The sequence below is a fragment of the Marmota monax genome, unplaced genomic scaffold (genome assembly GCF_021218885.2).
Source record: "Marmota monax isolate L192 unplaced genomic scaffold, Marmota_monax_Labrador192_F-V1.1 WCK01_AAM20220418_F8-fsc00080, whole genome shotgun sequence".
NCBI classification, from domain to species: domain Eukaryota; kingdom Metazoa; phylum Chordata; class Mammalia; order Rodentia; family Sciuridae; genus Marmota; species Marmota monax.
This window is the reverse complement of record NW_026694750.1, coordinates 973,742-1,043,095: the sequence shown is the minus strand read 5'-3', so window position 1 is coordinate 1,043,095 and position 69,354 is coordinate 973,742. Positions and strand designations below refer to the sequence as shown.

The window sequence follows — 69,354 nt, the reverse complement described above, 5'->3', positions numbered from 1 at the left end:
CCGGGAGTCTCTGATCCCCGCTCTGTGGGCTTTGGCCTGTGCAAAGAGGGGACCAGATGGCTGGCGGCAGCCTCAGACTTTCCGGGCTTGGTTAGCAGCTGCAGGGTGCAGTTCTGCAGGACGAGGGCCAACGAGCGCTGGGCAGGGCAGAGCCTCCGCCTGGCTGGATGAGCCGCCCTGCCCCTGGGCAGCGGCCCTCCTTTGGTTCCTCTAATGAGGAGGAGGGAGGGAGGAATGGCCTGACCATCTGCTGCAGCCGCTGCCTTCCCTCCGAGGGCCCTCCAGCTCCCGCCAGGAAGGAGTCTCTGATTTCCAAAGTAACAACTTTTATTTTTAGCCTCTTGGCAGCCCTCAGGGTGGGCTGAGGCCATTCCCAGCTCACACAGCATCTTTGAGCAAAGGGAGACGGGAGTCTTTCTCGGACCCAAAGCTGTGAGGTGCGAGTTTCCCTGGGGGCACAGATGGGGCGATTGGAGCCCCAAGGGGCCCAGCTCTGTAGCGATGGTGTTGCACAGAGACGGGGCTCTGCACCCCCAGGCCAGCGTGGCTTCGACCCCATCCAAGCAAGCCCCTGTCAATCACTGATGGGCGGGGAGAAGCCGAGGCTGGGGCAGAGCCTCCGCACCCCCTGGAGGCGCAGAGTGGGCTGGGGAAGTGGGGACGGGGGAGGGCGAGGAATGGGGTGGAAGAAAAGTGTCCACTTAGGTGTCGAGGAACCTGTCCACTTAGGGGCCTGGGTGCCAACCCTCAGCTCCGCCTCAGTCATGCTCCTCTCGGAGCCTCGGTCTCCTCCTCTATGCACTGGCAGCAACTCATGCCTCCACCTAGGGGGCCATGAAAATCAACAGAGATGGCCACCCAAAGTCCCTGGCACCTGGCCCCGCTCCCGGGGGTGCCCGGGGGAAAGCTAGTATCAGTGCTCTGCTGTTGCTGGGGATAATGGGCTGTTTCCGCTTGAACACTTTTTTGGAAGACGATTTTTTGGAGGTGCATTTGGAGAAAAAGGAAGCACGTAGGGAAGAGCTGGTCCAGGTTGGGGTGGGCGAGGGGACCGTAGGGCAGGGGCTGACGGAGAGGATGGTAAAGAACTTGGCTCCGTGGGCAGGAGCCGGCCCACTGCAGGTGTCACCCTGGTCCCAACCACAACGCAGGCCCTGCCATTGTATCCCTGCTTTCCGCAAGCCCCGACTTGCCCTCCTTCCCCTCCTTCCCCATCCCTCTTTTCGCAGGTCATCTGCTTAGAATTCCCCGGGGAGGGGGGAGGATTTAAACTGGAGCAAGAATGAACGGTGTAGGCTGCGATTGGACCTCGATGCGGAGCTGGCAGCTGGGCTGCAGCTAAGCCCAGAGATTGAGCTTGGGATTCACCAAGCACCTGGCTGCCTGTCACCTGCCTGTCAGTATCTCCTTCGAAAATCGAGGTCTAATGGCAGATCTGCAGCTGGCCCAGGCCCCGGCAGCCAAGCAAGGGCTTCGCAGGCTGAAGGAGGCAGAGCGAGCCCCGGGCAGGCACCACGCAGGAGCCGGAGCGCCTTCCTGCCGTGTCCCGAGGCTTGGAGATTTAGGTGGTCGGCGTCGTGTGTTTGGGGGCTGCTGACCAAAACCTCTTGATGAAGGGAAGGGCTGCCATGCTAGATCCACAGACATCTAAACTCTGAGTGAATAAATTTATGAATTGAATTGAATCTCAGGAAACAGCTGAGGGGTGGCAATGTCGTCCGCGCTGCCACCGACCTGGTGTTTGCAGGACACTCACCGTGGCCTGGCCCTGTGTGCACTTGATGTGGGTGCTCTTCCCCAGGCTCGAGGGCATCCGGGGCAAACCAGAGTCCAACTCTCCGCTCTGGCCCATGCAAGGCCCTGAACGGCCACTACGCGTGAAGTCGGGGTCCCCATGGCCGCTGTTTTACAGAGGGGGACGCTGAGGCGCTGAGACGCTGATGGTTCATCCAGACGCCCATGGTCAGTGGGAAACAGGGACTCAGGCCCTGCCTCACCTGACCCCAGAGCCTGCCCAGGTCACTGCACCGCCCAGCCAGTGGACTGGAGGGAGTGGGTAACATTTTCAGCCCAGCAAGGAAGGAAGGCCCTGGGCATGGCCCTGAGTCCCCTGGCTCAGATTCTCCTCCTGAGTGCAGAGTCGATGTCATTGTCACATCTCCAGCCCTCCTGGCCCTGCTGCCCAATCCCAGCCCCTCACAGCGTCTGTGCTTCCTCTGATGGGGAACAAGCTTTGCCAGGGGACACGGTCAGGTGCCTGGGGATCCGGGTTGCAACCCCAACCTTGGGCAAGCCACTCTTCCTGTTTAGCCTCAACTTCTTCATCTACAAAATGGGACCATGCCCCCTGCCTCCCCTGAGATGATAACCTTGAGCTTTTGGGGAGGAAAATGACCAGAAGATGATTTGACCCTGCACTGTGGAGGGCTGAGAGGCTCCAAGCCAAGGCTGTGGGAGCAGGGCCGGAGGAGGGGCCCCCTGAAGTTGTGGCCTCAGGGAGGGGATCTTGCACACCGATGGCCCCTGGACGTGGGCAGAGCCTCAGATGTCTTCCCCCGTGGCTTGTAACACCCGAGTTACCCATCCCACCCAAATCCTGTAGGCTCAGCCCCTTCCTTGCCTGAGCTGGTCTTGGGAGAAACTGGAGCAGGCTGGAGAGGCCAACGTGTGCCCAACTTTGATGCCAGGGAGCAAGCTTAGAGGGCCCAGAGGCAGGAATGTGGGGCTTAGCTCCAGTTTGGCCAGTCCCCTTGGGCAGGCCCCTTTCCCTCTGTGCTGCCTGGGCCTCCACTGGGAGTGCCCCCTGCTCCATCAAGCCTGGACCCAACCTCGCCTGAGACCGGGCACAGCAGGCACTGGGTCACGCTGCTGCCTCCCTGCACCTGGCACTCCCTAGGGGACGAAGCTACCCTTGCTCTCATTTTCTCCCGCTCCTTCCCCACGGCCCCATCCCACCCAGGCTCCCCCTGGCCCAGGGTCTCTCTGCACATGCTGTGGTCCCCACAGAGGGGAAGCCCAGGCTTCACAGGACGCCCCCCTCCGCGGGCTGCTCAGGACCACGGGAGGTGCCATTCCTGGGTAGGATGAGCCAAGCCGCGCAGCCGGACGGCGACAGCGGGAAGACCAGACGACCTTACCCAGAGCATCGCAGGCTACAGAGCTTTAATTTATTTAATCAATTCCGGCCCCCGGGGCTGGGGAAGGAAAACGGCAGGATATTAAATCTGTCGCTCTCGCCAATCTGTCATAGGGATGTCAGCACACATTGATTCTGCTCCTCCCGCCTTTATTAACTGTCTCCTCCGGGGCCGCGGGCTCTGCCGGTCCCAGCCTGGACCCTGCCCGGGAGCGCGGAGCAGATTGAAGGTGGAAGGAGGGGTGTGGAGGGGGCCGGAGGCGGGACATAGAACTTGGCAGGGGACAATTATGACTAAAAACTTTTAGTGCTGGGAGGCAAGGACCCTGATGAGCCTCTGTTGTCCTCGTTCCCGGTGTGTAGAGGAGGACACTGTGTTCAGGGATCAGAAACCTGGCTCCACAGTGCAGCCCACTGGGGCAGGGCTGGAACTGGAATCCAGGACCCCCGCGACCCCCACCGCCTAGACAGGGTTCTGTTTATTTATTTAGTCAGCAAACTTCCCCTTTTATTTATTTTTTTCTTTTCTTTGGTACCAGGGATTGAACCAGGGGCTCTTAACCGCTGAGCCACATCCTCAGCCCTTTTTATTTTTTATTTTGAGACTGGGTCTCACTAAGTTGCTGAGACTGGCTTCGAACCTGTGATCCTCCTGCTCCAGCCTCCTGAGCTGCTGGGATGACAGGTGTGTGCCACGGCGCCGGGCTCTTACTCTTAATTTTCTTGAGTGACCGTTAAATCGTGATGGTGTTTATAGCTCACTGGGTGCCACATTAGGTCTCTGACTGTGGCAGCTAATTGCTGTAGGCTTAGCGGCTTAAAAGAACACGAATGTATTTATTACCTGACAGCTCTGGAGGTCGGAGCCAGAACGGGGCCTCGCTGGGCTCACAATTCGCGGGCAGGACTGTGCAGATGGAGTCTCCAGGGCAGAGCCTCTCTGTTCTTTTCCCAGAGGCCACCTGATGTCTTGTAGCCCCTTTCATGCTCCAAGCCAGCAAGGGGGGCCTTCTGTCTCCCATGGGATGTGGACCCTTTTTCCTTTCTGATCACGTTGGCCACTGGATCATCTCCTCGCAAGGTCAACCCACCAGCAACTTTCATCCATCTGCCACCTTGACCCATCACCCTGTAAAGTACCACATTTCCAGGTTCCAGCCATTAGGACGTGGACATCTTTGGGGACCATCATTTGGCCAACAGACGCTTCTGCAGACACCCCCGTGGATGGCACAGCAGCAGCAAGCCCCTCCCTCTGTGGTCATGTCCCCCCACACACCACCTGGGAAGTAGTGCTGGCCCATCCCATCTCACAGGCGAGGACACTGAGCTCAAGGAGGCGGAGACTTGCCAGCCACGGGCTGCCTGGGGTGCTGCATGCTGACTAGGTCCCCTTGAGCCCACAGGCTGGGCTCCTCTGTTCCACTGCATCCAGCTGAGGAGACCCCTCCAGGGATCGGCCCCCAGGCTCAGGCCATTGGCACCGGGGAAGGAGCTGAACTTCTAGAAGAGGGACCTCGGACTGCCTGCCAGACTTTGGGAGGCACTTTCTGCTCTAAATAACTGAGTGCCGGCCCGCCTGCCTCTCCCCAGCCCACTCTCCTTCAGACAATTCATTTGCTAATAAAAATGGAAGGCCTTCCTCTTTGGCACCAATTTCTATTCAGCTTAGACAAATATTTAGCGGCCAGGCCTGACCTTAATTTTCTTAAATATCAGGGGGTGAGAGATGGAGGGCCTGCCCAGCAGGTGAGGACATGGGCACGTGGGGTGGGGACAAGAGCTGGGATGGGGCTACCCCTTCCCTTGTGAGGGTCACCTCTCCCTGTGACCATCCAGGCCCCGCCTCCAGTGACAACTGGCAGGTCTCCCCTCCCCTGGGGCTAGAGGATGAGGTGGGTGGCAGTGCTCCGGGGACTCCGGCGCTCCCTCCGGCACGTCCATTCAGGAGAAACGCCAGGTCCGGAGCCAGGTCTGGGAATCAGACATAACTCTCTGGTTCTGCCCTGTAGCAGCCCAGGCTCTGCCAGGAAAGGAGGGGAGAAGGAAACCGTCACAACTGTCCTCATTAAAGAGGGGTGACCCAGATGCCTCCTGCAGAGGGAGTTAAACAGCCTCCCTGCAGGGGATCAGATGGCTCAAGGTGGCCCTGGGGTGTGCAGGAAGCCGGCAGGCCACCCTGGCCCAGCCTGGGGTGTGGCTGGAAAGACAAAGGTTGGTGTCAAGGAGAGGCCAGCTCCAGGGTCTGTCTCTCCTCCCTTCTATACTCCCCGTCTGTGGAAGCAGGGCCACCAGGGTCCTCCCAGCCACCCAAGTGACAATCTTAGTGGCTGCCGGGCTTGCAGCTTTATGAGCACCACCTCATTTAATTCTCACAGTAGGCCTATGAAGCAGGCTGTGTGCTCCACCTATTTATAGGTCTAGGGAGGTGAGGTCACGTCTCCATGCACACGGCGTGTCCTAACATTGAGAATTCGCGGAGAGCACAGGAAGCAGGAAGGCATTCCAGGCCGGGCACGGCCTGTGCAAAGGCCCAGAGGTGGGAGGGAGCTCTGCCCAGAGAACGGCAGGCGGTTGGTGCAGCTGGGGCATGCTGGGAAGAGTGGGGCGGCAGAGGCATGGCTCTGATTTGATGTCATCTGTTAGAGAAGAAGTGGTCACATTTCTGAGAGTCTTAGGTTTCAGGTCAGAGAGGTAAAGAAATCAAGGGAGGATGCACAGCCAGGAAGTGGCAGAGTTGAGCCCCATCCTGGTTATAGTGTCTGCCCAGGGCCTTGGGGGACCCACTACCACCAGGGCCCTCTCTGAGGAACTGGAATCAGACCAGGAGCCCTTTGGTGGGGAAGGGGAGGCAGAGGGCCTGCTTTCTCATTTTGCTAGTCCCACCCCAGGGTGTGCAGCACCCACCCCTCAGCACTGTGTCCTGGGCCTGCCCTTCCTGCTCTGGACTCTGCCTCTGTCTAAGAACAACAGCCCCTGTCACCTTGGGGTCTCTGTTCCTGCATCACCTGCCCCAGGAAGTCCCCTGGCCTGGCCTTCTGAATCCCCTGCCCCTGCTGAGTGCTCCTGCTGCCCCAGATCCCCACGCCCTGTGCCCTGAGCTGCTGCTGTGACGTTGCACCGAGTGTGGCTCACTGTGGCGTCCTCCCGGGTCTGGCTTGGACGTCGGACCTGTTACGTTTTATCTACAAGTTGCTGAAGGCACAGTGGCTCCCCCTCCACGATGAAGATACCATAGGAGGTCACGAGGCTCCCAGCAGACCGCTGGGCACAGGGGCCAGAGGAGATGATGATGAACTGCTGACTGGGGGTTCAGTGTGTCCCCCGTCCTGGAAAGACCCGAGGGAGCCCCAGAGCCCCTGTGCCTGGGAACGGGACTGTGTGGAAACAGGGTCTCTGCAGGTGCAATCAGCTGAAGACACAGTCACTCTGGACAAGGGTGGGCCTTAGACCAACAGCCTGTCCTTCCAGGAGGGAACCGTGGACACGGGCACAGGAAAGCCAAGAGGTGGAGGGGACAGGAATGCGTCCACAGGCCGGGAACACCGGGAGCCGCCGGCACCGGGAGCAGGAGCGGGAGCGAGGCCTGGAGCAGACCGTCCTGGGCCTCCGGAAGGAACTGGCCCCGTCCACACCTTGAGCTACGGCAGGTAACAGAGCCCCTTCCCGCCGGTGGTCATTGTGGCGGCAGCCCCAGGACAGCAATGCCTCTTGCTACAGACCAGCCACACTCCAAGCACCCTGCTGGGGACACGGTGGCGCTCAAGAAGCTCTGCTCTCTTATCTCACGAGGCCCACCCTGGTCCTCCGCCAGCCCCCGCCTCTGGCACCCACACCAGCACCTGTCCCTGGCTCCTCGGGCCAGGCTGGTCCGGGCGGCGTGACGTGGCCAGGGCAGGTGGCCAGGGCAGCTCCTGGCCCTGGGCCCAGGCCCGCAGCACCTCATTACCAGGCAGGATGTAAGGCAACTCCCCCCTGGACAGCTCTGAAGCCAGGCCTTCGCTGGCAGAGTGGACCGGCCAGAAGCTCCCGCCCCCTCCTGGTGCGTCCCAGGAGCTGGCACGCAGTGCACCTCGCAGCTGAGGCGCGCAGATAACCTCGGTGGAGCGCGGGGCTGTCTGGTCCTGGAGCAAACATAACGAAATGAATGGTCTCCCGGTGGGCAGGCCTCAGCGGGCCCCTTGTCCCCACGGTGCCCCATCCCCACAGCCACCTCCCCCTTCCTGAGCTGGGTTCCCTTCATCCCTTCGTTTCCTGTTTGTGATAAACGTGATTCATGCCGGTGCAGCCTGGCCTGTCACCAGCCCAAGGCCCGCTGTATATCTCCGCAGAACCACAGCAACGCTGTGACAAGGGCCCCCGCAGCGGCCACTGCAGCCGGCCCGGCAGGAAGTAGCACAGCAGGGGAGACAGAGGCCACGGGGGTCCCAGGCAGGTAGCAGTGCCAGGTGTCTCTGCGGTGCCACTAGGCACTGGGCCGTGTGGGGACCTTGGAGAAGCAGCTGTGCCCAGGCCCTTCCTGACCTCAGAGCCAGGAGTCTGAGTACGTCAGCTTCCTGGGCCGGTTGACAGAGGCCACAAACCAGGTGGCTCAGACGGAGAAATTTATGCTCTCTAGTTCTAGAAGCCCAAGCGCAAACTCCCGGTGTCAGCAGCACCCAGCTCCGTCTGAAGGCTCCCGGGAAAGCGCGTGGCGGCCAGCATCGCCGTGTCCCGAGACGACATGGCCTCTGTCCTCGTGTGGCCAGCTCCCTGAGTGTCCGCGTCCTCCCCGACCCTCCCTCTCCTCTTCTCAGGACACCGGTCACACTGGGCTAAGGGCCACCCTGCTCAGTATGACCTCACCTGAACCACGTACATCTGCAACAATCCTGCTCCCAGGTGAGGTCACGTTCACGGGTGCCAGGAGCCAGGACGTTGACATCTCTTTCTGGGGGGACACGTCTCAGCCCGTGGAGGCCTGCAATCCCACGTCACCCCCCGTCACAGAGCTGAGGTCTGGCCATCCTGGCCACTTGCAGGTCCTCAGGTGGACCATGCTTTTCCTTCTCCCTGGGTCTCTACCTTCTGCGCCTTCCCCCTGCCCTCCGCCGCCCCCGGGGTCATTTGGTTAATGAATGAGCCCTGGTCCATCGCAGTGAAGCTCAGCCGCTCCCTCCCAGAGCCTTGGGTGGCCTCTGTCTCCAGACTCACGGACGCCCGGCCTGCGGTCTTAGCCGCTTCCCGCTCCTGCAGGTGCTGAGCTCTGAGCGCCGGGCCTGTCTCCTCTGTCTCCCCCTGACCAGGGCGATACCGAGCGGAGGGCTCTGAGCACTTTCCCTGTCGAGGCCCTAATGCCAGGCGCTGTCCTAAGCCCTTTCCTGGGTTAACCCGTTTCATCCCCCAAACCCTATGAGGTGGGTGCTATTGTGAACCCCTCTGCAGATAAACAAACTGGGCTCCGAGTGGTTCAGCAACTTGCAGCTGAGTGGCAGAGAAAGCCTCCGTAGCCCCTGGGAGCCTGGACTCCAGGGCCCAAGAAGTGGCCCTGAGCATCAGTGCCCTGGGAAGGCAGGCCCGAGAGGCGCCCCTGGACTGAGGAGGCGGTGGCTTGCACATCACCGTGCTGGGTCCGTCATCTGACTGCTGAGCTGTCATCTCCTGGGCGGTGAGGACTGGGACCCCTGTGGCTGCCCGCACATCTCTGGCAGAGCCACCTGCAGCAGGCAGGGCCCCCTACCCAGGTGTAGGCCCTAAGCCTGGTTCTGCTGCCCATCAGCAGTGTGATCTCAGGCACTCCTGTCTGGGCCTCGGGGCCTTCTCGACCACTCTGGAGCAGCCATCCAGTGGGGCTCCTGGGGAGGGAGCTGAATTTCTTCCCCAGACAGAGGAAAGCTTGACCCTGGGGTCAGACTCTCTGGTTTCAGCTCCACACTGCCACACATCAGCTGGGTGACCTTGGCCCAGTTACTTGAGGTCTCTGGTCTCTCTTTCCTGTCTGACGGGGAAGATCTTGCCAGGCCTGCCTAGGTAGCAGGGATTCTCGCAATCTGTTCAACTGTGTGGGAAACGGGAGGGAGAGCATCATGGGAAACGCTGCATGCAGATTGGGGGGTGGAGCCTGACTCCTGGGCCTGTCCTGTCTCCCCCAAAATGCCATGGGGTGGCCCGGTGAGGGAGCCTTTGGGAGAGGGTCAGTATGCCCGGGCAGGTGCTGGCCCGGAGCCATGTGGGGAGCAGGGCTCTCACTTTTGCTAAAATGGCCAGTGGTTGTCCTCGGGGACCGGCCATGCCCAGTGCCCTGGGATCAGCCTGGTGGTTCACCCAGTGGCCTTGGGGACCCCGGGCTCAGGTGAAACCCTAGTTCTGTGGCTTGCTGGTGGCATGGCTCCCTGCAAGCCCCTTAGCTTCTCAGGGCCTGAGTTTCCTCCTGCAATGTGGGTGGCAGCTGTACCTGCCCAGCAGCCGAGGTCGAGGAGACGCTCCCAGCGCTGTCCTGGCCATGGGCTGTGTGACGTGATGGTTTCCTGAGGCTCCTGTGAGGCCCAGGGTTTGGTACACTGATTGCACTCCGTCCACATTCTCCTCTCCTGGGGTCACTACACAACATGCTGGGGCTGCACATAGTAGGTGCTCAGGCCACATTCGATCTCAGGCTTAGTGAGTTTGCAATACATCCCCTCTCACAGAGACCTGCACATAGTAGGTGCTCTGTAGATGCTCTTGTCAATCACAGAACAGCACCTGATGCCTGATGTGTATGTCAGGATGGGAAGTGTAGTTGGGTGCACAGTAGGTGTACATGTGGACCCAGTGGACCTCACCCTCCTTCCCAGCTGGACTGAATCATGGCAAATGGAAGAGCTGAGAGAGGGCGACCTCTGCATGTCCTTGAACTTGACCTGACACTGAGCACAATACACCCCTGGTGCTGACGGCCTGGCCCTCTGGGGTCATTGGCTGCACCTCTCAGCTCCTTGCTGGTGGCCACAGTGCGTTCCTGCGTCCCCTGCTCCTCCCTGCTACTTCCCTGAGAAGGAGCCAATCTAGACCTACTGTGCAGGCTCCCTGGCAGCTCCCAGACCCGGCACCTCTCAGGCCACTCCAGAGCTGCAGGGTTGACAAGCGGGAAGCTGGCCAATGGGCTGCTCCCGAGGAGCAGAGGGTGCTGGAGCCCAGGAGGAGACCGTGGCAGTGACACTGGGCCTCCAGGCACTGAGTTCAGTCCCGTGGGCCTTGAACACCCGTCTGCTCTGCTCAGACGCAGTGCCCTTGGTGGCCCTTGGTGGCCCCTGGTGGCCCCAATCTCCAGATTCCATCGGTTGGGGGAGGCAGATGACAAGGAGATGCATAATGCAGGCAGGAAGTGCTCCTGACCCCAGGGCACCTCAGGAGGCCCTGTTTGGAGGCCCTGGGGCTGTTCATGGAGAGGCTGCACCTGGGCAGGAGGAGGCAGATGCACAGTCAGGCAGAGGGCACCGGCTCTGCAGAGGTGGAGGCGTGAGGGACTGTGAAGGGACAGACGGTCACCGGCCCCGTTCAGACGTGTCAATTTCTGATAAGCTCCAGGGCTGCCGCGGTGGGTCCAGGCCCCTCGCTTTGGGAACTGCTGCTCTACACTGACCGGGTGGGTGTAAAAGGCCTCTGTTTCCCTTTCTAAAAAATGGAGACAACCACACCCTCTGGGGCTCCTAGGATTGGGACGAGTCACATGACTTTTGTTCCCTGAAAGTGGAGGCTGTGGTCCTCAACCCCGGCTGTGCTTTGGACTTGCCTGATGGGCTTTAAAAAGTCCTGATGCCCAGGCTGCAGCCCAGACCAATTAAGTCAGAAGCTCTGGGGTGGGGCCAGGTGTCCGTGTTCTCCACGCCCCCCACCCAGCTGATTCTAAGGAGGCACTGGGGGAGCTTGTTAAAATGCAGATCCACAGTCAGCAGGTCTGGACGGGGCTGGGAGTCTGCATTTTTAACAAATGCCCTGCTGTTGGGAGGCTGCTGGTCCGCGGACCACACTTTGAGAAGCAAAGCCCAGAGTCGAGGAAGGAGCTGCTGTATCCCAGCTCGGAGCGTCTTCCAAGACACCTCAAGAGGGCGAGTAAGGTCTGTCCCTGTTTTGCAAGCCCCCCCTCTGCCAGCGTCCCTGGCACACGTGGGGCTGTTTCACAAGAGTGTAGACAGCGCTACTGGGGAGGGCTCCAGGGTTCAGATGGACACGCGCAGGCCAAGTTCATTGGCCATGTAAAGCCAGCCTCCAGACCTCTCAGCCCATTGCTGGAGAAAGTGGAACCAGGACTCAAGTCTGTTGTCCCCAGGAGCAAGTACCGTCTGCCTTCCGGGGACGAGTGGGCAAGGCCAGAAGCCAGCTGGATCCAAGAGCCTCAGGGCCATCAGGGCCGCGGGCCATGGGCGGGAGGGAGCAGATCCTTGGCAGGCGGAAGAGGCCCAGGAGCCAGGTCGGGCCTTGGCACCGTTGAGGATCGTCTGTGCAGGTGGGAAGCCAGGGTCAGGTGGGAGCTTCGACCCTCTCCACTCCGAGTGGTCAGCCAGCGAGGGCAGGTGATGATGCGGCTGGACACGGGGCAGAGTCCCAGGAGTACAGTCTGGGGCGGCCTTCTGTGCGGGTCCAGAGTAGCCCTTGGGGGGGCTGCCCACCTCCTCCAGCAGCCACTCCCAGGAACGCTGCCTGGACTGTCCCAGGCCAGCTGAGACCCCGACTGGGTGGACAAGAGGATGGGAGGGACCAACTAGAGACACAACCGTGACGAGCCACAAGCTGGCACCATAGCTGAGGCCAAGAAACTGGGGTTATGTGACCCACAAAGGAGCCGGCACCAGTCGGGGTACACACAGGGACTCTTGTCCCTCTCCTCACCCATGGATTCAGGACCCTCCCACATTCCCTGAAACACACTTAATTGTTAAGGATTTCAACTCTGATATACAACAAACTCATAGTCCTAAGCATCCTGGGTTCTAGGATTATAGGATCATGGAACATGTTAGGATCATAGGATTTCTCAGTTGCAGGTGACAGAAAGCCTGTTTGTCCTTGCCTCATAGCCATAGGAAAGCTCCAAACTAGAACTAGGACTTCAGGCACAGCTTGACCCAGGAGCTTATGTTTCTCTGTCCCTCAGTTCATGGTGACTTTATTCTTGAAACGAACGTTGTGGCTTGATTGTTCCTGGTAACACAAAGCCTGTATCCCCTCATGTTCAAGTCCTGCAGGAGAAATAGAGTCTCTTTCCCAGCAAGTTGACAAAAATCTTAGGACTGAATTCTCATTTGGCCCAGGTTTGGTATGAAGTCATCCCTGAACCAATCACTGTGACCAAGGGGGTGACGAGACCCTCGGGGGCTGAGGCCTGATGAGCATCCCCCTTCCAAACCCAGTGGCTGGAAAGGGCAGGGCAGCTCTTCACTGGGAACTGGGGGCTGCTGTCAAGAGCGTGGTGCTCAGACGCAGGAAGGTGAGAGCACGGCGTCCGACTCAGACTCCAGGATGCTCTGAGGAGTCCACTCGAGGCCTAGAGGGACCCCCACCGTGGCCCCCTTTTGCTCTGCCTCAGCTCTTGGAACCTGGGCTTCCCTGTGGTCACTTGGCAGTCGGCCGGCTGTTTCCGGTGTGGAGGTCGAGAGTGAGCTAAAGACTTGGTGCATAGGGACTGCCAGCAAGCAAACAGGCCGAGGGACTTGTCTGGTGGCCTTGGGGACACTCAGTGGCCCATCGGAACCTACAAGAGGAAAGACGGAGGCATAAACGCAGCACGGGAGACTGAGTTCTGGATCTCGGTTCCGCGCTCTCGGGGACAGTCTATACACTAACCCCTGCCGAGCGCCACACTGGGCGGAGCCCACGTCCTCACCCCCGGACTCTGGAGCTGGCCGACGGGTGGGAGCCAGAGAAGAGATTTGAGATGTTAGTGTGGTCACATTTGCCCTCTAGACACCTCCTACCATAGCCACAAGAGGGACATCCCAGGGTGGTCTTGGCCCCGCACAGAACACGCAGAGCCCAGTGACCAGCTCACAGTCGGCAGGGCTCAGGCCAGCCTCCAGACCTCTCAGCCTCCAGACTTCCCAGCCTCCAGACCTGCCAGCCAAGCTGAAACAGTCACTCAGTGTCACTGACATTGGGAAGTGGCCCTGCTGCCTGTCAGTCCAGCCGTGCTGGGACTTTGGCAACCCACAAACTGGGCTCTGGGGCCGAGGTTCTGTGGTGCCCCATGGGGCATGGACCTGGGAAAGTCATTCCTTCAAAGAGCCTCAATTGTCCCATCTCTAAAGTGAGGAAGCTCAGGTCTGGCCCCAGCCCCTGGCCTCGAGGAGCCCCGGGCTGCGGGATCCTGGCAGTGGCCCCTGGTGGCATCCAGCCTGACAGTGAGGCAGCAGGTGGCACAGAAGAGTTGGGCTGTGGCCAGTGCAGGAACAGACGCACTAAACTGTCCCCGAGTCAGGAGGAGGGTGGGTGGAGGGAGACGGTGGGGGAAGAAAGGTCCTGAGCCCCATGCCCAGCGAGGGGCCGTGTCCGTGGGCAGAGGGTGGGCCGACCTAAGAGCTGGGAGCCGCAGACCCTCCCCCAGGGATGGAGTGGGGGGGCTTCCCCAGGCCACGTGACTCTCCGGGGCCCCTGGCTCCCCCAGCCCCTCCTCCAGGCCCAGGGGAGCAAGGCCTGGATTCTGGGTCCATAGGCCCCCCTCCCCTGGAGCCCTGCACCGTGAGCGGGGTGGAGGAGGGAGGCCCAAGGGGCTGTGGAGTGGACGAGGACGTCTTTGAAATGAATGGTGCAGTGGGACAGGCGAGCTTCCAGATGAGACAAGTGACAAAGAAGCGGGGGTGTGAAAGTGGCCTCATCTGCCACCAGCTGAACCACAAACGGGACCCACGAACCCTGTCCCCCTCTTACCTTGTAGACATGTGACGGCAACCAGTCAGACCTGAGTTCAAATCCCGGGTTAAATGGCTCTAGCTGTGTGACCTTGGACTAGTGACTTACCTTCTCTGTTGCCATTTTTGTTTGTAAAATAAAAACGTATTTTAGGTGTCACAGTGTGAGATCGTTGTGGAGACCAGGTGGAGGGATAGCAGGCATTTGCTGAGCGCTGATGTTGGACACAGACTGTGCCCTTCCAAGCACCCCCGACTCCTTGGCTCAGCCTCGGGAGGTGGGTAATACTAATGGCAGAGTCGGGATTTGAACCCAGGTCGGGTTCATCTACCTGAGGTGCCAAGAGCAATTTGCACCCTGCACAGAGGCCACAGATGAAAGTGTCAGCTTCGCCTCATTCTGTAAATGACCACAAAACTATTTGAGAGGACGAGCAACTCCTGGGCAGCAAGTCCTAAGGAGACCTCCCCGGGCCACAGGAAGTGCGTTTCCCTGTGTTCTCTGAGCCCCAATGTCACGCAGCAGTGACATTAACCCAGGTCTGCTGTGTGCCAGACACACTAGGATGTGACCTTACTGGGCGCTCGCGGCCACTACTTTAGGCAGGTGCTGTCCCCATTTCACAGGAGGGGAACCCAGATGCGGAGAGTTGAGGTGACGAGGACAACACCACCCATCTGGGAGGGGACATGGGCGGAAACACCCCTGAGTCCGTCTGCCTCCCAGCCCCACTGGGAACCGCCTGTCCTGCATAGGGGAGGCCCTCTGCACGAGGTCCCACGCGCACGTCCAGGTCTGGTTCATCTACCTGAGGTGTCCTGACTCCGTGTGCATCTTCCTGCCCGAGCCTGTTGCGTGCCAGCCGACCTGGGCAGCTCTGCACACAGGACAGGGGGGCCCAGGAGCCACGGCAGCCGTCTGGGCGGGAGGTGAAGCGGGCGGAGAGTCTCTGCTGATTCACCCAGTGCTGCTGCAGGGTTGGACCCTGGGCAGCGCCCGGCCACTGAGCTGCACCCAGCCCTCAGCTTAGAGCCTGAGAGGACAAAGGCACCTGTCAAACCATCCCCAAGGCCAGAGACAGTGGACTGCACCTCCCTGCCCTCTTGTCCCATGTGTGGAGAGGTGCCACTGTCCCTTCGCAGAGCAAAGGACAGGAGGGTGGGACTGGAGCCAGCGGGGCCAGACGCGCCTGACTCTCTGAACTGCTCTTTCTCATCCGCATAGGGGAGATGGGGCTCCGGGCTGCCGTGGAGCCTTTGGTGCACACGGCTCGGCTCCACAGTCGGTGCTCAATCGATGCTCCCTGTGGTCATTCTCAAGGGAAGGAGACGTGTAGAGGCGGGAAGGCAGGGCGCCTGGGGGACAGACGGGGAGAGGAGCTGGAGCAAGAGGGGCAGGGACACGCCCCCAGCTCAGGTGCCCAGGCACAGCCCACCGAGCTGGCTGGGGCGCTGCCTGGTGGCCACTGGGTCTCTTATGCATTCCCTCTGCGTCCTGCTCACACATCTGCCAGGTGTGGCCTTGGTTGTCAGCAAGAACAGCTGTCCCCAACGTGCCCAGCTGCAAAATGAGGACCCAGAAATGCCGGGAAGAACATAAAGGCTTGGCAAGGTGGCCGAGAGGACAGTGCTGCCCAGAGGTGACCACACCACTGTGGCCACCTGCCCTGGGTCCCAGTCTCCCCGTTTGTGAGGAGAGAGGCTAGGAGATGACCAGGCAGTGGTGTTAGGTGGCACCAACCCCGTGGTGTGTCTGCAGCCATCAGCCTGGCCCCTGCGTCCTGTTCTCGAAGTGACCATGACCTTGTCCTCCTGGGTCCGGGAAGTAGCTGCCTTTTGCAGGGTGGGTCCTCTGGTTTCTGAGCAAGGACCTCCTCTGAGAGAGCCCACCCCCAGATGGAATTTGAGCTCCGCCTTGGACTGTTTCCCCTGGGAGTGACCTCGCTGATCACCAACAGGGGGACGAGTTGAGTCGTGCTTGACCTCAGGATGAGGCCCCAGTGCCATGCTCAGGAGCACTGACAGTGGTCCCCAACAGGGACCTCGACCACCAGGGAGAGGTAGAGGGACAGGTGTGGCATCTACAGCCTCGGGCAAACCTTGGTTCATATCCTCTCCATCCCTGTTTCTGGGACCCTTCACCAATCCCTTAACCTCTCGGACCCTCCATTTTCCCATCTGTAAAATGGGAAGATCAAGTGGTGCTTGCCTGGGCTCGGGTCCCCAGTGATCACCTACTGGGTGACATAAAGCAGGTTACTACTCTCGGAGCCTCAATGTCCTCGTCTTTAAATGAGGGTGACAAGAGGACCATCCTCGGGGGTGGTTGGTGAATGGAGTAAGGCACACTGAGAGCCTGGCAGGCAGTAAATGGCGGCCATTAGCTGTTCCTGTGGCTAATGTCCTAAGGAGCATCCCTCTGCCCAGAAGGCCCTGTAGCTGCCAGGACACAACGACCTGCCGTCCAGCTGACATTCCAGTCCAGAGGCCCCGGCCACTGCACTTTTGGCACCGAGCGTTCTTGGCCCTGCCCACGGAGACGGGCAGGACAGGAGCTGGCTCTGGGGCGGCCATCAGAGCCACAGATTCCTGCCTGGGAAAATGCCAGAAGAGCTATTTCTTGCTGTCACTGAGGAGGCCCAGTGGGGCCTGGTGGCCAGGGTTAAAGCTGACCTGGTTCCTGGCGCCGGAAGGCCAGCCCGGCTGACTGGGTGGGGGAGAGGATGACCAACTGTGCCCAGAAGCTGAGGCCAGAGAGACCAAGGCCCAGGGGAGGGTGGGGCTGGGATTCTCTGCTGAGTCATGAAGAACTGAGAGGCAGGCGCCCAGGAGCCCGCGGCATCCCCGGGGGAGGCTGGGCAGAGGGCTGTGTGAAGACCCCTACCCTCTACCTACGGGAAGCCATCTGGGCACTCAAGAGCCAGGTGTGGCTAGTTGTCCTTGACCCTGGCCCTGCTCACCCAGAGCCCCCAAGGTTTCCACTCAGGCCCTCACCGGGCTCCCCTCAATCAGGGCAGCCTCGGCTCCTGTCCACGGTCCTGAAAAGGCCCAAGGACAAGGCCCATGGTGGGACTTCCACCCCGCCCCTCCCAGTCGCTCTGGCCAGGAGAGGACTCCGTTTTGTCCTAGTCAGAGCCTGCGCCTCTTTCCCACTGGGTCACGGCTTTGGCCTGTGCACTTGTCCACGCGTCTCCACGGCCTTCTGCACCTTCCATCACGTGTGCTGCCGCTGCCACTGGACCCTCAGAAACCTGGGGCTTCCGTGTTCCCCACAGCCACCGCCTCCTCAGCTCATTCTGCCTTCCCACACTGTCCTGGGAGGTGGCAGCCAGGGGACCCTTGCCTCACGTCCTCACCTGGCAGTAGGAGCAACGGGCCAGAGATGGAAGGACACCAAGACCACAGAATAAGTCCCAGCAAAACCAGGCCGGCCTCCAGGTCCCCTCTGCCCCTCCCCCTCACTCCCCATCACCGAGCTTCCCGAGGATCCTGGACTTCCATTCCAGCCGCTCTGTCCCGCGCACCCCAGGCCTGCAGAGGCCCCGCCCTGCGTCTTCCCCTGGGGGAGGTGGGTCTGTGTCCCCAGTTTACAGGTAAGGAAAGAAGCCCAGAGACAGGAAGCAAAGTCCCCAAAGCCACAAAGCCAGTGTGTGACTGAGCTGGAACTTTCAAGGGTATTTCCAACCTCCCAATTTCAAGGGCCCTCGGGTCTACCAACACCCCGATGTGGTGCTTGCACTTTCACCCCTCCTAGGGGACAGTCCTGGGCTATGGGCATGATGTCCAGCTCTAGGGCAGGAGTCTGCTCCTCCCCACCAGGGCCCTGGTCCCCATGTGAAATACCCCTCCGATGTCACCTGCATTGACTTCCACTCTCTAAGGCCTCAGCAATAGCTGCTTTTCTGCAGAGGTTGGGGTCAGAGCAAAGGCCCCTGGAAACACGGGTGGGGGCGCGGGGGGCCATCTTGTCGGGAGAGGGTTGTGCGGCAGTGTGAATATTGATGAAGCTGTAATTGGCTCCCTCTTTCAGAGCCTGGGCGTCTGCAGGCCCAGGCGCTAGGGCTAATTGTTGCAGGCAATTAATAACTTGGATTGTATTCACTCTGGGACAGGCTGCCGGCTTCCTTGGAGGAGGCAGTGAGGCTGGGAAAGGAGAGCCGGGCCTGGCGGCTCGCAGGATTCTGGGGGAGCAGGTGGAGGGGGCTTCCCATCTGTCAAGCCCAGGCCCTGTCTGGAGCACCCCCTTCCCCACCCAACTCGATTGCCCTCCCCCAGACTCTTCCGGTTCTCTCAGATGGTGGGCGCTCTTCTCCATCAGCTCACAGGTAACTCCCGGACAGAGCTTCAGGGAAGAGGGGGCTTCCAGGGGAGCTCAGGCCCGGGACCCAGGACGCCTGACAGCCAACCTAAGCTCTTCCGATGACTTCCTATATGACCTCAAGTCAGAGATTCATTCACTGTGAACTTGGGCGAGTTTCCTGAGCTCTTTTACATCCATTATGTCATATGAAGTGCAATCAACCCTGAAAATCACCGACACAGAATTGATCATTCCATCATATATCTTTCTAACGATATATAATTACAACTCTATATAGAACTGATCATCAAACTGTTACCTATAAATGTGGCCCACTTCTGCTGAAAAGGTAATTGCAAGCATATTAGAGGCAGAGGTCCTTAGGACTCTCATTTTGAAGATGAGGAGATGGAATCGCCGAGAAACGAAACGACTCGTCCAAGGTCATACAGCTAATAAAAGACCCGTAGAAAAATGAAGCCCAGTTCCCTCAATCCGAGCTCTCTGCAGCACCCCCCCCAACACTGCTTCCTGGAGAAGGGGAGGCTGGAGTTGGGTCAGGACCTCCAGAGTCAGAGTGTTAGCAGCTTGGAAAGGGACCTACTTATAAATGTATTTATTCTGCTCCCGGGTGCTGGGACAATGTCTTAATCTACCATATTTTTGAAGATAAACACTCCCAACACTCCCCATATGCTCCATCCTCAGCTGCTCAACCATCTGGTTGGAGGACTCCATTTGCACACAACCCCCTCACCGGGGCAAAGAAGGGAGAGATGATTTGGTCAGCTCTCGCCAGCAGGTGGTGATAATGCAAAGACTATGGTAATATTTATTTAAAGCTTGGTATGTGCTCTGCCGTGTGCTAAATGCTACTTTTGCATAGATTTTTTTCACCCTTTATGAGCTCCTTGTAGTCACTACTATGGGACAGTTACTTCCACTCTCCCCCCACTTTATAGACAAGGCAGCTGGGGCCCAGCAAGGTGAGGTGACTTTGCCAAGGTCACACGGTTGGCAAGGGGTGGAACGGAAAGATGGCTTTCTTGGAAAGAGTGGAGCCAGAGGCCTGGCTCTGACATCGCTGGGGGGAAGACAGAGGGGAAATGAAGGGATCAGAGGTAAGAAGAAAGCAGCCTTTTATGGCTGTCCCCCTCACAAAAGAAGGGGTTTCAATTAGTCACAAGACTTGAGCGGAAGGGAAGGAGCTTGTCTGTACCTACCCTGGAAGACCCTGGAGGAACTTCCCCCAGGCAGCACAGGGATGGGGACCCAGAGGAGACCAGAACCTCATTCTCTGCAGCTTTTCAATGGGGCCACATCCGAGGCCACTGGAGTCTGCCCTGATGTGCGTCTGGAGGTAAGGAGGGGGGTTGGGGAAGTGCCCTGAGGTAGGGCAGAGGTCCCCAGTCCAGTATTCCCAGGCCTGTGACCACCTCCGCTCCCCACCCCACCGGAGGAGCAGGGAGCCTGCAGCCAGGCCCCAGGAGAGGATCTCACGACTTTCCACACCGGCACCCACCCCTGCTGCCACACGGTCCCTTTACAGCAGGCATATTTCAAAGGCCTGGTTCTATTTGCATTTTTAAAACCCGGCTGATGGCCTGGGAAGATTACCTCTCTCCAGCGCTCCCGGCCACCACAGTCCCCACTTGCTCCCACCTCCCTAGGTCCCTGCCTCTGCCCCCTCCCTTCAAAGAAGCTCCTTACCAGGAGCAGGCAAGCCCACTCCCACCAGGTCGTCTGGAGGTCCTGAGAGGCAAGGAGGGCTCTGAGGAATGTGTGACCAAGTGGACACAGGTCCAGCCAGCTAAGCAGAAGGAAGCTAGGACCCCTTTGAAGGTCATGAGAACTTCATCAGGACCCTTATCAAGTTCACTAAAAATACTCTCCGGGGAGTGGGGGCTGCATGGGCAGAGGGTGGCACAGCATCACAGGACCACGACAGGGTGCCCTGTGGGTTCAGCAGACTGCCAGGAACGGCACTGCGGCCTTGGAGGACTTTGAGGAACCTTCTGGAAGCAGCCTTAAAACAAACTGAAGAGAAGCCAGCCATTCACTCCAGCAGAGCAAACCCTGTGCTCTCAGCTGGGCCAGGGAGCACACTGGGTGCCGCCATTGCTCCTTAAAAACCAGCCTTTTCCTGGTCTCCTTCCCCCCACCCTCCCCCAGGGCTCCTCCCTCTCCGCCTTCCCTCTGGGATATGGTGATTGGGCTGGACGTTTGCAGGCAGCGCTGAGCTATCCTTCTGTATTCATCTTTCGAATTTGGCCTCTGTCCCTAAGGCAGCAACTCAAACCCTCTCCACTTGGAGAGATCTCTGTTTGCAGCTCAGAGTGGCCCCCTTCACACCAGGACCTACCCCCACCTTAATGTCTTCAAGGCTGGATGGAGCCACTGAGGGTCCTCTGTCAGACTCAGCCTGGCAGTGGGTCCCTTGACGATCAGCATAGATGAGCTCTCCAGCACCTGGGGTCATCAATACCAGTGTGTCCACCTGGCAGCCAGCCAGTGGGTGCACCTCTCAGGGACCGCACACCAGAGAGGCAGAGCAGAGAGGCAGGTGGTGACAGAGTGGGACCTCACTCAACATCCCAAATTAGAGGGGGCCCACCTTGATTTTCCCCTTTTAAAAATAAGGGCTAGGGGCTGGGCCTCAGCAGTAGCACATTTGCCTGGCATGTGTGAGGCACAGGGTTTGATTCTTGGCACCACATATAAATACATAAATAAAGGTCCATCAACAACTAAATATAATATATATATATATATATACACACACACACACACACACATATGTGTATATATATAAATATATATAATATAAATATATATATAAATCAGGGCTAGGTGCTCTGGTGGGGGACTAACGTGGGTTGAACCACGTGGGGCAGGTGTGGGGCAGATGTGGGGCAGGTGTGGGGCTTGGCATTTCACTTCATAACTCTCCCATAGGCTGGAAGCTTCCTGAAGGCAGGGATTCTGTCTTGCCCACCTCCAGCACACACACTGTCCATATGTTATGAACTCGTGGCTCAGGGTTACCCAGTGGTGGCAATGGCTTCCCTTCTCTGGCTTCTATCACTAACACCTCTTGATCCTGCAGATGGGGGCTGGCCGCTGGTCCTCTTTTGAGGCAGCCTCCTTGGCTCTCCCTGGGTGACACCAATGCCAACACTTTCTGAGCCCTGATGGAAAGGGGCCAGGCCACTGGCCTTGGCTTCCAGCCTCCTTCTCCTTGTGGCCCTACGGCCAGGGGTGTCAGTGTGCAGACAGTGTGCTATCGCTGGAGGGATGCCCGGTCCCAGGGGCTGGCAGGGCTCTGGGCTCTGGTGCCAGCGAGGTGAATGGAGAATGAGGGAGGAAGACACAGTACCAGGAGCCTGAGCTTGGCAGCTCCCTCCTGAGGGCACCCGGGGATGCCCTCGAGTGTCCAGGAGGCTGGCAACCTGCCAAGGCTGGGCCGACCGGCTGGAGAGGCGCAGGAGCGCGGGCTGGGAAGAGACTAAGGAACCTCAGAACCTCGGGGGCGGGGCGGGGGCCTGGCCAGGGCCGTTTGCAGAGGCCGGGACTGACCCCCAGGGGTCGCTGCGCTACACGCAGCCCCCACCCGCCGGCGTTAGGAGCCTGGCTGTACCATTGCGCAGCTCCCGCAGGGGGAGAGGCAGCCACGGCGGCGCCTGGCGGCGGACTCCGGAGACGGCAGCACGCGGAGGAGCGCAGGCCTTCTCCGGCCAATGACGCAAGGTCCGGAGGCGCGGAGGCCGGAGGCACCAGTGGCGGGGGGGCGGTTCAGCTCCAGAGCTTGTCCCTCACACCCCCATACTCCGTGGTAGGAGCCGGGACCCAAACAAAGGCGGGCGGCGAATAAAAGGCGACCGAGGCGCTTAATGCTCCGGTTGCGCGCCGGGGACCGAGATTGGCACCAAGCGGTCCGTAGTCTACACGCCCTGGAGCCGAGCGGGGAACGCCGGCCTCCTGCAGCCCCGAGGAGCTTCCCCTGAGAACCCCACGAAGGGACAAGTCTGCGTGGCGGGGCCCCTATCCCTTCGGCGGGTCCCCTCCAGCGTCCGCGGCTCTGCGCAGCTTAGCTCGGCCAGCCGAGGTGAGTGCGACGGCCGCCGGGCGCCCATCCAGTCTCGGGGCTGGGGATACGTTGCTCCGAGGAGAGGGCAGGTCCTCCGCATCGCCCGCACCCTGGCCGGCGCCAGGAGCTGTGTGAAGTTCTCCCGCGCTCTGGCCAGCCAGGGGTGCGGGCCTCGGAGCCCCCGGGAAAGACGCCGGTGGCGCAGAGTCCAGGACTTGAGCCCCGAGGCCGGGCCCCAGCCTCACACCAACACCCCGCGGAGTCAGGGCAGCTTCGATCTGCACGGGCGAGCTCGATGTCTAGAAACGGGCAGGCTTCAGACCTCCGGCCACCGGCTCGTCCCGTCGGGTGGACGTCTCGTTCCATAAAAGTTGAGCGTCGGTCTGAAGCCGCCGATCGGTCTGTCCGCCGGGCTTGAGCAGAGGGACAGACGGGGAAGGGCTGTGGACTCCCCCTCCACCCACCCTTTCCTTTAGCGCACTCGTGCTTTCGGCGGGACATTGAGTCTTGGGGCCCAATTAACCTGGCCGCAGGTACCGCCGGGTGCGCGTAGGGGCTCTGGGGTCGGCGGGCTGATGATGGAAGCTGACACCTAGAGAAGGCGAATGAGGGTGGAGATGGGGTGGGCAATGGGGCAGTAGCAGCCCCGAGGGTGGAAGGAAGATTCCCCGCTCGAGAGGCGCGAGTCCGGAGAGGCAACTCCGCCGCTGGGAGAAGTTTCCCCAACTCCCCAGGGAGGCCCGCCGCGGAGCTGGGAAGGGGCCTCCTTCGGGCTTCCTCCATTTGGCCCCTCCGCTCCGCGGCCAGCGCCCGCTTCCAGCGATCCCTCTAGAGGCTGGACGAGGGTCCCGGTCTGTCCGTGCGCCCGGGTCAGCACCGCGGACAGCGCATTGAGCCGGCCGGGGAGCCGAGCAATAGCCCCAGCGCGTGCCAACCAGCGCACGCACACGCAGCCCCACAGTCCGCGCGCACTCACATCCGTCCACGCACGCGCGCACACACCACGTACAGACCACTCGCGGATTATCCACGCTCAGATTCACAGTCCACTCGCAGAGTTACACACGCACCCACAGTCCGTACGCACATCATCCACACACAGACCCAAGATTGACCCGCATGTGAACGCAGATCTCCCCGCAAGCTCGGGGAAGTGGACAACATCTGACTCCAGGTGCACACTCGGCTGCTCCCTCCCAGATGGACTCACTGAGTCCTAGACTCAGAATCCACTTCACGGGGCTCCACTGATACCCTGGGACTCACAGAGCTCCTCGGGCTTCAGGTGAGCATATCTCACCCCCTCACACTCTCCCACCCCTCCAACTCCAACCCCCACCCCCTGCACACGTGTCACACACACACACACCATTCACTGCTAAGAGGCAATCAGCCCCCTCCTCACCTCCCACTTCAGACCTCTGAGCATCTAGAGCATCTGCCCAAGGAGGGAGGAGAGAGCTAGCTGGAAGCGAGTCTTGCAAAATCTTGGTTTGAAGCTCGGGGTCATTGTGTTTGGTTTTCCACCCTCAAGTTCACCCAACCTAGTCAGACCTGCCTTCTCCCACCAGCGTCCACTTTCTTTGTTTCCCTGCCCTCTGTCCCACCCGTCCATGTTCTTGGTCTGTCTTTTCCGCCGTCCTCCTATTCTCTCTCCCACTTTCCTTAGCTTGGGTCTGGTGCAGTCTCCACTCCCAGGTGCAGCAGGCCCAGGGGAGCCGACTCCATTCTCCCAGGCTCGCCTCCTCCTCCGCAGACCCCACGTCTCCATTCCCGTCTCTTTGGAAGTCTGACCCTCCCCTGCCCACGGCCTCTGCAGCTTCCGCCTCCTTTCCAGGGCTGGGTGCCTCAGAGGCCTCAGCCTCTCCAAGGAAGGGAGGTTCTGGGAGGAGGGGGGTGTGTGGGGTCCCAGCCAGCCCTGCCTGGGAAGCTGGCCTTTTGAAGGGTTTGCACCCAGGCCTTGGCTCACTCTTGCCCTTAAAGACCAGAAAAGGGATGAGAAAGGAGTGGTCCTGTGGTGGAAGGAGTGGAGAGGCCGGATCCTAGCCCCAGCCTGACCACAGATTCCCAGGGTGTCCTTGGGCAAACTACTTCCCTTCTCTGAGCTTCAATTGTAAAGTGACAGAGCTGGCTGGGGTGACCTGTGGGGTCCCTTTGGGCCACGGTAACCTGGAACTTTGACTGTCTAGTAAGTCCCTGGATTTAGTGGGATTGAAACTGGTCGTCATCCCTGAGGTTCCGGTACCTTTGTCATCTTGACCCCGAGTGAGGGATGTTCAGATGATTTCCTTAATAGAACAGAAATGTCAAGTAATTCTCCTAAGGTTACCCGCTGAAGTACCATGTCCATGGAGGGGAGGCAGGCACTGATCCGGCTGTCAGGTCAGATCAGTGAGCCACCGACTCTGGTGGAAACGTGGTGAATGGACAGGGAGGAGATTACACCCGGTCTCTAGGTCCCCGTATGCCCGGAGCCATGGTGACGCCTTCTTCCTACAGTTTAGACCTGCCTCCCTGTGTCCCCCTCCCCTCTCCTGCACCCCGTCATTCAAAGGCTGATGGAGTTGTCTGAGTTCGGGTCCCTCCTCCCAGGAGGCAGACTCTTGGCTGGTTCTGAATGACCCCAGAGAAGGGACAAGCTGAGTGCACCTCTGAGGTCCTGCCAGTGGGTTGGGACCTTGCAGTCAGCTCCGGGTCCCTGAGAGTCGCCTGATGGACTGCCTGCAGGTTCTCATTTGCCACATCTGTGGCCAGAGGAGGGGCGGCGGGTACCAGCATTTCTCAAACCACCACGAGTCAGGGGCTGCACGAGGGAGATGCCGAGGAAGAGGGGGTTCCCTGAGGCCTGGGCCCGCCCACTGCCAGTCATAAAAAGCAGCGGTGGTGACGGTGGCACTGGTCATTGATGATGACAGTTTTATTGGCGTCCATAACCACGTGGGCATTACTTTCATGGGAAGCTTGGTGATCAGCCTCTGGGGGTCCCTCCCCCTCTTTGCAATTATTTCCTCGCCTGAACCCCTTTGGACCCCTCCCGGCACCCAAACGTGGAAGAACTGAGGGGTGGACAGTGAGGCAGGAGTGTCCAGATGCCCGTCCTCCTAGCCAGGAAGAGGCTTTGTCGTTCGGAATCCTCCTCCCTGCCCACCCTCCCCCCACCGGAGCATGTTTCTGCCAGAGGAGCGGAGAAGTGTCACCGTCTGTCAAAACACCCTCCAAGCTGGATTCCAGAGCACCAAGGCCCAGGGAAGATAAATCCAGAGCCGTGTCAGCCCGAAATAGAGACGGGCGCCCAGGCTCGGATCTGCATCTCCCACGAGCTGTGTCCCGGGCGGACAGGACAGCGAGCAGGTCTCCTCCTGGGTGGACAGGACAGCGAGCAGCACTCCCCACGGGCTCCCAGGAGGTCTCCTCCCAGGCCAGGGCAGGATGCTGCCCAGACTGGTCCAGGGAAGGTACCGGTGAGCTCCCAGGGAGCTCACTCCCGGCCTGGCCACAGGACCAGCGGGCCACCTGTCCTCGCCATCCGCTGGAAGGCGCTGGTGGGAGGCTGCTGAGTAATGCGCGTCTGTGAACGAGTCAGGGCTCTTTGTGAAGGGGCACCATGCAAGGCTGGCGGCCTCCGGTCCCTGGCCCACAGTGGGCGGCTGGAGATGACAATACCAGTAACAGTGGCTGCCACTGCTGAATGCCTACCGTGTGCCAAGTGCCAAGGATTCACAGACACTGTCACTCGAGCCTTGCAGCCACCTGTGCCACAGGAATCGTTATCTTCACTGAATGCATGGGAAAATCTGGGTTCAGAGAAGTGAAGAGGCTTGCCCAAGGTCACACAGCTTGGATACCAACCTTGGGTTTTGATTTGAATGAAGCAAAAATCCCGGTTTCCCCAGTATTATGCATTGTTTCTAGTTATATGTTCATTTGTTCATTTTTTTGGGGGGGGGTCAAGAAACCCACAGTATGATGGTTTTTAAAAGAATATAAATTCTGCTGCCAGCAGTGAAGACCAGCACTACCACCCGGCTTACCTCTCAGTGGCCCAGGTCTGGCCCCAACTTGGAGAGCCCGACCCACCTCAGGCAGGAGCCCACTGGGGAGGCTGGACTTGGAAACACACCTCAAAAAGGTCAGCACTGCGAGAGGCCTCTGCAGATGGGGAAGTTCTTTCAGAGAGGGCCAGTGAGCTGCTCGGCATCACACAGCACCGTGGTGCCACAGCCAGAGCCTCAGCACCCCAGACTGGGCTCTTCCCACCTAACCTCCCTGGTTTTCTGAATGTGTGTCTGTGACACCAGTGACCTAACACCTCCCCTGGAGGGCAGAGGGGAAGTGCTGCGCACCAGCTGCTCAGAGTCCTCTCTGTCCTGACACCAGCCCGCCTGCGCCGTCCGGTCCAGGTCATCACCATGAACAGTGACCATTGTGAACATAGGACAGTAGCCGGGTGCCAGCCACCGTGCTGAATGCTTTGCAGACATTAGCCACAAAGAGCTGCATGTTAGTCAGAGCTCTTTGGAAAGGGGCACCGTGCGGCCAAGGCTGGTGGCCTCCGGTCCCTGCCACAATGAGAGGCTGGAGCTGACCATACCCACAAGAGCTGGGGAGCGGCTGCCAGTTGCCGAATGCCTACTGTGTGCCCGCAATCCCTGCAGCCATCTAGAGGCAGGTCTTCTTGTTCCATTTCACCATATAAGGCACTGAGACCAGAGAGGTTGAGTCATCTGCCTAGGGTCACACAGCTTGTAAAGGGGCAGGTGGGGCCAGCAGAGCTTCTGCTACCAAATTTACTCTGGGAACCAGGAAGGGGAAGGCTTGGAAGCAAAGCCGGGGGAGGAGGCGGCGGTGGGCAGCCCGGGGCTATTTATACTAAGCCTCCCAGCCCTGGCAAGCTTGCTGGCATGTGTACCCGCAGCAGCTGTATCCCTGCCAGAACCTGGAAGGAGGAACTCAGTGCTTCTGGGACCAGCCACTGGAGCACGTCACCGAAGCGTAGGCTTGTGACTGCTTCCCCCCAAGCCCCCGAGGAGAACCGCGGAGAGAGCAGCACCGCGGGCTGAGCGGGCACCCAGATGGTGCCTTCGCCTCCTCCCTCTGTTCCGCCCTCTGGTAGAGCCAGCCTGCGAACCTGGGCAGTTTGGAACTGGCCATTGGGTGGCAGTCTTGAGTCTTGAGACGACCGGGAAAAGGGGTGACTGGCGGGGACAGTGAGAAGGGCTGGTGTGGGCTGAGATGCTCACAGGTGCCACCCAGGTCCCTTCCAGAGGTCACTCCTCGGAACCCGAGAGCGAATCCTGGGAGACGGTGTCCAGGACCTCCGACCCCCTCCGTAAGCTCTGTGCGCCAGCGTGACCTGGGAGTGGACACTCTGTCCTTGGACAGCTGACGGAGTGCCCTGCCCCCACTCCCAGGACCCCTTTCCCTGGAGCAGAGGCCGTAAGTGGCGAGCCGTGGCCCAGGTGGCTCCCAGGGAGTGCAAGGGGCACCTGTGTGTTCTCTGGGGCCCAGAGGACACCATCCAGGCCAGCAGCCTCCCAGGGCCAAGAGGCAGGTTCCCAGGTGGTGCCCCTGAGTGGCGGGGCTCGCTCCCCAGCTTCCCGTCTTGGTGGCAGAGCTGGGTGCAGAGTGGAAGGCTCATTCCCGCCCCACCATCTGCTCCAAGCATCCAACACACACTGGCACCTGGATGCGTGTCCCTTGCCAAAGCTTGTTAAGAGGAGACGCAGCTGCCAGCAGGAAGCCTCCTGGTCAGCCAGGTGGTGAACTTCCACTCCAGGGAAGGTGGCTGAGGTGGGGCTTGGGGCCAGGAAGGTTGAGCCAGGTGGTGTCCCTGGGCTGTGTTTCCTGACCTTTGCACTCTCCAGAGTCCTCTCCCCTTGTGGGGACTTCTGGAATTTGTCACTACAATGATAAGGACAATAGTCAACATATGTTGCTACCTGGGCTTAGAGGTTTTTATTTTGGGGGGGAAGGGTACCAGGGTTTGAACTCGACCACTGAGCCACACCCCAGCCCTAGTTTGTATTTTATTTAGGGACAGGGTCTCACTGAGTGGCTCAGCGTCTGGCTTTCACTGAGGCTGGCTTTGAACTCGCGATCCTCCTGCCTCAGCTCCCGAGCTGCTGGCATTACAGGCGGGCGCCACCTCACCTGGCGAAGGGCTCAGAGTTTTGTAGCTATCACTCACCTCGTCCTCATGCCTGCCCAGCAATGGGACAGCCTCACTGTCACCATTTTAACAATGGGAAATGCCACTCAGAGACTGAGCAGCTGGCCACAGGAGCCAGGAGCAAACTGCCACACCGTGGCCAAGACCCTCGCTTTGGCCTCTGCGTGAACTTGATTTGGGTCTCGGGGACAAAGGCAGTTGAAGGCGAAGCATCTTTTGAATCCTCAGTCATCTGGGTAATTTGTACGCTTGGACTCGGGCTCTGTCCCCGGTGACAGGGTGACGGGGTTTGGCCAGTTGCTTCCTGAAGCCAAGCAACCAAATGGATCACTTTCCAGATGTCCATATGTGGGCAGCGGCTGGCGGGCTGGCGGGACTTTCCTGGCTTTCACCCGATGGCGCCCCTGTTCACCCGGTGTGGACACGGGGGCTTGCGCCCCTCTGGACGGGCCTGCAGGAGGGAATTTCGGGTTGAGCAGCGTTGGCTGGTTTTAAAACATCATCTTGCAGCTTCACAAAGGCAGGATGTAGGTTTCAGCTCCTCCCTGCGACACAGGCGAGAGACACAGGCTAAGCCAGAGAGGGATCGGGCTCTGCAGAAGCGTCCGCTGCCAGAGGAGGAGGAAGCCCCTCCTGGTCCGGCCGAGGCCGAGCACCGAGGCTCGGGGCTGCGGGTGTCCTTGCAAGGCTGCCTTTCCCACGGGTTCTTGCAGAGCCTCGAGCAGGCGATCCCAGAGCGGCAGAGCCAGGGATCCGTGATAAACAGGGACCCGTCCGCGAGAGGCATTCGTGGGCATTAATGAGGCTGAGAATGGATCTGGGGTGAGAAGGTGCACGGAGCCTTTGGGAGGAAAGCAGTCCGAGAGGTCCCCGGGAGGACCCCGATGACTTACCAGGACAGCCCTCGCTCTCTAGGGCCAGCGCCCGAAGCGGGTGTGAGGATGGGAGGGGCTTAATCAGGCTTTGTTGGGCAGGGCCTGACCCCAAGGGCTCACAAAGGGAAGCTTGGCATCCCCACCTGCCCAGGAGATCCCTGGGGAGGGGACTTGGTTCCAGATTAGAGTCCTGTGCATCTTCCCTCGAGGGTGGGGGTGAGAAGACCCACTAAGCCCAGGCCTGGGGTGGGGGGCTTCATTCCTGCCCTCACCTGCCTGAAAGACTGAGTGGACTCTTCTGCCCTCTGCAGACCAACTGTCCAGCACAAGGAGGCCCAGGCTTCCCGGCCGCCTTCCCCGCCCTGGAGTAAATGCCCAGGGTCAGGGTGGGGAGAGACAGATCCCACCCTCTCTGCACCTCCCACCCCTCCCCACCTGCGGGCCCTCTGGTCATGGGTGCCCGGCTCCTGGCTGGGGCAGGATTTGGGACCTAGAAGACTACAGGGTAAGGAGGCCCCCAGGACCCCAGACCCTGCGATCTCCTTCTGTTCCCAGCTGCCTCCTGCCTTCTGTCCTGTCACACTCCTGGCCCTTTGAAGACACCAAACGACAGACTCAGAGGCCCTAAGAGTTCCTTGAGTCCCATTTGACAGAAGGGCAAACTGAGGCAAAGAGAGGGGCAGACTTGCCCAGGTCACAAACACAGGACAGAGCCCCTTCACCACGGAAGGACTGGGCAGGGGCAAGCGGGGTCCAGGCCGGGTGGCACCTCCCTGTCGGTGGGGGAGGGGCGGGCTGGGATCCCTGGGCCCGGGGGGCGGCTTCACGGGTCTCTCTTGGGCTCTGGGGCTGGAGCAGTTCTTGGTGCCTGAGGTCTCTGAGCCTCCTGGGCATGTTTGGAGAAAGGCAGCGGAGGTGGGGGTGCTGGAGGGTGGCCGCCTGCCCCAGAGAGCTGGTCAGCTCTGGCCAGACTCCTATCTGTCTGCTGAGGCCCCGGCTTTGTCACCAAGGGTGACAAAGTGCACACTGCGGGGGGCTGCAGCACACTCCCCACCCTGGCAAGGGCCTCCGAGCCAGTCCCAGGTGCAGAGGGATCTGGAGCCCACCTCCTGGACTTACCTGCCCCCAGCCACTCCTGAGCTGTCAGTGGTCAGCATGGCCAGGAAGCCCCTCCCAGAGCCACTTCGGGGGCTGGCACTTCAGGGAGCTTCCACCAGGGACCCCTGGATGGGGAAGGTGGGTGTGAGTCCATGAAGCTGCCCTTCTCCTCCCCTCCCGGGGCCACTGCCCTGCTGGGCTGTGCCTAGACTGGCCAAACCACTGGGGCAGGCGCTGAGTGTGTGTGTGTGTGTGAGTGTGCATGAGTGTGTGTGTGTGTGCGTGAGAGTGTGAGAGAGTGTGTGTGGGTGTGAATGTGTGTGTATGAGTGTGTGTGTGAGAAAGTGTGTGAGTGTGAGAGTGTGTATGAGTGAGGGTGTGTGAGAGTATGTGTGTATGAGTGTGTGTGAGTGTGTGTGTATGAGTGTGAATGTGTGTGTGAGTGTGTGTGTGAATGAGTGTGTGTGAGTGGGAGAGTGTGTGTGTGTGTGTGTGTGTGTGTGTGTGTGTGTGCAGGCTCCCACGCCGGTGCAGGTGGTGAGGGCAGCCTAGGGCTGAGAGTTCCCAATCGTCAGACTCAAATGGATCCTAACAGAGAGAGAGAGAGGGCTGCGCTTGTCAGAAGTCAGTCCAGACGGGTCCCTTTGCCCCTTAGCCTCAGTTTTCTCGTTTGCAAATTGGAAATCTTTCCTGGGAGCAGAACCTGTGCGGATCCGTCTGTGAGCTCTCGGGGGCTGCTGCGCGGCACTGTCGCTCAGTCCCCAGGAGATGGAGGACAGGGTGAGGTACGGCTCCGGCTCAGGGACGAGGGCCTGAGCAGCTCTGCCACCTCCTCTCGGGCCGCCCTCCTTAGCACTCCACAAACCCAGGTGGCCGGGGATGCGGGGACCTGGTCCTCTCCATTCCCCACGGTTCCCACTTTCTCCCCACCTAGAGCCAGTGGTGGTGGCCCCCTGCAGGCTCGGTGCCTGTTCATCTTGTAGCTGCCCATTTCCTCTCCAGCGTCTCTCTGGGAGGTGCCCAGCCAGGGGGACCGTTGCAACACCCTGGACCCCGAGGTCGCCTGGTGTGTTGGGTTAGGGAAGGCACAGAGGCTCCCAAGGCCTTTTACAGAGCTAGGAACTGGCGGTGGCCTGTCCCAGGAAAGCTGACAGCACCCAGCGCATGACTGTTGGGCTGTGCACCCCCTCCCACTATGCAGTGGCTCCAAAGGGGGATGCAGGGACCCTCCCCACATCTGGCTCCCCTCCCTCCACCTTCCCAGTGGGTATGACAGAGCCAGAGGTGCAGGGTGCAGAGGGCCACCCCTCTACCCACCATCTGCAGGTGGGGGACACCCAGCCAGTGATGCTGAGGGACTCATTCCAGGTCACACATCAGACTGGTGGAGGGAAGGCGTCCACTCCAGTGCCCAGGCCACTTCTGCTGCCCAGGCGCCATCCCCTGCTCCCTTCCCCTCTTCTCCCTGAGCTTGCAGGAAGACGCAGGCAGGCGGAGCCGAGATGGAGGAGAATTGTTTTACATATTTGCTAATCGGGTCTGAGCGAGAGGGCTCGAGCTCATCAGCCAGGAAGGAATCCAATTTGGCGTTTATAGCCATGGTTATTGGTCATATGTCGTGGGATCTTTTTATTTTTATTAACCCAGCAATCTGGGGGCTGGGGAGCCGGACTGCCTGCTGGGCTCCCTGGGACCCTGGTTCTGTGGCCGGAGTCACCAGCGCCACATGGGGCTCCAGGCAGTGGCCGGGACCTGGGAGAGAGAGGAGGTGGGAGGGACGGGCTTTCTTCCCCTCCAGGCCAGGGACGTCTGGGCGGCTGCTCCTTTTCCACGGCTCTGTACAAGCTGCTGGTTTGATTAAGCTTTTATTGTCCCTTTTTCCTTTGGGCTCAGGCTGTTCCCAGGGCTGCTAGAGCCAGGACTGTCAGGATGAGTTGCGCAGGGGAAGGGGGAGGGAGTGGGGTCACCGGGTGGGATTCTTCTTAGCGCAGAGCTCACTGGCTGCAGGGACGGCTCTGACACCCACCTGCGGAGGCCCCCATCCAGCCCAGCCCGGCCGGCTGCCTGGTGTAGAGCTGGGGTGCCATCAGAGACGAGTCAGTAAAGCACCTAGCAGGTGCAGTGCACGGTAGAGCTTGGTGGATGGCCTTACCCCTCCCCCACCCGCCCAGGGCCTGGCAGACAATCCCCACTAGGTCGTCCATGTTCTTCCAACCAGAAGCAGCTGGTTGGCTGTTTGCGGCCCCCTCTCTGGTCACAAAGTTCTGTCCTGGTCCAGATGCCACCATTTCTTCCCTCCCCATGGCTGGAGGAAGAGACCCTCCGAGGAGTCTGCCTGCAAAGCTCCCGGGCAAGAGCCCCGTGGGGAGAGGCCAGAGCCTGGGGAGGCCAGCGTTCCCCATCTGCAGCCTGCCCTTCCCTGCTGAGGGAGCCCCGGGAGCCGGGGAGCACTCAGGGTCTTGAGTGAGATGTCTGCAATCTCTGCATGGGCTCAACTGCTTGGTCCCACCTCTGAGAGCCATCTGGGGTCTGGGTGTGGAATTTGCTGCCTGTTTTTTTTTTTTTTTTTTTTGGTGTTATTAGGGATTGAATCAGGGAAGTTCTACCACTGAGCTACATCCCCAGCCCCTTTTAATTTTTTCCCCCTTAATTTTGAGACAGGGTCTTGCTAAGTTGCTGAGGCTGGCCTCGAGCTTGCGATCCTCCTGCCTCAGCCTCTGAGTTGGTAGGGTTCGGAATCTGTGTTTTAAGAAGTGACTCTGACTCACACTGAAGTCCAGGGGCCTGCGTGGCAGAGAGGAGGGTCCGCTCTGCTGACTGGTAGACCTGCCCACAGGCAGCGGCCAGATTTGTGACTCTTGCCACCTGCGAAGTTCATAATTACCCTCCTAGCTGCTATGCTTCAGCCAGGGGAGGGGACATCACCGTGCCCTTTTATAGATGGGGAAACAGACTTGCCTACAGCCCCTGGCTAGCAACAGAGCAGACTTGAACCCAAGTCCGACTGCACAGTCTACATTGCTTAGTTTACCCATCCCCCCCCCCGCCCCGCCATCAGGCCCTGGTTGCTTTCATTCCATGATATCCCTCTTGGTGTTGGGGCAACCAGATCTGTCCCCAGAGCCTACGGGAGGGAGCACACAGCATGGTGGAGGGCACCGAGGCTGCTGGGCCCGGTCTTGTTAGGTCCCTTTGGGGGTTTCCCACTGTTCCTTCTGAAATATCGCCTGAGCGGGGCGTGTTTGCCCTCGTGTGTTGTGCGGCTGAGTCGCGGAGTCAGCGGGGAGGCCAGCTGCCCTGCATGCTCTCCATCCCTGAGCCCGCCCTTCCCAGGAACCGAGGGGCCCTGGTAGGCTCACCAGAGTCCCCACCACCTCCCTCCCACCCCCCACTTGGGCTCTTCTCTTTCCCAAGAGGATGGTCGTGGGCATCCCTGAACTTCCTGCTGGCAGTGGGGCCCACAAGGAGGTGTTTCTGGTGGGGGGAAGGGCACAAGCCCATCTGGGCCAGCTGCTGTCACCCAGCCAGGGCTCCGGGCTGGGCAGGGAACTAAGACGGTCCACACCCCTCCCTCTGTGGATCTCGGGCATCTCCCTGATTGGTGGCCTTTTTCTTTTGAGATTCTGGGTAGGACCTGGGACTTCTTGAAAGAAGATTCTGGAAGGGCCCTAGGGTGCAGGCGGCAGGCCGGACACCCAGGAGGGCCCACCCTGCAGTGCCGTCTGAGTGGAAAGGCTGGAGAGCCACGAGGCTGAGGTCTGAGTTCCAGTCCACAAGGGTCAAGGCCAAGAAGGGCCGGTGTTTCAGCTTGAGTAAGGGCCAGGAAAGACCACTGTCCCCACTCAAGGGATGGCAACAGTGACCCTCTTCCTCAGCCTTCCTGAGCTGTTCTGCTCCCCAGTGGGTCGGAGGGGCCATCCACCTGAGGGGCCGCAGCCTGCTGATTCCAACATTCATCTCACCCAGTGGGTGCACAGACACACCCAGAATCCTGTCCTGCCCCGTGTCTGGGCACCTGCAACCCAGGGCACTTGGCACCTGCAGTCAAACCATCCATGAAAGGAGCGATCCCATCCGTGTTCCACCAAAGGGAGGCCAAGTTCCAGCGTCTGGCGGGGACTCCCTTTATATCGTGCACTGAGTTGTGCTTTAAGAGCTCGTGGGGATGCGCACAGTGTCTTGAGGGCAATGGTGTCTTCATTCCAGGCATCCCACTGCTCAAGGCCCTTGAGGGCCTCGCTTAGCAAAAGAGAGCCTGGGCTTTGGGATCACTAGAACTGAGGTTTTTACTCTAATTCTACCTTATTGGCTGTGTGACCATGATGGAGTTACTTAACCTCTATGATTACGATTTTTTCTTCTGTAAAATGGAGATGTTCGTATGCCTGCCTTGCTAACGTGAGGATGACCGAGGATAGGTAAAGAATACCAGGCACACGGTAGGTGCTCAGCTAACTGGGATGCTACCTTTATCCTAATGGGTGTCAGAGTGTCTGTGTTGAGCTGGCTGGGCGTTGGCTTCACACCGCCTGTGTGGTTCTGACCCACTTCCTCCCTCTCATTCCTAGGGCCTCTCCAGTCTCTGAGGCTGAGATGGAGCGGCCAGGTCTCAGGGGAGGGTTCGGGATCCGGGTGAATATCTGGATTGGTGGGAATATTGGGGTTTAGGACAGTGATACCTTGGAGGGACCATGGCCTCCTCCTGATTCCACCTCATGTGAGCTGGATGCCCAGGAGGGGCAGGCCATGACCAGGAGACAGACACAGTGTCCCCACTGCAGCATATCAGAGGCAGATGCAGGTACTCAAGAGCGTGCACCTTGAACTTCTGCCCAGATTTCTCCACCCAAGGGTGAGAGAATCAAAGACCCCAAGAAGTTTAAGAAGCAGAGCTAAGCCAGGGAGGCAGAACCCCCCGAGTCAGGAGGAAAAGGCTGATGAGCTCCTAATTGCCATTAAATTATATATACATATACGTATTTTAAGTCAAATCTGCATGTCTAATGTGGTTTTTTTGATTACACTTTAATAGCCTGGCTGGGATGGGGGAATGGAGAAGGAAGGGTTCTATCATCTGATGCCTATGGAGGGGAGTCATAAACAGGGCCCGAGACAGACTCTGACCTGGGGCCCCATCCCTGGAGCACTGGGGAGAAGAGTGGGCTACGGGATGTCCCCACTGCCTCCCACCAGAGCCCCTCTGCCTAGATGGCCGGCCCTCTGGCCTGCTAGTTACAGATGCCTTTCCCCTTACGCTTTAGACACAGCTCCCAGTTTGGCTCATTGAATCCGTATGCCAGCTTCTCCAGGCCTGGCTGTGCCCTGGGGCTGCCAAAAAACCACCCCAACTGGGCGGGGGCTGGGGCTCAGTGGCAGAGCGCTTGCCTGGCATGCGTGAGGCACATAAAAATAAACAAATAAAATAAAGGCATTCTGTCCATCTACAACTGTAAAATAAATATATATGTATATATATACCAAATATATATAGTATATATTCATATATACAGTATGTATGTATATATTCATATATGTAAAGTTACTTAAAAAAAAAAAAAACAACTACCCCAAGATCCAGTGGTGGAGCAGGATGAAAACCACCAGCCAACAGCCCTAGCCCCTCGACCTTGGGAATTACCTCCCGACCCCTGAGTCTGTTTCCCCATGTGCGAGTCCACGGAGTGGGACTAGGACCCCTGAGGGTCCCTTTGGCTCTGATGAACCATGCCTACTTCCTGTTCATTTCAAGACCTCTCTGTGCATCTGAGGGGCCCTGGAGATCACACAGGCACCCACCACTGAGCATTTGCCAAGTCCTGTGTCCCAGTCCCGCCGCTTTCTTGCTGGGCTCCTTGCTGCTACTACTTAAGCCAGCTCTGCTTGGTTTTCTCCTTGGAGGACAAAGCCCCCTCCCACGCCCATTATAGTAACTCTGCAAAGAGTTGAAGGCTGTTGCAAATCCCTTCCACGCACACACACACACGTTCTATTTTTAAATAACATTTATTTCTGATTCTAAAAGTAAGGCTGCACTTGATCATTGCAGAAAAATTGGGGACAGGCAAGTATAAAGGGGAGTATAAAAATCACCATAGTCCTCCCAAACTGCACAGCCACGGCTAATGGGTTTTATTTAAATATACACATATGAGTTGTTTTTTTTTTCCTGTTATAAAATTTGGATTTTGCTGCAGATGTGGCTGTGGGTCCCTCCAACCCTTCACCTTGAAATGGGGTGGAGTCTTCCTTCCCTGGTGACCACCCACTGCCTTTCCCAGAGAGGGAGACTGAATCCCTGGATGTGTGTCCACCTTGGTTCAGGGCCTTGAAAGACAGAGTCAAATTCCGACTCCCTCTGTGTGTAAGAGGGACAGCGGACAGAGTCAGAGGGTGTTGTCACTGAGAACACTCCAAGCCCCCCCACAATGGAGATCACAAGGCCCCCCGCAGCCCAGGGCCCCATTCTGCTCTGGGCTGTGTCAGCATCGAGGGTGTTCCTCTGCACAGAGCAGCCAGAGCTCCTTGTCAAGCCAATCCATTCTGTCACCTGAGAAAGGAAAACAAATCTGTGATCTTCTGTCCTCCGGCCTGCACGGCCTACACAGAGGGGTCAGGGGTCGAGGAGGCGACTACTGGCTGAGGTGGGGGGGCTCAGCTTGGGTGGGGGGCGGGGGTGGAGGGACCCTTGGGCCGGGCCTGCCCTCCTGGGGGTGTCCCAGCCGGAGAGACCTGGGCCTTCACCATCTCTCTTCAACATGGGTAGACGGGGCCCCAAGAAGGATGGGACATTACCTGGGACTATACAGAAAGTTGGTGGCTGAGGCTGGCCCAGAGCCACGTCAGTGGGCCACCAGACTGGATGGCCACCCTCGTGGCAGCTCTTGGTTTCAGGGGTGGACCGAGAAGGCAGGTGTGGGGGCAGAGGGTGTGACACACCAGGGACTCACTGAGTCCTCTTCTCATGCTTCCGGATCCTCCCCAACCCAGAGGGGGCCACACTGCCAGGTGCTGACGTCGCCCGACATCCCCCCTGTCCTTCTGTCCAGGGGAGGGGTCTATGAACACTGACCCCAAGATGGTCAGAGCCTCTGTTTCCTTCACTCAGCACATCTGACCTCCTCGCCCCACAGGGACCACGGTGGCCCAGCCCCATTGGCTCCAACGCTGTGGGGCTCTGGCTGGGGGAGGGGGCTCTGCCCAACTTTCTGCAGGGATTTCAATCCCACAAATGCTGTCTGCAGGTCACGGAGTCACATATGGGATGTTCTGGGACTATTGCTGGGTGCTGCTGTAGTGTCCCTCTAGACAGGGCCAGGCCACTGGCTCTCCTACTCCCAGAAGACATGGCAGCCAGGGTTCCTGCACGTGGGAGTGGGGACTCCCCGCAGGCAGTCCCGCTCACACCTTTCCATCACACGCTGGGTGACGCTGCTGTCAGCTGGCTTGTCAGAGGGAGCTCCTCTCGTGGTCTCTGCCTGGGCTGGTGCACAGGCTGCTCTGGCCCCCGGCCCCCATGGCAGCCAGCTCCAAGCAGGAGCTCCTGGCCGCGGAAGCTGCACCCTGTATCACTCAGCCTCGGAAGTCACAAAGCGGCATTGCTGCGGTAGAGGGTCCCTCAGGCCCACCCAGATTCCAGGGGAGGAATGCACACATTCCCTCTGGAGGGAAGAATACCAGAGTCACCTCCTGAGATGAGCTGGTGGGACAGAAGACACTGCCGTGGCCACCTCTGGGAAATACACCCTGCTGAGTGGGTCTCGGGGAGTTTGCAGCCTCCGTGGGGTAGAAGAGGGAAGCAGAGCCCTCGTTTCCCTGCCTTACCTGCACTGTGACCAGCCTGCAGTCGACGTCACCTTCCCACCACCTCTTGTACCGTTGTCCCCGTTCTGCAAGAGGGAAGACTGAGGCTCAGAAAGGTTACGCTGCCTGCTCTAAGTCACACAGGATCTGCACTGAAGTCTCTCTGCCTCCAAAGCCACAGATCTTGCCACTGCCATACTCCTCTTGATCTCTGTCCTTAAGTAATTTTTACCCCAGGCAAATTATGACAAGGGTGGTGGGGACACCAAGAGAGGACAAGAGGGGACACTGGGGCTTCAGATCTGGTAAGTCTTCTTACAGAGATGATACTGAACCAGGCTTGGACAGCTGAGGTAGATTTGGATGACTCTGGCAGGGACCACAGCCCTGGTGGGGTCACAATGGGAGAGAGGGGCCTCCAGATCACCTGAGGAGGGTTGTGCGGACTCAACCTTGACCTTTGACATCCTCACACACCAACACATCAAACTGTACTCCCCACAAGGAAGGCTGAAGTGGACGTCGGATGGGTACTTAGTCCCGAGGAGAGGTACAAATGTGGCCTGCGTCTGCTCCTTTACCTGAGGGGAGGACTGAGGCGGCGGCTCCAACTCCACCCTCCACCCTCCACTGCCTGCACCCCCCCCTCAGCTTCTGAGCCGCCACCTGTGAGATGCAAACTGGGCCTCAGGACATTTGCACCTGTGAGATGCAAACTGGGCCTCAGGACATTTGCACCTGTGAGATGCAAACTGGGCCTCAGGACATTTGCACCTGTGAGATGCAAACTGGGCCTCAGGACATTTGCACCTGTGAGATGCAAACTGGGCCTCAGGACATCCCAGGCACCCCGAAGGCCTGCTTTGGGACACCTGGCGAAGATATTGATAGGAATCTTGCAGGTCACAGGAGCAGTGTCCACCCCTGTGCTGGACGCCCCTCCTCTCCATCCACCCCAGGGCCCCACCCTAGTCAGTTGCTCCCTTCTCTGTTTCCCTATTTCCTTCTGTCTCCCCACCACCCATTCTCCTTTCTCCGTCTGGAATCTCTCCAATGTCCGTCTCTGTTGCCCTGCTTCCCCTCGCCCTCTCTTCCTCTGGACTGACAGCAGCCCTCCTTCCCCCCTTGGACAGACCGTCTAATTGAAATGGAGCACTCCAGAGAATGTTAATAGGAAAGAGCATTAATTAGCCAGCTCTGGCACAATTAGCTTCCTCGTCTCACTGCCTGGCGTCTAACTGGATAATGAGTCTCTCCGTCTAAACAGAAGGCAGGTAGGACAAGGGGACAGGCCATGCCCACGGATGCTAGAAGGTGTCCTGCCTTTGGGCCACCCCGCCGGAGCCCACAGCCTGGCCAGCCTTGCCCTCTCCTGCCAGTGCCCAAAGGTTTGACGTTGCTGGAGTTGCATATTAAGTGGTCTGGGCTTCATAAACAGTGGCTGCAGCTGAGCATCCTAGAGAGGGGGTGGGGAGCTACTGAGGGCTCTCCAGAAGAGCTATGACAGGCACCAAACACTGGAACGGCTCCCTGGGCAATGGCTGTGCAGGTTACAATCCCCGGAGGGGAGAAAAATTATATATGTATATCTATCTTCTATCTATCTATCTATCTATCTATCTGAGACAGACAATTCCTAATGTACTACAAAGATACTTTTGGTCCCACAGTTGTGTGAGGCAGGAATGACTGGACACCTCCATTTTGTAGAGGACAACTCTGAAGTTCCGAGAGTCTCACTGCCTTGCCAATATTCACTCTGCCAGGACTCCAACCAGAGTCTGATTCTAAAGGTCATATTCTTTCCCTTCTACCCTGAAGGTACTTATAGTTGCTCAGTAAATAAAAGTGGTTGCTGTGGAGTCACAGTGTACCTCAGCCTCGAGTTCTAAAGACAGAATGTCACCAAAGATTGGAAAATCATGAGTAGTCAACATTCTTGCACATTCCTTACCCAGGGAGAAACATCTTTCCTGTTTGCAATTGGGCTGTAATTCACCTCTTCTTGTGGCCTTGGAAGCCAAGATCTAGTTGGCAGAGGTGATGGGCAAGAACCAGGATTTTTCTGTTTGATGCACGTGTGGATGAATTCAGTAGCATTAAATGCCTGGTTGACGCGTTCCATTATGGTATTACTATTGGGTTAGGAGTGTGTAGGTTTGGTACCCCAGGTAGGACAAATACCACCACAGGGCACTGTCCCCTCCCTCTCCCAAGGCTGCTGACGCTCTCCCTCTTCTGTAGGCTATGGACTCTGAGGATGACCCCCTGCTGCAGGACGTGTGGCTAGAGGAGGAGCAGGAGGAGGAAGAAGCAGCAGGCGAGGCCTTTAGCAGGGCCCAGAAGTCGAGGCCCCGTCCTGGGGCAGGGGGGCAGTGTTGCTGGCGGCGCTGGACTCTGCCTTCGGGGCCCCCAGCCACGGGCTTCTGGAGTACTCTGGGCTGGGCCTTCACCAACCCGTGCTGTGCGGGGCTGGTGCTCTTCCTGGGCTGCAGCATCCCCATGGCCCTGTCGGCCTTCATGTTCCTCTACTACCCGCCCCTGGACATCGACATCTCCTACAACGCCTTTGAGATCCGCAACCACGAGGCCTCGCAGCGTTTTGACGCCCTCGCTCTGGCACTCAAGTCCCAGTTTGGATCCTGGGGACGCAACCGGCGCGACTTGGCTGACTTCACCTCTGAGACGCTTCAACGCCTCATCTCGGAGCAGTTGCAGCAGCTGCATCTCGGCAATCACTCGCGGCAGGCCGCCAGAGCCCCGCGCTCGGTTCCCGCGGCCGCCTGGGACACCTCCGCGGCCCCAAAGCCAGCAGCCAATCGGAGCAGGCGTCTTCTGCGTGACGCCCCGCCCCTGGCGGATCTGGCAGCCAACCAGAGTGAAGCCCAGAAGGACCCTCGGCCAGATCCGAATGGACGACGCCAGCCCAGCACCGCGGCCGTCGCGGCCAATCAGAGCCGCTCCCGCCGGGGCGCCTCGCGCTGGGACTACTCACGCACCTACGTGAGCGCCAACACCCAGACGCACGCGCACTGGCGCATCGAGCTCATCTTCCTGGCTCGCGGCGACGCGGAGCGCAACATCTTCACCAGCGAGAGGCTGGTCACGATCCATGAGATCGAGCGCAAGATCATGGACCACCCGGGCTTCCGGGAGTTCTGCTGGAAGCCCCACGAGGTGCTCAAGGACCTGCCGCTGGGCTCCTACTCGTACTGCTCCCCGCCCAGCTCGCTCATGACCTACTTCTTCCCCACCGAGAGGGGCGGCAAGATCTACTACGACGGCATGGGCCAGGACCTGGCCGACATCCGGGGTGAGCCCTCCGGCCGGGCTGCGCCGGGCCCTGGCCCTGGTTTACTACTTCTGAGGCTTGTGGGAGACTGAGTGGTGGGCACTGCAGGAGGGGAGCCTGGCATGGCCAGGGGAGCATGGCCGACAGGGACGTGGGGAGGGAAGGTAAGGGGAGTGTGAGAAGGAGGCAAAGAGGGAGGTTGGGGTGCCCGCTTGGACTGCACGACGTTGGGAGTTATGTTTGGCCACAGAGGTTGAAAGCCTGGCGGGGGTGCGGGAGGTGGATGCCTGCTGGGGAGCAGGAGGACCAGGGATCTGGTTAGAGGAAGATAGGACACAGGCTGGGGTTGGAGGAAGACTGCGGTAGGGTTAGTTTTAGGTAAGTTAAGGATTGGACTTGAGGAATAGTGGGGCAGGGCCACAGGGTTGTAGGTGTACCTTTTAAAGGCGGGTGTGGGCAGGGAAGAACCCTAGGAGAGGACCTTGGAATAGGACCTAGATGGTGGAATTAGAGGACCACAGAGACTGGGCCTGGAAATTAGGTGGGGTTCAGACTGCAATGGAGAGGTTAAGCTTCGTGGGAGGTGTGTGAGCAGGACTGAGGGGCTGCGCTCCTTGGGACGCTGTGAGGTCTTTAGACCATACCTCTGTCCCATTAGTGACCTTTGAGCAGCCTGAGTGGGATCTCCCAGCACTTTAGAAAGGGGTGAGATTGGGGCTGGGGTTGGTGGCTCAGTGGCGGAGCGCTCACCTAGCATGCTTGAGGCACTGAGTTTGATCCTCAGTACCACATAAATGTAAAATAAAGATATTGTGTCCACTTAAAACTAAAAAATAAATATATATAAAACAAGAAAGGGGTGAGATGGTGAGGAGGAGTGGTGGGAGCTACTTGCGGAACTTCCCCACCCCATCGTGCCCCTGCAGGCTCTCTAGAGCTGGCCATGACTCACCCTGAGTTCTACTGGTACGTGGATGAGGGCCTCTCTGCGGACAACCTGAAGAGCTCCCTCCTGCGCAGTGAGATCCTGTTTGGAGCACCCCTGCCCAACTACTACTCGGTGGATGACCGCTGGGAGGAGCAACGGGCCAAGTTTCAGAGCTTCGTGGTCACCTATGTGGCCATGCTAGCCAAGCAGTCTACTAGGTAGGAAGTCCAGCCACACCCCGGTGTGCCTGCCCTTGTGTGCACCAGGGAAGAGCCAAAGGAGGATAGGGAGTTGGTTTCCATATGCCTCTTACTGATACCCCAAGATCTCTTTTTCCACGACCTTTTCCCAGGAGATTTTCTTCCCGAATCAGGGGTAGAGCCACTCTTTCACTCTTGACAAGTGAAAGACCCTTCTACTTACTTAGTGCTGATGGGTAGTGAAAAGGTCAGCTTTGAGAGAAGTAGGAAGTCCTAGGACCCTTGCCCTGAAGGGCTTGGATTTTGCTTTTCTCCTGAGATGGTGCTACAGATCTTTCTGGAAAGATCTTGGCCAACAAATGAGGAATTTCTCTCTGCCTTTAATACCCAGGGAAATAATGAGCAAGTAACTTCATTTCTCTTGGCATCAGTGTCCCTGCGTATAAAAATGGGGACTATGATTTCCTTTACCGTGGTCATTAGGAAAAGATCCGCTAACAAGTGAAGGTGCTTGCTTTGGGATGGTGTGTCCACGAATATAGCCAAGTCCCTCTCCTCCAAGACAGGAAACATCCTGCTGGGTAATAACGCCACTGTCTTCCAAGTCCCCGCTCTGACAGGACAGGCTCAGGAGGAGTCAGTCTGCTGAAATATCCTGTTCCTTCCGTTGCTCATCTATTATATTGAGCAGCTACTGCAATAATCAGAGCTAATGTTCACTGAGGATTTACTCTGTGCTAAGCCCTTTATAGGCACCATCTCAGTTAATTCTCACATCAATCCAATGAGGTGAGTGCTCTTATGATTACCTCCATGTTACAGTTGTGGAAACTGAGGCACAGCACAAGTAAGTTGTCCAAAAATTTAAAGTTCATCAGTGGTGGAGTAAGATTCACATACTGGTTTCTAATTCCAGCCCTCTCCCTTGAGTTTTTAATGACAGTTTCTGCACTACAAGCTTTCTGTCCCCCGTCTTCTTTGCCAGGCAAACTCCTGTTCCTCTATTAAGATCCAACTTGGGTAGCATTTCCCTGAGGCTGGATTAAATGCCCTCTCTACCTGTTTCCACAGGTATCTCTAATGGGGTTATCACTAATGGTCAGATCCCAGTTACTCCACTTAATTGTGAGTTTGGGTGAGCAAGTTCACCTTTCTGAGCTACAATTTCATTATAGCATTTGTCACTCTGTTTTAGTTGTAACCCAAAGTGCAGTCCTTGAGTTGGCAACATTAATATCATCTGTGGGATTATTAGAAATATGAAATCACAAGCCCTTCATCAGACCTGCATCATTTCTGTTATTTGTGCATTAAAAGTTTGAGAAAGGTCTGATTTGTTCGTCTTGGTAGAGTGGGAGTTTGGTGAGACTGGCTCATTTCTGTAAGAATGGCCCCCCGCCCAGTGTCGGCCACCCGGTACTGAGGATTTATCTGAGGAATGAATGAATACATGAATGGAATGGAGGTGCTCCAAGGAGAGGTAGCTGAGGGGTTAACTCAGGAAGCGTCTTCAGGATTTTATATATAAACAATTTTCTCTGCCAAGGCATTACCCCTGCCCTTAGGGGAAAAGTCCCTCTCCCTGTAGAGCTTCATAGCAGGAGGGACAGCCAGGGCTCTGTGGACTTGATTTTAGTGTCTTCTTTTCAATTAACACAGTCTTTTCTTATGATTCTATTATTGGTGATCCCAGAGATGACAGCGTGCACCTTGACTTAGCACCGAGTCACGCAGACGATCACGCTGCAGTAACATCAGAGTCCTAGCGCACTTTCACTACCTTCGTTGTTCCTCACCTTTGCATTTTTGTCACGTTTTTAAATTCTGTATACATTTTAAACTTTATAAGACATTCCATTATTTTACAGAATCTGCGTTCATTTATATTTATTCACATAGTTACCTTTCCTGTTGCTTTTCATTACTTTCTACAATTTTATGTTTCCCTCTGGGATCATTTTCCTTGTGTCTGAAAAACTCTCTTTAGTATTCTTTTAGATCAGGTTTGCTAGTGGTAAATTCTCTCTTATGTGTATCTTAAAAACATCTTTATTTTTCTTTCGTTTTGCTGGTCTTGCTATAAATTGACAGTTATTTTCTTTTGCTACCTCAAAGATGTCACTCCATTGTCGTCTGACTTCCATCAATTTTACAGGAAAGTTGGCTGTGTATCTTTTTTGTCATTCCTTTAAATGATTGTCTTTTTTCCCCATCAGGTTTTAAGATTTCTATTAATCTTTGGTTTCATTGATTTTACTATAAAGTATGTTGGTATAGTTTTCAGAGCTTCTTGAATCTGTAGGTTGATTGTTGTAAACAGTATTAGAAACTTCCTGGCTATTATTTCTTCAAACATTGCTTCTCTCTTGTTCTCTGTACTTCTCCTTTTATGACTTTAATTTCACAAATGCTACATCTTTTAATTAAGTTCCATGTCTTCAGTGTTCTTTTCTAGGTTTCACGTAATTTTTTTCTTTCTATGCTTTGGTTTAGTTATTCCAAATCACTAATCCTGTCTTCTCTTGGCTCTAATCTGCCATTTAACGTCTATTAAGCTGTTAATGTTCTGTGTTTTGTTGAGAATTTGTATTTGATTCTTTGTTACAGGTCTACATCACTGGTGAAGTTCTTCATATTTTATTTATTTTCTCCATAATCTCCTCTCTGTTGTTAAACACACTAATTATAGTTATTTTAAAGTTCTTATCAGCTAATGTGAATATATGAGTAACACATGCATTTGTTCCTGCAGTCTGTTTTTTTTTAATATTTATTTTTTAGTTATAGGTGGTTCAAAATTGATTGTTCACACATCAATTTGTACAACATTTGTCTTTATTTTTTTACTCTATGTGGTGCTGGGGATCGAGCCCAGTGCCTCACCAAGCTGGGTGAGCGCTTACCACTGAGCCACACCCCAGCCCTGCAGTCTGTTTTTTCACTTGGTTTTTGGTCGTGTGCTCCTATCTGGGGATAGCCTGGTGATTTTTACTACGTGATGGACGTTTTGTTTAAAAAAAATGCATAAGTTCAAGTGTTGTTATTTCCCACACAGAAAACTTATCCTTCTCTCCATTGGTCAGAGAAGAGTTACTGCATGGAGTCAAGAATGGTTCACCAAGAATGGTTCATGACCCTATGTGTTTCAAGTCTACCTGTAGTCGGCCCTAAGTTCTCTAGGATTTTCAACTGAGAGTTAGTGTATTCTGTAAAGTCCCTCCCCCAGGTTCCAAACTCGCTAATTTTTATCTCTCAAAGCTGCGAAAACAAAACAGGACAAAACAGTCTGCAATTTCTCCTGAGCTTAGGTACTTTAGCCTCATGTCCCAGATAGCCGGTGTCTTCAGCAAAAGTACTAAGGGAACACTAGCTGGTGTTCATCTGGCTGGCAGGTTTTACCCAAAGCTCTACTAATTTATCTGATTTCCAACCGAGATTTTCAGCCTTCTGCCCATGTTCAGAAGTAGCACATGCCTCCAGGGTAAGCCACTCAGCCTTTTCCAGGTTCTTCCCTTTCTGCAGTCTAGCCCCGCCCCCCGTCTATTCCTTCAGCAGCTTTGCTGTCATCAGATGATTTTTATCTGAATTTTATCTGACATTTTAGTACTGCAGGCCCTCTATATCCTCAGATTCTGCAGCCTCAGATTCAACAAGCTGAGGATTGAGATTATTCAGGGAAAAATTGCATTTGCACCAAATATAATATGCTTTTTTGTTATTATTTCTTCATACAGTACAATTACTGACATATTGTTCACATTGTATTAGGTATTATTAGTGATCTAGAGATGATTTAAAATATGCAGAAAGATGTATGTAAATTATATGCAAATACTAGGACAATTTATATAGGACCCTTGAGCCTCCCCGGATTTTGCTATTGGAGGGGTGAGCTGGAGCCAGTCCATAGACACAGGGGACCACTGTGATTCTAGGCAAGACACTGGTCTTCCATGAGCTGTTTCTTTCTACTTGAGAATAAGTGTTTGGGCCTATGTCTTTTTATAGCTGGCAACTAGGAAGGACTTAGCACTTAGGAGATGCTCTACAAATGCTCTACAGATTGATGTGTGAACAAATAAGTGATTGATTTAACAACTAAGCTATTTAACTTAACAAAGTAGGTAATCCTGAGAAATTTCCTACTGGGCTTTGGTATATTTCTTAAAAGTACATTGAGGTCTAATTGACATATAACCAACTACACATACTTAAGCTTTATAATTTGGTTGGTTTCGATACCTGTATATACTACAAAATCTCCCCTGCAATGTAGATAGTGAGCTCATTTATCACTTGAAATATGTTTCTCACGTAGTCCTGATGATTGGTCCACCATGCCTCCCCATCCCAACCTCCGGCCACCACTTTCTGTTTTCTATAATTATATAGTGGTCTCCATTTCCTAGAACTTCCTATACGTGTTACATGGCATGTGCTGCTTTGTTTGGCCTTTCATGTATCAACAGCTTATTTTGAGTGCTGAGTAGTATTCCCTTGTACAGAGATGGCATATATTGTTTATCCATTGACTGATTGATGGATATTTGAGTTACAGATAAAGGTGCAATGAACCCTCATGTATAAGCCTTCGTATGGACATATATTTTCATTTGTCTTAGGTAAATACTTAGGATTGAAATTACTGATCATATGGTAAGTGTAAGTTTTTTTTTTTGAGAAACTGCCAAATTGTTTGCAAATTGGGTGCACCATTTTACATTCCTACCAGTAGTGTATGGAATTTCAGTTTTACATCTTTTCCTGTGCTTCTATTCAGTGTTGTAATGAAGATGCTAGCCAGCGCAATCAGGCAAGAAAAAGAAATAAATGTATCTGAACTGGGAAAGAAGAAGCCAAACAGTCTTTATTAGCAGAAAACATGAATATATATGTGGAAACTCCAGTGGAATCTAAAACAACAACAAAACAAAACAAAAAACTTTTTACACTGATCATACCTGAAAATATGGTATGGTCAGTGTAAAAAAATTTTCAACTATTCTAGTAAATATCTAGTGGCATTTTACTGTATTTCCCTAATTACTAGTGGTTTGGGTATCTTTTCTGGTATTTATTTGACATCTGTTTATCTTTGGTCAATTTTTGCCCATTTTAAAAGTGGCTTTTATGCTTAGTATTATGATGTTCCGTTCTGAGTTAATCTTTATATTTTTGTATATACAAACCATGGATTGAGGTGGTTATCTTATGTGGATATCTGATTGTTCCAGCATCATTCTTTGAAAAGACTGTTCTTTCTCCACTGATTGCTTTTGCACCTTGGACAAAAGAATCTATTGTCCATAGATACATAATTGATCTAAATTTTTTCATCTACACACTGGAGCACAGTCTTGATTACTGCAGCTTTGTACCAAGACTTGAAGTTAGTGTTAGTACTTCAACCACATTCTTCATTTTTTTTTTATATTTTAGTTTCCAGTGGACAAAACATCTTTATTTTATTTTTATGTAGTGCTGAGGATTGAACCTAGTGTACCGCATATGCTAGGCTAGCGTGCAACCACTTGAGCCACATCCCCAGCCCCAACACATTCTTCATTTTTAAGTTGTTTTAATTATTTTAGGTCCTTTGAATTTTCACATGAATTTTGTAATCAGTTTATGTGTTTCTCCAAAATCAGTTTACGTGTTTCTGCTGGGATCTTGAATATGATTGTGTATAATGCACAGATTGATTTGAAGCAGAACTGACATCTTAATATAGAGTCTTCAAACCCACAAACAGAATATAGCTGACTTCTTTTGCCAGATTTACCCCCAAGCTTTTCATATTTTTTATGCTATTGCAAATGATATTTTTAAAATTTCAATTTCTAATTTTCGTTGCAGTGTGTATAAATATAATTTCTTTTGTGTTTTGTAGCCTTGCTAAGCTTATTTGTTCTACTGAGGATTTCCAGGGGCTTTGGGTTTGGTTTTGTTGTTTCTACATGTATATTCATGTGTCCTGCTAATAAAGATAGTTTTGCTACTCCTTTTCCAGTTCAGATACATTTTTTCCTTTTTCTTGCCTGATTGCACTGGTTAGCATCTCCATTACAACATTGAACAGAAGTGATGAGGGTGGACATCCCTGTCTTATACCTAATAGAAGTATGCAGAGTTTTTTGCTGGTGTCTTTTTCTCAGATTTAAGAAGTTCCATTCTACCTAATTTTCTAGCAGTTTTTTTTTTTTTTTTTTTTTGGCGGGCGGGTGTCTGGTAGGTTTTCCCGCATGTAGAGAGATGGTCATAATTTCTTCTTTTTTAATATGATGGATTACATTTGTTGACTGCTTATTCCTGAGATAAGGCCCCTTGGTTAGGATATATTATCTGCCATATAATGTTAGGTTCTATTTGTATTCAATGTTCATGGATACATTATGTTTGTGATAGACGTTGGACTGTCCTCTTTTGTAATATCTTTGTCTTATTTCTGGTATCAGGGCATTTCTTGCCTTACAGAATGAGTTGGGAAGTATTCTCTTTTTTTACTTTATTAGGGAGTTTATATAGAGAGAGTTGACAGTATTTCTTCTTCAAAGGTTTTGTAGAACTTGTCAGTGGAACTGTCTGGGCCTGCAGTTTTCTTTATGGAAAGGTTTTAAAATACAAATGAAGTTTTTAAAAATATAAGACTGTCAAGATAATGTTTTTGTGTGTGAGCTTTGGTGATTTGAGCCTTTCATGAAATATATCCATTTCATTTATATTTGCAAATTTGTTGGTATAAAGTGATTCCTAACATTTCTTTGTTATCTTCTTAATATTATAGGAAGTGTAACTGCCTCTTTCATGTGTGTTTTCTCTCTTTTTCCACGATCTATCTAGCTAGAGGCTAATCAATTTTATTGACTTTCTCAAAGAACTATCTTTTTTAAAATTGATTTGCTCTTTTTTCCTGTTTTTCTATTTTATTGATTTATGATTAGATCTTTATTATTTCCTTTCTTCTGCTTACTTTACATTTAATTTTTTCTTGTTCTACTGTTTCAAAACAGAAGTTGAGGTCATTGATTGAAACTTCTCTTAATTTCCTTTTTTTATTCTTTTGATGCACGTGACACTAGAGTGTATTTTGGCATACGTGGCGTGTAACTTCCCATTCTTGTGGTTGGTACATTATATGGAGTTACACAGTTATATATTCATATATGAACATAGGAAAGTTATGTCTGATTCATTCTACTCTCGTTCCTGTCCCCATCCCCTCTCGCTTCCCTTCATTCCTCTTTGTCTAATCCAGTGAACTCCAACCCCCCCCCCCACCATTGTGGGTTAGCACCCATATATCAGAACATTCAGCTTTTGGTTTTGAGGGATTGGCTTATTTCACTTAGCATGATAGTCTCCAGTTTCATCCATCTACTGGCAAATGCCATAATTTCATTTTTCTTTATGGCTGAGTAATATTCCATTGTGGATGTGTATGTGTATATAATGTGTGATATGTGTGTGTGTGTATATATATCACATTTTCTTTATCCCTTTATCTGTTGAAGGTCACCTAAGCTATGGTTTCATAGCTTAGCTATTGTGAATTGAGCTGTTATAAACATTGATGTGGCTGTGTCACTATAGTATGCTAATTTTAAGTCCTTTGGGTATATACCAAGAAGTGGGATAACTGGGTCAGTTAGTGGCTCCTTTTATGCTATACTTGTTTAGTGCTATAAAGTTTTTCCTAAATACTACTATTTTAGTATATCCCACAAATTTTGATATTTTGATTTTAATTTTCATTTCACTTAAAAATACTTTCTGTTTTCCCTCTTGATCTCTGTTTGACCCATGTGTTATATGTTATTTAGTTTACACAAAACTCTTTTCTGTTTAATTCCATTGTAGTCAGAGAACATACTCTGTATGACTCATGTCCTTTCATATTTATGGACTCTTGTTTTATGGCCTGTTCTAAGATCTATCTTGTTAAATGTTCCCTTTGCACTTGAAAAGAATGTATTCTTCCATCATTTGATGAAGTATTCTGTGCATGACAATGAGGTCAAGTTGGCTGATTGTGTTGTTCAAGTCTCCTGAATCCTCACTAGTTTTATAATTGTTCCAGCAATTATTATAAGAGGAATATTGGAGTATTCAGCTATAATTGTGGATTCGTCTATTTCTTTTTTCATAGCTTTGAATTTTTGTTTCATGTATCTAAAGGTCTGTTATTAGATGCAAAAACATGTAGGATTATTGAATTCTCTAAATGAATTGACCTATCTTCATTTCAAAATTATCCTTTTTTATCCCTAATAATGTTCTTTGCTCTGAAATTCACTTCATTTGTTATTAATATAAACACTTCAACCTTCTTTTGGTTCATGTTAACCTGGTATGTTTTTTCCTGTCCCTTTGTTTTAACATGTTTATCATTATATCGAAAGTAGATTTTTTTTTTGTAGGGAGCCTGGTCTTCACTTTTAAAAATCTGCCTGACAGTCTGTGCCTTTTAATTGATGTATTTATCCACTTACAGTTAATGCAGTTATTGATCTGGATTTACCTACGTCTGTCTTATTTTATTTTTTCCTAACTGTCCATTTGTTCTCTGTTTTTCTTTTCTTCTCTTTGGGGTAAACTGAGTATTTCCCATGTTTCTGTTTAATCTCCTTGGTTGGCTTTTTAGCCATAACTCTTCTTTTAGTGGTTGCTTCAGGATTCATAGTCTCCCTCTTTCACTTATCACAGTGTACCTTCAAGTGCTGTTGCACCACATCACACTGAACATCACGCATGATGATAATATGCTGCCGTCACCCCTCCTGGTCTTCATGCTCGTCGTCACACATGTTACTTATATCACAAATCTCACACTCTCTTGTGATCTCGGAAGTGGCCAGTAATCTTTTAAAGGTACTTGAGTAAACAATAAGAAAATTTCAGAGTCTGGAGTTGTAGCTCAGCGGTAGAGCGCTTGCCTTCCATGTATGAGGCAGGGGTTCGATTCCTAGCACCTCATATAAATAAGCAAATTAAATAAAGGTCCATCAACAACTGGACCTTTATTTATTATATTTTTTTAAAATATTTTTTTAAAAAAGAAAACTTCATTTCCATTCACGTTATTTCCGTTTGGGGTGCCTTTGTTCCTCCTGTAGCCCACATTCCTTACGCTGTCGTGTGCCTGCCTGAAGCCTCCTTTCACATCTCTGAAGGGTGGGTGCGCTGAGATCCATTTCATCTTTGGAGCACCTGAAAGTCTTTATTTGCCTTGGTTTTGAAATAGATTTCCTGCAGGATAAAGAATCCTGGGTTGGGAGTGTCCCCAGTGTGGAAGGGATGTTGACGCACTTGTTTCTGAGTATATTGTTTCCACTGAGGAGCTGGCTGTCACCCTCACCTTTGTTCCTCTGAATGTGACATGTCTTTTTTCTCAGGTGCTTTTTGAATTTTCTCCTGCTCCGTGTTGTTGAGCGGTTGGGTTATGATGTGCCGTGTTGCACTTTTATCTGAGTTTTTGGTTTGTGGCGTCTATTGCTCAAATTTCTTGGATCCGAGAGTTTTCATCAAGTCTGTAGTTTTTTCAGTCAACATGAATTAGGCCACCGAGGACGGCAAACCAGGGCAACCGGCCACTGTCCCCTGTCTCCCGGGGTCACACCTGTGCTGCCTGAGGCCCACGGTCCGGCTTTGCATGTTTCCTCAGGGTCTTGTTGTCTTGAATCCGCTGTCCTTCCTGGCCAGTCAGACGTCACTCGTGGTGATGCTCTGGAGCACAGTTGGACCACCTGGTTTTCCTTATTAGGAATGGGTTGCGCACACGCTGCACAGCCGTGTGAAACCGAGTGTCCAGCGGCCCGTTTCAGGGTCAGCTTTGCTATGGATGATTGGGGACTGGAAGGTGGCCCCGGATCTGGATCTATCTAGTTGGTGATTGGCTGTGTAGACAGAGGTCCCCAGGCTGGCCCGTGCCTGAGTCACCGGGAGACTTTAGCAGATGCTGGGGGCTCAGCTCACAGACCTCTTTGGCGTCTGGCCTGGACGGCAGGGAGTCTGGAAGCCCCAGGCGATTCCGATGTGGAGCCCAGGTGAAGCCTGGAATGCGGCGGCTCCTGGTCCTTCTGGGGTTCACACCACCCTGGATCGCCTCCCATCTGTCCTCTCGTGTCCTTCCCCCAGCAAAGTCCAGGTGCTCTACGGGGGCACAGACCTTTTTGACTACGAGGTGCGCAGGACCTTCAACAACGACATGCTGCTGGCCTTCATCAGCAGCAGCTGCATAGCCGCCCTGGTCTACGTCCTCACCTCCTGCTCAGGTAGGCGCCTCCCCGGGGCCGGCCCTCTCCCCAGGGTGCTGCTGGCCAGAGCTTCTCAAGGGTGCCGGGGGGCCTTGAATCCAGGGTGTCAGCGCTGGCGCCCTGCTCAGAAGCCACCTGCCACCCCAGGCAGGCAGCTGAGGTCCAGAGGCAGGTCATGGGGTGCAGAGGGCCTGGCCCCGGACGTCACGCAGTTAAGGTTTGCCCCTGCCGTCTCTTGGGAGCCTTGTGCTGGGGAGTCTGGGGTGTTGGGCTTGGCTATGGGTCATTCTGCAGGCTGTTTCTGTCCCAAGTCAGCTGCCCTTTGTCCCTGTCCCCGTTTGCACGGCCACCTCCGATGCTCACCGACTCCTGCCTACTGCTGTGTATGGTCAGCTCCGTCCGCCAAGTGGACAGGGGAGGGAATTGCCCTCAGAGTGGAGGAAGTGCGTGATCACTTCCTCAGAGTGGAGGAAGTGGTGTTGTTGGGCCCCCGCTGCGTGCCTGGGCGGTGAGGCGCCCGACAGGCACTGGGCCTTCTCCGCCCAGCCTGTCGCAGAAGCCATGGACGTGACACCCATGACCCTCTGCAGGTACTTGAGACAAGCTCTGCAAAGACAAGCCCCCAGCTCCCGGCCTGTGCGGGTGGCTTCCTCAGGCACTCCAGCCTCTCACCCAGCGTCACCGAAAGTCACCCTTGGGCGTAGAGCACTGAGACTGTTGGGAACAGATGGTGGTGAGGGCATCTGGGGATGAGGGCCAGAGGCAGAGTGCAGCTCAGGCCAGGGACGCCAGCAGGGCTCGTGTTCTGCGAGGGTCCCTCTCACCCCATGTGTCCCCTGCCCACCCAGTGTTCCTATCCTTCTTCGGGATCGCCAGCATCGGCCTCAGCTGCCTGGTGGCGCTCTTCCTGTACCACGTGGTCTTTGGCGTTCAGTACCTGGGCATCCTCAACGGGGTGGCAGCCTTCGTGATCGTGGGCATTGGTGAGTGGCCTTGGGAACTCGGTCCCTTCCCCACCAAGGGCCTTCTCCCTGGACGGCAAGCCTGGCCTCCACGGGGCCTCTAAGCCCCCTCCCGACCCCAGAGCCCTAAAGTGGGGGTTAAAATATGAGGGGCAGCGGATGGTGGCAGGTGCTGGGCAGAAAGAGGCGAGGCTGGCGGGAGCCCCAGAAGCGAGGGACGGAGGCTGAGATCTGGAGGACCGCCGGGTGGGCGCATCGAGTGGGCCTTTGCCCACTGCAAGCTGAGAAGACCGCCCTAGGGCCTGGCTCTGGGAGCTGCTGGGGCTGCTGGTGCCTGGGCCTGCCCTGCAGCCGGACGCCCTCCTCAGGTGTGGACGACGTCTTTGTGTTCATCAACACCTACCGCCAGGCCACCCACCTGGAGGACCCGCAGCTGCGCATGGTCCATACCATCCAGACGGCCGGCAAGGCCACCTTCTTCACCTCCCTGACCACGGCCGCCGCCTACGCGGCCAACGTCTTCTCCCAGGTGGGGGACCTGCCCCATCCCTGTCCCAGCCTCCCTGGCCCGCTGCGGGGCTGTCCCCGGCTCTCTGTTACCCCCGGCCCGAGTGTGACCATGCAGCCTGTGCCTCAAGGCACTTGCCCCCTGCAGTCCGCGTCTACCCCTGACCCGCTACCGAAGCCTAGCACAGGCTGGATCCGACGCCACAGGTGGCCTGTGCCTCGCTGGGGCACGGGACGGTGCGCGGAGCCCGCAAGTCTCCCCTCTGTCACCCAGATCTCAGGTGTGATCGCCTCCCGAGTTCCTGACAGAGGCTGGGGCCAGAGAGGTTAAGAGACTTCTTCCACACCGCACAGGGGCCACCTGGGCCTGGGGCTGTCCCCACCCTCTGTGCCACCTCCTCATCCCTGGCGCTGCTGCTGCCCTCTGGCCTGTGCTCCTGAGGGGGATTGGGGGAAGCGATGGGCTGGGGCCACAGTGCTGAAGGAACCCGAAAGGCAGTCCCAGCTATGGTGACCGAGGTGCAGAGCACATCTGGCCGCCATGCGTGCCCTGGGATTGTCCGGGCCTCCTGGGGAGCCACGCAGAGGGCAGGCAGGGCCATTTCAGGCCTGCTCTGTGTGACTTGGGCTGGTTGCTCAACCTCTCTGAGCCACGCGTTCCTCACTGTGAATGATTCTGGGAGTGGAACGAAAAGGCGGTGAAGGTGCCTCTCGTGGCTCGTCTGGCACATACCCAGGAAGGTCCCTGTGGGATTCTGGGGCTCCTGTCCCCGGGCTCCCTGCTTCCCTCTGGTGGCATCTTCCCTTCCCCCGGCCAGCGCAGCCAGGTCTGGAGGGAGACATCTTCCTCGGCTCCTCTCCTTCCTCTGGTCCCGATGGCTCTCTGGGCAGTGGGCTGCAGGAGGACAGGGGCCTCTGCCATCAGGGATAGGGCTTTCACCAGCCACTGTCACCTCGCCAGCCCTCAGCCCCTTGGCCAGCTCCATGTCCCCAAGGCCAGCCAGCAGCCCGGCCTGAGTGTCTCCGCGTGTGTCTCTCCGCGCCCCGTCCAGATCCCAGCCGTGCACGACTTCGGCCTGTTCATGTCGCTGATCGTGTCCTGCTGCTGGCTGGCCGTGCTCTTCACCATGCCTGCCGCCCTGGGCCTCTGGAGCCTCTACGTGGCGCCCCTGGAGAGCTCCTGCCAGGCCAGGTGAGCCGCCGTGTCCTTGCCTGCAGTGCCACCACACGGCACCCCGTCTTCCAAAGCCTTGGGTTCTTCATTGAGCACCTGCTGTATGCCAGTCCTGGGCCAGGCAGCGGGCAAAGGTTATGTTAGTCACCTCTGGTGCCCGCTTTCCCAGCGCCGTCTACACAAACTGTGACCCACTGCTCACCCCCCAAAACCCGGGAGCTGGGTGCCTTAGCATGAGGGAACAGGCTCGGTGTCCCGGGTGCCCATGGCCTCTGGACTCAAGCCTCACCCTCCTCCCCATAGTTGCCACCAGAAGTGCAGCCGCAAGAGCTCCTTGCACTTCCCTGGGGACGTGTTTGCCACCCCTGAGCGGGCCGGGGGCAGCCCTGGCCAGGGCCCCATGCCCTACCTGGACGATGACATCCCCTTGCTGAGCGTCGAGGAGGAGCCGGGTGAGAGCCGTGCAGGCCTGGGAAGGGCCGCTCGCCACATGGTGTGGGGAAGGCCAGTCCCAGTGGCAGTGGCCAAGGCAGCTCATGGGGTCCTCACACGATGGCCCTCCCTGGAGGGGTGCATGCCAAGAAGGCTGTGACAGGCCACCACTCTGCCCTGGCAGTGTCCCTGGAGCTGGGAGATGTGTCGCTGGTGTCCATGCCCCCAGAGGGCCTGCAGCCGTGCCCTGGCAGGGGCAGCCGGGACCAGCTCCTGGTGCAGCTGCAGGAGCTGCTGAACCACTGGGCCCTGTGGTCTGCCGTCAAGAGCCGCTGGGTGGTCATGGGTGAGTCCTCCACCCCCTGCCTGCGTCACCTGCAGCCCAGCACGTGCTCCCAGGAGCCCACTGCAGAGGTGAACTGGAGGTTGGAGGCCTGGGCGGAGCCTCCCTCCCTGAGCCTCTCCTGCCTGTGCAGAATGCGGCTGGTCCCACTGTGGCCACAGCTGGTCCCTGCGCTGGGCAGTAGTGCAGAACCCTGATGCTGGCCTTGGCTGAGCTTGAACCCCGCCTCTGCCGCCTGCTGTCTGTGGCTTTGGCTGTGTCGGCCTGACCCCCCCAGTTCCCTCTTCGTCCTGGACAATGAGAAACACATCTGGTGAGACACCATTAGGGCTGTGAGGGTCGCTGCAGAGGCCCAGGCCAGAGCACTCAGCGCGCGCCCAGCGCTGACCTGCCCGCACTTTCAGCAGCAGGTTGGAATTGGGTGCCATCGGGTGCCAGCCCCTCGAGAGCTATGACACACCGAGAGGCCGGCTGCTCACCCAGTGACTCCGCATGGCACAGTCAGCCCCTGCCCTGGGGACAAGTCCCCAGGAGGCGTCACCCGCAGGCTGCCACACGGCCTTGCCCGCTCCCTTGGCTGTCTGGCTGTGGACTTGCTGCCGAGCCAGCCCCGCCTAGCGGAGCGTCCCTCCCGCAGGGCTCTTCGTCTCCATCCTCGTCCTGTCCCTGGTGTTCGCCAGCCGGCTCCGCCCCGCCAGCCGCGCCCCCCTGCTCTTCCGGCCGGACACCAACATCCAGGTGCTGCTGGACCTCAAGTACAACCTGAGCGCCGAGGGCATCTCCTGCATCACCTGCTCAGGTGAGTGCTCCTGGCACATACCACCCTCCACCTAGCGCCAGACTGTCGCCTAAGAGGTGTGAGATCCAGGCCTCTGACCTCACGTTTCATTATGTGCTTCCTGGGTGGCGCCATGCATTGGCACCAAGGAGACAGTAGGCAGGAGGGACAGGCCCCTGAGCTCCAGCAGCCCGTGTTCACAATCGTGGGCATGAGCTTGTGGGACAGCAGGTGCCCTGGGTGCGGTGTCCTGCCAGGCCCTCGGGGAGGTGATGTCTCAGCTGAGGCTGAGGAGAGGAGGGACTTCCTGGGCTGGGAGGCCGGGGAGAGGAATCAGCCAGACTGGGCGGGGTGGGCTGAGGGGCAGTGCCAGCCTGGGGAGGAGCGGCCACATCAGGGAGGGGCAGCTGTAGGAGCCAAGGCCGCCGGGGTGGCTGGGCCCGGGCAGTGGGCTGAAGCAGGGAGTTTGGATTCCATTCTGACTGTCCCTGGAAGCCAGTGCTGGCTGGGAAACCAGCAAAGACGTTGCTGACCGAGTGCCCCAGGGGCAGTGTGGAGGGGAGGAGGGCTGGCTGGGCGGCTGGCTGGGTCGGATAGAAGCCTGAGCTGTCAGGGAGGGCCAGTGGGCTGGGACCACTCCACACGCCCTGGGGTTGAGGTGCTCCCGGTGGTGGAGCTGGCGTCAGGGTGAGCAGGGGGCTCCTTGCCTTAGACGGTCTGGTCCAGGCCCTCGCCTTACAGGTGGGCAGCCTGAGGTCCAGGTAGGCAGGTCGGCCCAACGTCAAACCTCTGCTGGGGCAGCAGAAGCAAATGTGAGGACCCTGGGGTGAGCGCCTCCAGGTGCCCGGTCAGGGCGGTGTCCTTGGTGACCTGTTTTCCCGTCAGTCATGGCACTAGCCACAGGCAGGTATTCAGCTGAAGTCAGAGGTGCTGCCCAAGTCCCCTGGGTGCCATGGCCCTGCCTGGGCACAAAACGACCTCACCGCCACCTCAGGGCCTCCTGCCCACCCCTGGGCTCATCGCTCAGTCTGCAGGTGGCCCTTCACGTGGCCGCAGGTGGGGCTTCAGCTGAGGAGGGCAGCCAGGGCAGAGCCTCTGGGGCATGGCTCTTGCCACTTGCCCAGGTCACCAACCTCCCTGAACCACTTTCTCCTCCCGAGTCACTGTGGGGACGCAGCTGCTGACACGTGAGGTTTCTCTCATTTAAAGCAAATAGAATCCTAGTCCACAGTGCCTGTGGCAATCCCGTGGCCTGCTGTTGTCCATGCTGGTCCCACTCCCACGCTCCTGCCACCGGGCTTTTCTGGGCCAGATGCACGGCTAAGCTCAGGAGGGGCCGTGTTTCCTCCCAAGGCTCCAGGCAGGCAGCTGGGCAGAGCCCACGGTGGCCTGTCTGTAGGCAGGTGCAGCCCCGGGGACACAGTTCTGCGTCTGATGTTCCCCTCAGCCCCACCCGGCCTCTTTCAGACCCTGACACCCCCCAGCTCTGGGCCCCCGGAGGATCCCGGCCTCTGCCGTTTACCCACTGGGCCAGCCAGTGAGGCCCTGCTGACCCTGACACGGTGTGGGGGTCAGGTCTGTTCCAGGAGAAGCCCCACAGCCTGCAGAACAACATCCGGATGTCCCTGGAGAAAAGGAAGCGGGGCTCTGGGGCCCCCTGGGCCAGCCGGCCTGAGGCCAGTCCGCAGGGTGAGCTGGGGCCAAGACCGGGGCCCTCCTGGAGCGGGAGTCGGGGACCCTGCACAGGCAGCAGACGAAGCTCAGCCTCCATCCTCCCACAGCAGCCTTGTCCTCCTTGGCGGAGGGGGACGGGGTGTGGGGCGCACTCGGGCCCACGGCTCCCCTAGGCCAGAGCTGGGCCTCCTGCCACTCCCCTGCCTGGTCGCCACAGCCTCCCGAGTGTTGGCGGGGTGACTGGACTCTGGAGGCTGGTGTTTCCCTGCTGGGGTCTCCACCAGAGGGGACCCGCAGGGACACAGTACCGCAGGAACCAGCCCTGCAGGGCAGGGGTGTCTGCTTCTGTCACCCCACACATTGCCACCACCTGTCCCCGCCATGGTCACCAGCACCAGGCCCCTGTTCACACTGTGGCCCTGTCCGTGTGTGGCCACCCTAGTCCATCACTTCACCATCACCTCTGTCACTGCCCCCCATGGCCTGTGCCACCCCCACCCCACTAACTGCCATGGGTGGTCCAGTAGGGAGGGCAGAGCCTGCACCTGGGGACGGCTGCGGGCCATCAGGTGACCGTTCACTCCTCTTCATTCTGCATTTGTCCTAGACTCCCTGGGCACCGTGTACATCTCCAAAGTAAAGAGTAAAGGCCACCCCGCCATCTACAGGCTCTCCCTCAACGCCAGCCTGCCCGCGCCCTGGCAGGCCGTGGCCCCTGGGGACGGAGAGGTGCCCTCCTTCCAGGTGAGCTGGCTGTCCTGACCCGAGGGGGCCTCTGATGCCACACTGGTAGGAGGGCGGGGCCCGTGGGGACGGCACTGGCATGAGTGAGGAGACCACGTGAGCCAGGCCTGCGCAGAGACCTGTTGGGGGGGGGGGGGCCACACAGCCCTGAGTCAAGTCCTGGCTTTGCCGTGCGTCGCCTGGGTGTCCTTGGTGGTCACTTTACCTCTCTGAGCCTCGGTTTCCTCATCTGTGCAATGAGGATATAGAAGGTAGCAGCCAGCACTATCAGGGGTCCCTGTGGTCAGGCCGGGCAGTGTGAGCCTCGCACCTAGGACCCAGTACAAGTCAGGGCGTGGCAGCCACTCTAGCACCCCGAGGGGTCACCAGGGCCCACCCAGATGTCCTGCGTTCCCCTTCAGCACACCCCATGCTCCACAAGATGGTCACACGTGTGACCCCTGATTGGGTTTGTGTCCCTTGGGAGGATGAGGCCTCCAGCCGAGGGCTCTCCTCCCAGCTCATCCAGCAGCCACTTCCCGAGCCCTCACTCGGGTTTGGCTTGGTGCCCTCAGAGGGCCCGTCCCTCCTCCCTCCTCAGGGTGCCCTCTGTCCCCGCATCTGTTCTGCCTCGTGCCCTGACACCCTCCTCAGGGCCAGCCCCACGAGGGCAAGGACTGTGCTCTGTCCTCAGAGCCTGGCCCGCGGGGGGAGCTCAGTGATGGTTGGTGGAGGGAGAACCGAGGCTCAGACAGGAAGGACCGCTCGCTTTTCCGGCTCTCCAGGCCTCGAGCCTGCCCCCAAGGCCTGACCTCCACTGGGGCTGGGACTGGGCAGACTGCTGAGCCGGGCGGGACAGGCCAGCGGCCAGGCAGCCTCCCCGAGTCACGTGTCTTGTCTCTGTCGATCCACTGCTTAGGTGTATAGAGCGCCTTTTGGTGACTTCACCAAGAAGCTGACCGCTTGTATGTCTACAGTAGGGCTGCTCCCGGCCGCGAGCCCCGTCCACAAGTGGATGCTGACGGCCATGGCCTGTGACGCCAGGCGGGGCTGGAAGTTTGACTTCAGCTTCTACGTGGCCACCAAGGAGCAGCAGCACACGCGGTAACGCCCCGCCCACCCGTGGAGCCGTCCCCGCTGGCCAGCGCCACCCTGTCCACCCGCTTCTCTCCCTCCCTCTCTCTCTCCCTCCCTCCCTTTCTCCCTCCCTCCCTTCTCCAACCTCCTCCCACTTCTCTCTCTGTCTCTTTCTCTCTCTCTGTGTCTCTGTCTCTCTCTGTGTATCCCCCCCAGGTCACATGAGTGGTGCCACCAGGTGCTGCAGGAAGGCTCTGTCCTTTCCCACACGCCTGTTCCTGTCTGTGCCCAGGATGGGGTGCGGGGACCTGGCAGCGACTGTGTCCAGGGGCTCCCTCTCTCCCTGTCTTTCTCACACACACACACACACACACACCCCGCGGGGCGCAGGCCCCCTCAGGCTCCCAGGCTCTCCCACCTCAGGGTTTGCATCTGCTGTCCCCTCCCCCAGCTCCTCCCCCCAGATCGCCCTACCAGGCTCGCTCTCTGGCCCCTGGTCACCTGCAGTCTCATGGTCTGGCAGGTGACCTGTCCACCCCAGGAGTAGGTCTGTGTACCACAGGGGCCCCTTGGGGTTTGTTGTCGCCTTATCCCCTGCACCTTACCCAGCCCGGCGAACCCGCACTTCCTGTCCACGGCGCCCGTCTGGGCTCTACATCTGCATTTAATTTGAAGATACTCACTTCCCGTGTCCCTCAGACTGTGGGGTGAGGGCCGTGTCTGCCGGACCTACCTGTGGGACACTTAGGCCCTGTCTGCACAGGCTGCCAGTGGCTGTGTGCCCCCCAGGCAACGGGGGCGTCACTCCTGTGTTCTGAACGCAGCCTCACGTTCATTTATTTTGCATTTCTTCTGTGAGGCTGTTGACCGAGGGGCTGTCATCCACCAAGAGCCAGATAGGGTGGGGGCTGGGAAACAGGCCAGCGTGGCTCCCACCCTTGGGGACCCTAGTGGGAGCCAGGCAGGGACAGCAGTGTCATAACAAAGTGTGACTCATGCTTAGAAAGAAACAGCCCCACTCACTGTGGAGGAGGATGGCCGCCTGGCCCTGCACTGTGACCATGACCCACGGGCTGTGGTCCAGGGTGTGGGCACCACACCAGGCCAGACTCTACCTGGGGAAGGGGTGACCAGCACGGCCCTTTCTAGCTGGGCACCTGTTGACTCGGGGCTGGAGACCCTCTGCCTGTCCTCCCCTGGGCTTGCCCTGCACGCTTAGCCATGACCAGGGGCCAGCTGCCCGGATGAGCGTAACACATCCTAGAAAGAACTGGACCGCCTCGGGTCTGTGGCCAGCAAGCTCTTGGCCATGGAACCACACTTCACCTGGGACCTGAGGCTCCCAGCAATGCAGGTTGAGGTGACCTGGGGCTGCTGAGCAGGGGCACTCAACTGGCCCCCGCCCCTCCTGAGCCCTTAGCTCCCTGCTGGACAGTCTGAAGCTGCTGCCACTCTGCTCACACCACCATGGGGAGCTCGGCCTTGACCAGGGCCAGGGCTAGAACAGGCCTCTCCCCCGGCCCTGGGCACGGCTCTGTCTACCTGAGCCCAGGCCTGTGCCCTGCAGCCTCCTGGTTCCTCGGCATGGCCGTGCGTGCCTTGCCTCCCCAGGTCCTCCTGGCCTTCCCAGCCTCAGCCCTGGCCTCCCTTGCCCCACAGGAAGCTGTACTTTGCCCAGTCCCACAAGCCCCCCTTCCACGGGCGCGTGTGTGGTGCACCTCCCGGCTGCCTGCTCAGCGCCAGCCCCGATGGGCCCACCAAGGGCTTCTTCTACGTGCCTAGTGAGAGAGGTACTTGTGGGGACTCAAGGGGGCTTGGGAGCTCGGGCCCACCCTCCCACCCTCCCTTACAGCACCCACCCTTCCACAGTGCCCAAGGCCCGCCTCTCGGCCACCTTCGGCTTCAACCCCTGCGTGAACACGGGCTGCGGGAAGCCGGCAGTGCGGCCTCTGGTGGACACAGGGGCCATGGTCTTCGTGGTCTTTGGCATCATTGGCCTCAACCGCACCCGGCAGGTGGACAACCATGTCATTGGAGACCCGGTAGGTGGGCCCGCTCTGGGCAGGTGCCACAGGGCCCCCGACAGGCTAGCAGAGGAGCACCAGCCCTGGGCCTCTAGCCCTACTCCCTCCTGGCTCCTCAGGGGCTTCACCACCCCAGATGGACCCCCAGGGAACCCCGCAGGGCAGATTTGGGGTCACCCAAAAATCTAGGCACACTTTTTGGAGTTGGGCTGGCTGCCTGCGTCTGTGGGGGCTGGAGTGGAGGTGAGGAAAGCTGGGAGCCTCCTGGGGAGAGGGCAGCCCTGCCCTGCCAGCCCAGCGGTGAGCTCTGGCCACCTGTGTCTGCTCCCTGAGCCACGCTGTCCCTGCCCTTCGCTCATGTTCACACCCTGCTCTGGGCTTGAAGCTTTGGGAGGCACTGGTCAAGCTGGGGGAGGGACGGGGCTGCGCCTCAAGTACTGATGGTGTGGAAAGGCCTGGGGACGCACTGGCCTTAGGAGTCACAGTCAGTGAGAGGTCAGGAACAAAGCTGTGGCCAAGGTCACAAGTAGGCAGGAGGCTCGTCTGCTGGGCTCAGGTGTCCCCAGCAGGGCAGAGCTGGCCAGGGGCTGGGCACGCAGCAGGAAGAGCAGGACACAGAGGGGAGCGTGGAGTCCAGGCCGCTCCAGGGTGGGCAGTGGCTTCGCAGAGGTGCTGGAGGGGCAGGACAGAGCCAGTCAGTGGGGACAACAGGTGACCTGCAGAGGGTTGCCACCTTACAGGGACAGTGGCAGCGGGCGGGGCAGAGTCAGGGCCCAGTCTCCATCTCACTGAGCGGCCCGGCCACTGTGTCTCTTTGGGAAAGGGCAGCGTCGTCTACGACAGCAGCTTTGACCTCTTCAAGGAAATCGGGCACCTGTGTCGCCTCTGCAAGACCATCGCGGGCAACCCGGAGCTGGTGAAGCCGGGCGGGGCCCAGTGCCTGCCCTCAGGTGGGTGGGCGGAGCAGCCCGGAGGCCTCTGCAGACTCGTCTGTGTGAGTGTGTCCACGGGGACTCTCGGGCGGGCGCGGGCCTTTGTGTGCTTTGCAGATGAGCACAGTCTGTGTGGCTGGGAGCATGTGCGGCTTCATGTGTGTCAGTGTCTATGTCTCTGTGTGTGTGACTGTGTCTGTGTGTGTGTGTGTGTGTGTGTGTCTGTATCTGTGTGTCTGTCTGTGTGTGTGTCTGTATGTCTGAGTGTGTGGCAGGACAGAACCTGCCTGGCAGAGGTCATGCGTGGCTGTCCCTGAGAACCTGAGATGTCATTTTCCACTCCAGTGGCAGGTGTGTGTCACAGGAGTTCTAAAGGCACTGGTGTGGTCGCAGCCACTCTGGGAGCCTGCGGACGGTGCTGGCGTCCTGGGCGGCTCCTCGGCCCCAGCCCCCCTCTCCTCCCGCAGGCTACAGCATCTCCTCCTTCCTGCAAATGCTGCACCCCGAGTGCCGGGAGCTGCCCGAGCCCAACCTGCTGCCGGGTCAGCTGTCCCACGGGGCAGTGGGTGTCAAGGAGGGCCGCGTGCAGTGGATCTCCATGGCCTTCGAGTCGGTGAGCCTGGTGCCCCGCTGGGCCCTGCAGACCGCGGCCTGGAGCAGGGCTGCCTCTGACCAGGGCCCTGGCCGGAGGTCACATGCCGTGGGTACAGGTGCCTTGTCCCACTCAGAGCCTCCTCTGCCCCCGGGCTGCAGCAGCTCTCCGCCCTCCCTGCTCACCAGCCAGGGTCATGTCACTTGCTGAGTGCACTGGACACACTTCCCTTGTGTTCCCTCTGCCACGGTGGGAGGCCAAGGTCAGGGCCACAGCCAGGTGTTTTACCCTCCACGTGGCCCAGAAAAAGCTTAGAGGCCAGGGGACCAGCCACCCATGTCTCCCCTGCTTCTTTCCCCTGGGACGTCGTGTGGCTCTGCCCCCGGAGGTTCTTGTACGTACACACACACACACACACACACACACAGCGCAGCCTGGTTCGTGCAGTGAGCAGGCCTGGGTCATGACTGGGTCGTGAGGTGACAGGGAAGTTCCAGAGCAGGGGGCCCTTTCTTTCCTTCTTTACTCACCACCCTGGGCGCGCCCCTCAGCTGGCCACTGCTGGCCCCCACAGACTCAGCCCAGCCCGGAGACCAGCAGCCTGCCGGACCGTGACGCGGCTGCGATGGGAACCGTGGGGACTTGGGAGCCCAAGGAGGCCCATCGTGGGCATCAGGGAAGGCTTCCCAGGGGAGTCGGGCCCTTGCATGGCCGAGGGAAGAGGGAGCAGCGCGTGCAGGGGCCTCACGGCAAAGGCTCCTCCGGAGAAGGTGGTCCTGGAGGAAGGGGCGGGGACATGTTGCCATGTCCTGCGGCTGGTGGGAACTCACTTGGGACCAGGCTGTCCATCGTTCGCCCCTACACGACACACTCCGGTGGCCACTGAGCACGGCGGCCACCTCTGGGAGGGGTGAGTGGGCCCTGCCTCTGTCCCACGAGCCGTGTCCCCACAGACCACGTACAAGGGCAAGTCCTCCTTCCAGACCCACTCCGACTACCTGCGCTGGGAGGGCTTCCTCCGGCAGCAGCTGCAGAGCTTCCCGGAGGGCTCGGCGCTGCGCCGCGGCTTCCAGACCTGCGAGCATTGGAAGCAGATCTTCATGGAGATCATAGGTGCGGGCAGGCCCCCGGGCAGGGGCTTCAGGGGCCGCCCTGGGCAGTGGGGCACATGTCTTACCGTCCTCAGCCAGGCCCAGGGTCCTGGCAGAACAGATGAGCTGGTGCTGGGCTGCTGACCTCAGGCCAGAGCGTGGTCTCCTCCTGCTTGGGGGATCTGGCCCCATTGTCTGGTCTTATTGGCCTCCTACAACGCAGCAGTCCTGTCCACTGGCAGCTGTCAGTTGTGAGCCTTCTCTAGGGGCCAGGCCTGTGCTGAGACCTGGCGGCGTGAGCTCATGGACTCCAGAGCAGTTCCCACCTAGGCAGGCCACTGTCATCTCAGCTTGGGAAGGTCACAGACTTAGGAAACTCGGGGCAGGGAGTGGGGGGCCGTCTGCCCCTCGCCACACGGCCACTGAGGCCCTTTTCCTGACCTCCAGGGGTGCAGAGCGCCCTGTATGGCCTGGCCCTGTCCCTGCTCATCTGCGTGGCCGCGGTGGCCGTGTTCACCACCCACATCCTGCTGCTGCTGCCCGTGCTCCTGAGCATCCTGGGTAGGTGGCCACGGGCCCAGCCCGCAGGGACCTGAGCAGGCAGGGTCTCCCTGGTGGCCTGAAGCCAGCAAGCTACTCTGAGCCTCAGTCATGTGTCCCCAGTGACTGCTTCACTATCCCCCCAACCCAAACAGAAGACCCTCTCCTTGGTGGCTCATGGGACTGTCTCCCCCAAGTCTGTACCCAAGAGGAGCCAGGTGTCCCCTGTGGTAGCATTTGGCTCAGGGACATATTGCTGTACCTGCACCCTCTGGTGTCCCCCTCTGACCCTGGCCTTGTCCACCTGTCACCCAAGACTTCCCTATTCCCTGAGGGTCCTCCAGGGCCATGTGGGCAGGGCAGGTCCCAGCTGCCCACCTTGCTGCCCCCGTCACAGGCATCGTGTGCCTGGTGGTGACCATCATGTACTGGAGTGGCTGGGAGATGGGCGCGGTGGAAGCCATCTCCCTGTCCATCCTGGTGGGCTCCTCCGTGGATTACTGCGTCCATCTGGTGGAGGGCTACCTGCTGGCCGGAGAGAACCTGCCCCCCCACCAGGCTGAGGTGAGCAGCCTATTGCCCTTCTCCTCCCCACCGTGGTGCCCAGAGGCCCCAGCACAGCTGGCAGCCCTGAGCCTGGGAGCAGGGAGGGCAGGGCATGCAGCCAGGACCTCGAGGCCACACCCTGCCTGTGGCCCTCTGCCCTGGGCACTGGGAGCCAGGACCGTGGGCCTGGTGACGGTTTTTGGGTTTGTTTTCCCCCAGTCTGGGATTATGTGGTGTGAAGACATTCGTATGTAAAACTAACCCCATTGTGCATCCACTATGGGTCAAAAGAGGAAAGATTGCAATCCAGGGCCCACTGCCCAGGACCTAGTGTGCCAACCTTACTGTCCTGGTGCCCCAGCCACCCTGAGTGCCCCGGTGCCCAGGATGCCCTGCTGCTGGGACCCCCTCACAGGCGGTGAGGCAGGTCCCCAGCAGGTGCTCGGCCCAACCTCTCACTCTGCTGCCCCAGGATGCCCGCTCGCAGCGCCAGTGGCGGACGTTGGAGGCCGTGCGGCATGTGGGCGTCGCCATCGTGTCTAGCGCCCTCACCACGGTCATCGCCACGGTGCCCCTTTTCTTCTGCATCATCGCCCCGTTCGCCAAATTCGGCAAGATCGTGGCGCTCAACACGGGCGTGTCCATCCTGTACACGCTCACCGTCAGCACCGCCTTGCTGGGCATCATGGCCCCCAGCTCCTTCACCCGGACCAGGACTTCCTTCCTCAAGGCCCTGGGTGCTGTCCTGTTGGCGGGGGCCCTGGGGCTGGGCACCTGCCTTGTGCTCCTACGCAGTGGCTATAAGATCCCTCTGCCCAGCGGGGCTGCCCTATAGCCCTGCACCTGTGCCTGACTTGAGCACCTTGCCCTGGCCCATGGGGACCAACTGCACTCTGTGACCCCAGAGGCTCCTTGTCCTCCAGCCTCGCTCCAGATACTTCCAGTCCCCGGCCTGGCCAAGCAGATGTCCACACGGTGTGGACCACACTGCCTTTAGCCCTGCCAGAGCCCAAGCCGAGGACGAAGCTGGCCACCACTGCACCCGGCCAATGCAGCCGGCTCTGGGCTGTGCTGCATGGCAGGGGCCAACCCTCTTCCCGGGCCTGGTCACCATGGGCCAGGCTGTTTCTAGAGTGTCCCTCACACTGCCTCAGTGCTCACAGCCTCCCGGGGCTGCTTGTGGCCCCCTTTCTACAGTGTGGAGCTGAGAGGCCCAGAGGCAAAGCGGCTGCCCTGTGGCTGGTCAGGGCAGAGCCAGGGCTGCCTCCCGGGGCCTCCCTGAGCCTTGCAGGAGGAGCATGGGTTCCACTCCCCTGGCCTCCCCTCCTCACAACTCTATGGGGCCAGTGCTAGATGACCCTGTGGTCCTTGCCATTGAGGACAGAGGGACCTGGCCTGGTTGTGCATGTTCTACCCCAGCCCTGGCCTCTTGGCTCCTCTAAGACTCCCCTCTGGGGCTGTGGGCCCAGCACAGACTCCCCCAAGTCCAAGCCCATCTCCCCAACTTGGCACCAAGAGTGGATGTTTTGGTGGGTGGCCTCAGTGGGAGGAGCTGGCCGTGCCTGCGCTGCCTCTTGGCAGATGGTTCTATTAAAGTGAGATGGAGCCGCTATTAACACGAGCATTTTAAGCCTCGCTGACTGCATGATATTGTTCAAATTGAAATAACAGTGTTCCCATGCAGCCAGCCAGGTCCAGTGCCACCCCGGACCTGGACAGAGACCAGGGTGGGTGGAGGGTGTCGTGCCCTCCTGGGAACAAGTCAGAGCGCTCTGGGGCCTCCACTGTGGCAAGAGGGGCTCTGGGCTGTTTGTTCTCCTGGGCCCACCAGGACCCACACTGGGGAGGGTCCGAGCACTTTCCAACGCCTGGTGGAGTGGCACACGGGCCTTTTCCTGGAGTCGGTGTCCCCTGGGCTTTATGAAGCTGGGGGTACACTGAGCTGATCCATTGATCCCAGTGGTGAGAGGAAGCCCAGGGTGGTCCCCAGGCCAGCTCCCCTGGTCACCACCAGCATAACTGGGGGGCTGAGGGTGCAAGACCCTTGGACATCTCTGTACCCCACCTGGCGGCCCAGTGCTCGGTGTTAGACCAGGGAGTGTTGGGCCTTCAGAGCCGCCACCCATGGCGAAGAGACAGCAGCTAGCAGCACTGGCTGGCAGATGACAGCAGCGCGTTTCTGGGCTGGGCTGAGTCCTGTGGCCGTCATGGCAGCACCAACCTGTGGCTTGAAGCAGAGCTGGTCCCCACGATGAGGAGGCTCATCCAGAATCACCGTGTCGGCTGGGGGCCTTCTGGGGGCCCAGGGAGGGTGGGCCCCGCCAGCTTCTGCTGGTTGCCGGCCTCTGTGGCGCCCACACTTGCAGGTGGTCACTAGTCCCCGCCTGCCTTCCCAGGGCCACCCTTTCTCTCCGTGTCTGTTCCATCCTGTTCCCTCTGTAAGGACACCTGTCACGCTGGCCTGGCCCACCCTGATGACTCCACTTGATCAAAGACCCTGTTTGTGATAAGCTCACATCACAGGTACCAGGGTCAGGCCTCCAACATGACTCTCGGGGACAGTGCGTTTGTAACAGGGCTTGTGGCTCATTTGTTGGCTTTGGCGGGTGGGTCCTGGTTGTGCCCATTTTACACACTGGGACACCAAGGCCCTGAGAGACCCTCTGCCTGGGTCGTGAATGACAAGCTCTGGTCGAGCCCAGCCAGCCTGTCCCCAGGGTGTGCACAGCTTCTCATCACACTTGTCACAAGGCCAGTGATGTCTACAGGGAGGTCAGAGGCCTGTCCTTGGAACCTGGAGGGAGGCCCTGCGTGTCTACAGGGCTTCACGCTCTGGTGTCTGTCCAGCTGGAGGTCTCAGCCAAGAATGCTGGGGCTGAGGGGGAGGGTCTCACCAGAGCACAAGACCCCAAAGGGGCTGCTCACGGTTCAGGCTGGGCTCTGACCCAGGACCTCT

At 57.4% G+C, this 69,354-nt stretch overlaps 1 protein-coding gene across 1 annotated transcript; it reads left to right on the top strand.

Annotated features, from left to right (window-relative positions):
• The first annotated feature begins 22,155 nt into the window (after positions 1-22,155).
• Disp3 (dispatched RND transporter family member 3) lies at positions 22,156-68,012 on the top strand. The gene is made up of 21 exons (XM_046424836.2): positions 22,156-22,406; positions 40,575-41,643; positions 42,549-42,768; positions 52,885-53,021; positions 53,852-53,986; positions 54,334-54,494; positions 55,525-55,664; positions 55,950-56,098; positions 56,263-56,424; positions 57,059-57,220; positions 58,775-58,888; positions 59,481-59,617; positions 60,516-60,700; positions 62,333-62,463; positions 62,543-62,715; positions 63,521-63,647; positions 64,097-64,242; positions 65,175-65,334; positions 65,760-65,873; positions 66,250-66,416; positions 66,871-68,012. The coding sequence occupies exons 2-21, from the start codon at positions 40,578-40,580 to the stop codon at positions 67,231-67,233; spliced, it is 4,149 nt and encodes a 1,382-aa protein (XP_046280792.1). The 5' UTR covers positions 22,156-22,406; positions 40,575-40,577; the 3' UTR covers positions 67,234-68,012.
• Positions 68,013-69,354: the final 1,342 nt, after the last annotated feature.

Coding starts and splice junctions, on each gene's coding strand:
- Disp3 (XM_046424836.2), top strand. CDS start 40,578: ATGGACTCTGAGGATGACCCCCTGCTGCAGGACGTGTGGCTAGAGGAG. Junction 42,769..52,884: donor CTAGCCAAGCAGTCTACTAG/GTAGGAAGTCCA, acceptor TCCTTCCCCCAG/CAAAGTCCAGGTGCTCTACG. Junction 63,648..64,096: donor GGCCCAGTGCCTGCCCTCAG/GTGGGTGGGCGG, acceptor CTCCTCCCGCAG/GCTACAGCATCTCCTCCTTC.